This window comes from Hevea brasiliensis, chromosome 4 (genome assembly GCF_030052815.1).
Source record: "Hevea brasiliensis isolate MT/VB/25A 57/8 chromosome 4, ASM3005281v1, whole genome shotgun sequence".
In the NCBI taxonomy this organism is placed as follows: Eukaryota; Viridiplantae; Streptophyta; class Magnoliopsida; order Malpighiales; family Euphorbiaceae; genus Hevea; species Hevea brasiliensis.
Window position 1 is genome coordinate 83,447,564 of NC_079496.1, and position 72,089 is coordinate 83,519,652.

The 72,089-nt window shown below is 34.8% G+C and overlaps 1 non-coding gene across 1 annotated transcript; it reads left to right on the forward strand.

Moving 5' to 3' along the window:
* The first annotated feature begins 44,227 nt into the window (after positions 1–44,227).
* Positions 44,228–44,334, forward strand: LOC131179598 (small nucleolar RNA R71). The gene has a single exon (XR_009148488.1). It is a non-coding gene; the product is annotated as a small nucleolar RNA R71 (small nucleolar RNA).
* The last annotated feature ends 27,755 nt before the right edge of the window (positions 44,335–72,089 follow it).

A 72,089-nucleotide genomic window follows, 5' to 3' on the forward strand; every position in this document is an offset into this window, starting at 1 on the left:
CTTTGAGCCTCTCCAGCTATTTCTCTTCATCTCTCATCAATTCAAAGAGATTAGCCATCAATCTCTTGAATTAAGAACACTAGAAATTGTTTCTAGTGTCCTGTTTACATCTCTAATCTCTTAAAAGGCAGAACTTTAATTTCTAATTAATAGAAAAGGCTTTAGAAGCTGTTCAAGGGCTGCCATAGGTGTTCTTGGTGTGGACAAGCTAGAGGGACAACATCTGGTGTCTTGAAGACGAATCTCAAAGGCGCAGACACGCTGCAGCACATCAAGAGGTTAGTGTAATCGTTCTTGATTTAATCTAGGGTTCTAAAATTAATCTGATTAATTTTAAAATCTTAAATGGCAAATACAGATCCAAAAACATATTAAAAGAGTTTTAATATGTTGTTTATCATTGAAATCAAATAGATAAAAATAAATCTTGCATGGTGCATGTGACCCTAGGTGAAAATTTTTGAATTCAATGGTATAATCTTGTGTTTTTCACGCTTCCGTTCCTTCACCTATTTATGATACTTTGTACTAGAAATACTGTCACTCATATTCTTAACAACTTAAGAATAGAATTTCTAACAAAATATCAATGGACATTTTCTATTACACATAAATATATTATGTAAACGGAAAAGTGAAAAAACGCCTTTTATTAATAAAACATATACAAGATACATACTAAAGGATATGCTCTAGGGCATACTACTAATAAGTAATTATTTATAATATTATTTATTTAGTACTTGTTATATCCATTATTTCATTAAATTTATCAACATGCATTTTTGGTTGCCCAAGTAACCTATACTGGATGACTGGACTGGATAAACAGGTGAACTAGCACTGGGTATCAAGTACCTCGAGCAGTCACACCATCGGTCACATAGTGTCTCCCGGTGTGCAACATAACAGCTGATAAGCTATAATAAACATTAGGCACAAGGCCAAGTATCATCATAATATCAGAATGGCTAAAAGCCATAAAATAGAATGGCATAATGCCATGTGCAGTACTACTAACTGAACCCTATTGGCATGCCAACCTATCCAAACCAATCTTACTAGGTGTACTAGGACACATTACAAAGTTATTGATTGAATTTTCATGTTTTACATGTAAGGTTACTATTCATTTTACTATTTAGGTCAAATTATTGACTTTACAATGCATAATAGTTACAAGAATCCTAATCACATAAATTTACCACATTTTGGTTCTCAAAAGTGTTGGCATTAGTTGCTAATCAATACTTCTAACCAATGGAGAATAAATCAAAATTTTAGTTTTTGGGTGCTAGAGTTTATTGTTCCATTAGGCCATTCTACAGTGAGAATTTGACCAAGTGTTCTCAATCAAAGTTGTTCTTTATTGTGTCTAGTTACATTTCATTTTTTGAATCACCCCATTTGAAGTTTTCAATCTCAAGTTATGGCTATTAAACCATAACTAGTCGGATTGCCTTTACCCAGGATTTCTGAGCAATTTTTGGTTCTGCTAGATTTGGTAGTCCAACTTTGGCTAGCAATTTCATTTAGTTAAGTCTAGAATTTGAGTTTGTGTTCTGCATAAAAGTTGTTCTAAATTGCCTCAGCTTTTCATTGATATAAATTTCAGGTCAGTTGGACCTTTCTACACTGAGTTATGACCAAATGAATTAATACTGTTCATTTGGTCATTTTGCCCAGGCAGAATTGGTGCTACCCGGATTTGGTCAATTTTTTAGGGCATCCTAAGTTTGTTTTCTGGATAGGTTTCCTTCATAAAAGTTGTGCCATTATTGTCTAATTTCATGTCCAATTGGCCTTACACCAATTGAACCTACACAACTCAAGTTATAGCTGCCCAAACTTGCTAGACTCACATCCAGACCTATAGGGCACTCAAGGTAGCACACCCAACCTCAAATCCAAAGCTACAATTCACTTCAATTCCTCATCATACACAGCCAAACGGTCACTAATTGACCATTAGAACTTTCATTCACCAACACATGAGCAAATCCAAATTTTATGCCCCAAACCCTAACTCCAATAACTACAATTCTTCATACAAACAAAATTCATGAATTAAAACACCAAAATCATGTTCAATGGCAGCCATACATAACTATTATGCAATCAAATTGATGAAACCCTAGGTACCCTAAGGCTGCCAAAATTTTGGGGGAGGTATACATGTGAGTTTTATTCATTTTTCTTGTAAATTTCCACTCAATTCCACTCCCTCAACATGAATTTAAAGAGAAAGGAAGAGTTTGGTCACTAACCTTAATTGAGAGATTTTTTTCCCACTTCAATTCCTTTACTTTCTTCAAATTTCTTAACAGCCAAACACTTTAGCTAGAGTCTAGGGCAATTTTTAATATTGGAAGTTAGGGGACATATGGTGAGGAGAGTAAGAGAATTAAGGTAGATGAAGAGAATTTGAGGGAGTGTTTCAATGGAAGCAATACGGCTAGCTAAAAAAAATGAAGAAGACAATAGAAATTTGGGTCAATTTTGTCTCTTTTTAATAGTTTAATAAGTGTTTATCTAAATATGATTGGTGGATGATTTTAAATGACATCATTATGATGTCAAAATTCTCATTAATTTTCATTTCTTTTCACTTTGTTCTCTTATTTTCATTTCTTATTTTTAATTAAACTTCTAACAATATTTATTCATATTTTATGTCATATACCTCACTTACTTGAATGGACAAATTGTTTAAAAATCGTCTCTGAAGACGAAATGACCAAAATGCCCTCCATTTGGCATATCAAGCCAAATTCATCTATACTGATCTAAAAATTTTTCTAAACATTTTCATGGAATTCTAAAGCTATTGAAACCTCAATGACTCTTCTCTAGAGTCCCAAAAATTATTTCATTAATTTTCCCCTAGGTTTAGGACTTCTAGCTGCGAAAATCGTAACTTCCTACTGGGTTACCCATCGTTAGGGTACCAGCTCATTTAACTTGGTTGTATTTTATTTGTAAAATTTTTCATAAATTTTTCTTATTAATATTTGAGTTAATTATGGCTCCTCACTTTAGTCTAAATATTTTTCTAGACGTTCTAGCTGTCCAAACTGACACCGGTCACTTGAACAGTATAATGTACGGAATTGCTACAGTGAGGATATTACAATTCACACTTGAAGAGAATAACTCTCTTTATTGGTAATGCATGGTACTCAAGTTGAACCACCTCTTTTAGGATACCATAGTAATCATTAGTGGTGTCACCTTATGTCGATCCCCTAATGCAAACTTCGCTATTCCATGTGGATCAATCAGCACCATGATTGATTGCGTGAAATCTATACCCATTTATGAAATACACAGGATATGATTTCACACTTCTCAATGGTTCCTGTGCTAAATTCTTAATGAATTTATTGTCAATGTTTAAACTCCTTACCTGATAAATTGAAGAGAATTTAAATCTTTATTATCACATATTACATTACTAGTTACATTTAGACAATGAATCATTTATATAAATATAGACTTACATAAGATTTAAACCAATTTGCAAATTTTTGTTTTCTGTTAATTCATTAACTTCTACATCATAGATATGACATGATGTTTATCGCAATTCAATCAGGAACTTACTAGATATATAAATAAATTGGGCTATTGTTAGTGTAACGCCCTCACTTTAAGTAGTCCGTATATTCTACTGTTCCGATGACTAACGTCTATTCGGACGGTCAAGATGTCTAGAACTACACTTAAATTATAGCGAGGAGACATAAAATGATGGAATAAAGACCAAATAAAAGCTATGAAAATAAGAGTAATGAAATGTAACTAGGTTAAATGAGCTGAGGTTCCGGCAATGGGTGACCGTACCGGAAAGCGATTTTGAAGACAGTTGTCGACCTCAGACCCATAAGGAACCTTATGAAATAAATTTTTGGGACTTAATTGAAGGTTTACTGAGGTATAAATGACATTAAGTATGTCAAAGAAAATTGAAAAAAATTTAGTTAATCTGTACAGACCAATATAACCTGACAAGCATAATGAAGGGTATTTTGATCATTTTAATCGCAGAGTTGAAATTTGACCTAAATGTCAAGTAAAATGAGAGAGATTAAAATACATAAAATAAACTAAATTGTGAATTTATGCAATGTAAAGGGGAAAAGAAAAGAAAAGAAAAGAAATAACATTTATTATTTAAGCATGATGTCATAATAACATCATTAAAAATTCTAACCAATTGAAATTCAACAACTAAATAAAAAGGGATAAGAAGAAAGTTAAATGAGACAGAATGAAATAAATGAAGTCTTCTTCTTCCTCTCTTCACTCCCATGGCTGACCCATTAGAGCTCTCTCCCTCTTCCATTTTTTCTCTTTTCTAGCTCAAATTTCTTTCCTTTCTCACCATATTTTCTATAAATTCCTTCATTAAAAATTGTCCCTACAGCATAAGAAAGATTGTAGCTGCCAAGAAGTGAAGAAAAATTAGAGTTTTCACAAGTTCAAAAAGTTTCCACAAGAGGTTAGTGCACTATAAGCTTTCCTTTCACTTCTTGGTGTAGTAAACATGCCAAATTAGGTTGAAAATTCATGAAATTGAAAGAAATTGATAAGGAATTGAACGCCCCTAAATTCGGTAGCCATGATGAAGAGTAGAATTTGATGTTTTTAATTCATATAAATTGGTGTAGTGATGATGCTTGATAAGATTATATGCATTAGAAGTTGAATGAATTGAGTTTGCACAAAATGGATAATTGAAATTAGAGTTTTGACCATAAATTGGGAATTTTGTACTATGGCTGGAATTTGACCTTGTTGAGATGAATTATTGATCTTTAGAAGCATTATGAATGTGATGGTTATCGAATCCACCAAAAATTAAATTAATTGAAATTACCAGTAATGAAATATTTTCTGCAATAAGTGGTAATCCAGGTCGAACCCTAGAGACTGAGTTACTAAATTTCGTACACTTATGTAACAGAAAAAGAATTGTATATTTTAGCTGCTGCCTAAAGATGGTCTTTATACTCAAAAACCTAATCCAAAAATAAGAACCAAACTTGGAAAAGTTTTGAAATTCAAAAGACCGATTTTCTGCTCTACAATCACAGTCGTTTTTCAGCCACTTCCTTTTCGAATCTATCTCTGCCTTCTTCAAGAAAGTTGTAGCTCTATTTCTTAGCTTTTCAACGGGTACTGATTTGCCCAAATCTGAGGTCTACAGCCCAAGTTATGGGCCAAAAATTGAGACTGATTTTGATAAAGTATCCAGTCTAAATGACGATTTCATTGCCTTTTTTGACAATTAAAATAGCCTCATCTGTAATACCTCTATGTTCGGTAGTGCGTTCTACTGTTTCGATGACCAGTGTTGTCCGGACAGCTAGGATGCCTAGAACTACACTTAGATATGAATAAGGAGACATAAAACAATGAAATACAAGAAAAGAAAATACAAGAAAAACAAAGGAAAAGTAATAACAATGAAATGTAACCAAGTTAAACGAGCCGAGAACCCTAGCGATGGGTGACCGCACCGGGAAGTCACACCGTGGACCGTTGACTAGCATTGGACCACGGGGAACCCTAAAAAATATTTTTAGAACTTAAATAAATGTCTATTGAAGTATAAATACCATTAGGAATATCAAAGAAAAATTAATTAATTAGTACAAAGAAAAGTGAGAAATCGAGAAAATGACAAAACCTGGTGTTACCGAAAAATCGGGAATGCAACCCGAACAGGGGCATTGTGGTCATTTGACACCCTGAGTTGTCTTTTGACCCAAATGTCCATTGAAAATAAATGATATTATACTTGGGAAATGTCTAAGAAAAAAATTAGTAAGTCAGTATAAACGGAAAACAAAAATTAAAGAAATCGGCGATACAAGGAGTAAGTCGGTAGCACCGAAAAAGTCCGAATTTGACCCGAAGAGGGGCATTTTGGTCATTTGACATCTAGAGTTGGCTTTTGACCTAAATTTTCATTAAAAATAAGTGGTATTAAATTTTAAAATTTCATGAAAATAAGAAATTAAATATGAAGTGTAAATAAAGGAAATATGGGGGATGTAATTAAAAATAATAAAGTTTAAATATTATATTGAATATTAAAATGATAGTGGGGGTATAAATACCCATAAGAGGACAGCAATCACCACTTCAACATTTCATTTCTTCATTCACTCATCCATGGCTGATCCAAGGTTCTTCAAATCCTCCATGGCCGGCCATGATACATGCTCCCATTTCATCACTTTCAAGCCATAATTCCTTGTAAGTCCCTTCATTAAAAGTGGTCCACAAATCATGGGCAATAGATAGGCAGCAAGAAGATCAAGTTTTGGAGAGGTTTTGAAGAGTTTCCAAAGTGATAAGTAGGTATTTTTGATGCTTGCTTCATTAAAGTTTGTGTGGATATTATGGGTAGATGAATTGTGGAAAGAATTTTGGAGTTTGATTTTTAAAGGGAGATGTATATTTTTGGCAGCCATGGAAACTCCTTAAGAATAGTTTATCCTTGCTTGTAAATGGTAGATTAAAGGGTTGATTAAGTGTTTATATGTGTAGGAATAAGTTGGGTGATGTATATTAGATGTATATGTGAATGTACACTTGACTTTGGAAGCTTGGAAAGCTAATTGATGAAGACTACAATTCGGCAACTTGAAGTATGAACCCAAAATATGTATTTCATGGTTTGGTTTATGGAATATTACTGTTGAATTATGGTACTTGTTATGGCAGCTTGTGTATGTGTATAAGAGTTTGAGTGTGGACATGTAAATGAGATAGGTTTTGTGGTTAAATTGTGTGTAATTTGGACTTGGTAAATTCTAGACTATAAGGTGCATATTGAGTGTGATTATAAGCTGCCAAAATGACCAACAATATGAAGTAAAATGTTTTTAGGTTATGGTACAAACCAGAATTGGCATGAATGTATAATTTGGTAAGTGTTAAATGTATCCTTTGATGAGTAATGGACAATGTGCAATAGGGCAGTATGTGTTTTGGCTTAGAACCTTAAGTGTGTGGCTCCAATTGGTATGAGACCAATTGGAGGTGAAACTAGGCACAAAAAGTGCCAACTTTCATGAAGGAAGCTTACCAAAATTCTGCTTGGAAGGTAACTTGAAAAATGACCAAATCCGGATTAGTGCATTTAAGGCCTAAAAATTGACTATTTGGGCAGTAGTTAGTGTTTTGGCCATAACTCACTCAAAACAGGTCCAATTGACCTGAAATTTTTACCATGAATAGCTGAGACATATATCTACAAGTCTTCTGAAGACTCCAAAGTCCAAAAATGACCATAAGCAAGTCAAATGGCTTGCACAAATTCGGGTCCAAAAACTGGCTGAACCAAAAGTGACCTAAAATGACCTAAAGTGACCAATTTGATGCATTTTGACCAGCAATAGTAAAATGACCATAACTTGGTCTACATAACTCAGAATGACCTGAAATTTTGCCCCGCTAGCAATAAGATATAGATCTACAAGTTTTCACTTTTGACCGAAACTCGAAAACCAAGGGAACTAGGTCATCCTGGTAGGTCAAATTAGTATACTAGAATCCGACAAATTGCAATAAAATGCAATATAAATGGAAATGAATTTGGTAACATTTACCAATACTAAAAGGTTACAAATGTGACATATTGGTAACATTAAAACCTAATTCACCTAGAATGCATTGAGGGTCAACATCTTAGGTTGACTAAGGAAATAATAGAATTGAATAAGTTAATTATTAAGCATTATCGTTAGAGACAGTTTAAATGAGTACTAAAACACTTCAAATTGTGTGTTTCAGTTAGCAAAGGCTCAGGGAAGGGGAATGAAACACTGAGTCAGAGCCAAGAGACAACTATAAGAGGTTTGTGCACAACTAGTTTTTAACTGATTTTGTTATGAATATTTCATATAATTAAATGATATATTTTTCTTATGAATTATGTTTATTAAGTATTGGATTTAATTCAATGATTATTGAAATTGTTAGAGTATGTATGAATTTTGCTTTATGAAATGGTATTTCAACAAGTGTTGAGCATTGTTGCGAATTGAATAAATTACATTTTGAAAAATTGTGATAGAACATGTTTTGAATTGTGATGGGCAATTTGCATGGAAAAATGCAAATTTATGATTTGAATTGTGATGAGCACAAAAATTATTGGATATTGGAATTGACTTTGAATCGAATTGTATTGTGATTTATGCTCACTAAAAGGATTGTGATATTGTTTTATATCTCACTATAGATGCTTGACTAGGTTATTACCCGTCTCTCTCATTTGTTGAGAAGACAATGGAGTTAGTTGTGTTTTGATTACAATGGTACATGTACAGGCTTAGATTCTCCTCCTATTAGAGGTTAGATATAAGTTTTATGTTATGGCCCTTTCAGAAGATTCATTATTGTGATGTGTACTGTGCACGATGATTTGACCTCCCCAACCATAGGGAGTTGGAATCTGATTCGACCTGCCCGACCATAGGTAGTTAGAATCACCCCGAAGATGGCCCTTTCGGATTAGTCTTGCATAGTTAGTGAGATACATAATGGTTTTTTAGATACAGAATGGTTTTTGAATAGTAAAGAATTGTGATTTCAATTATGACTTATTTATAATTGATTTTATTGGAATAAATCTGTATTTCCAATAAATTGTTGGAATTACCTTAAATCGTTAGTTATGATTTGATAAATTGAATTTCGTGATCAAAGTCATTTTATACAAATGATTTACATTATTGGTAATGAATATTTTGAGTTTTGGAATTTGTTGAGTATTCAGATTTCCAAATTATTTGCTGTAAATTTTGTCAATGTATATTGTACTATGTTTTAAATTATAGTTGTGCACCACTGAGTTCACCACTCAGCGATAGCTTTGTTTGTTGTCGCCGGTGAAAAGAGCATAGAGCAATTGAGTAAACTTCTTTAAAGAGACATTCATATCAGCTCCAGGTATAACCATGTACACAGGTTTTGATATATGCATGTAATAATATGTATGTAAATTATTTGAGCAGTTGTATAAAAACTCTTGTAAAACATTTTGGTATGTAATTAAATGTAAATTATTATAAATGTAAATTTGAGATTTCATTTACTTGAATAGTTTGTAATATAAATTTTGAGTCTTGTAATCAATGAAATGTTTCTTTATGGTGAGATTAGTTTGAAAATGAATTGATTGTTTATTGAGAATTGAATTATGAATTGAAATGAAGTTATTGGAGTTGTATTTGAGAAAACATATTGGGAGCATTTTCTTTTGCAGGATTGAAGAACTGTTTTTTCAAAATATAGCCGGCACTTTGCTGAAATTTTGAAAAAAAATTTTATAACACCAGATATTAATCGATGATTTAAAGTTGACAAAAATTGCTTTGAAATCCCTTGTAGTATATCTAATGGGTTATCGATAGGCAAAGTACGGTAATTCATTAGGTGTAATACAGGATCATGTTACATCTTATGGGGGAGTAGGGTGTGACATTATCTTGCTTCCAGCCCTCCATAGAAATTGTAGAGGTGGCTCTTAAAGTTCAATTAGGCCTAGGTTTGCTTCATTTGGACATCTAGAACTCTAGATACAAAATAAATCCCAAGACTGGTCATGACCCATCAAGTCCGGATTTTTGTATTAGATTCACAACTAATTTTGACAACCTTAGAGACTGATTTGGGCTTTAGTCCCTCTTTGTCATTTGTAGTACTCTGACTTAGCTTTTCAACGAATTAAATAGCATTGGATTCTAAGACCCACAACTTAAGAAACACCTGAAAAACATAGCAAAGGTCAAATTAATGTAAATGCTGAAAATTTCTCCATTTAACACAATTATTCCAGCAACTATCTAAAAATATGCTTAAATGATAATTATACTTTAATCAACTGAATTGGGCATAAAAATACACTAGAAATACTATGTGATGGGAGTAAAATTAATAAATTATGCACTTATCAAATTCCCTCATACTTATTCCATGCTTGTCCTCAAGCATGACTTAAACTCTCAATCAACTGCACTTAGAAGTTCACGTAATTTGACCCTATCATAACATTCTCTGACAAAACATTAAAATTTGGAAAGAAGAGGCAAGTAAGTGTAGACCCATATTTTGTGATGAGTATGTGCATTAAGGCCGTGGGAAACCCGATGATGAAAAATTATATGACTGTAAGATGTAATTGGAGGCATGGAGTTGAATTATTAATTCTGTGGCATGATCTTGAAAAAATAAAAATAATAATAAAGTTTTGGGGAAATTAATTTAATTAAATTTAAATAAAATTTTATTTTGTTTAAATTTAATATGGGTAGTTCTTAAATGGATCTAATTAAGTTTAATTGGGCTCCATGGGCTTAAAAAAGCCTAGTTAGGAATTTTAAATGAGACCCATTTAATTATTTTCTAAAAATTAAAATAACAAAATATCTCTCTCCTCCTTGGCCCCAGTCTCTTCCTCACTCCCTATTGGTGTCACCCCATTTCCTTCCTTTCTATTGGTTGGAACACCTCACCCATATTCCAGTCTTATCCAAATTCATCAATCCTAGTCATTTAAGTTATCTGAACTTTATCACACTAGGACTCCAAACCCTACCTCACCTCTTCCTCACTCCCTATTGGTGCCTTCCATTTTTTCCTGTCTTCCTATTGGTTGAAACACCTCACCCATATCCCAGTCTTATTCGAATTCTGCAATCGTAGTTGTTTAAGTCATCTAAACTTTATCACCCTAAGACTCCAAGCCCAATCACACCTCTCTCCCAAAACCCTATAAATATCCTACTAGAGAAGGGAAGAAGAGGGAGATGGGAGGAAAGAGGAAGAGAAAATTCAGAGCTATAAGAAATTTAGAGATATTCAAGACTCTTTGAGTTCTTCCTTATTTTTTTTCTTTTCTTCAGGAAGATTTTCAGACAAGATTTCTGGAAGGTCAATTTTTATTGTTTTCTTTTCAAGATCTATGCCACACAATATTTTAATTCTATGCTCTTTGTCTTCAATTTATTTTATATGTTCATATAGATCATGTAATCATGTTTAATTTGAGGGGATACACAACTCTGCACATCTTTAGTTTCTGTCTCTCATTTTTTTATTATTTTCCTTTATTTCTTGAATCTGTAAAAAAATTGTAAAAATTATATTCATATTCTACACGAAATTCCATTAATTTTAGGCTCAAGAATCACCAAAAAAGCTTTAATATTTTGTAACTTAAGATTGTTTGAAGTTAGGATTCCTGAAAAATCTAATTTGCACGATATCTAACTTGTGGAGCCTATATCTCCCTTGTTCCTTAATATTTTTATGTAAATCTAGTGTCTAAAATTAACTTCAGAATCTTATGAATCTTTTCCAATTGGTTTTGCATTCATATCTATTGTGGTTAATGAGTTATGAATTTTACAAAAAAGTAGTACGATTCTATTACTTAGAAAAGTTACGATTTATGTAGACCATTCGGCTAGGGTTTTGTTTGATTTATAAATTTTATGATCCTGTATGATATGTAGGCTATCTTCTATAATTTTTTTATTATTTTTAGGCATGTATAACTATTTTTAAAAAATTAGATTTCTTGCTACCATTAATCTGCCAGAATTTGGAAATCGTATACTTATGCAAGTTCTTGGGTTTTAATTGATATTTGATCTATTTTTCTGTGTTCTTTTAATTCAAGAAGTGTTATGAAGTGTTTGGATCATGTTAGAAGATTTAGACCATTAGGTCGTTGTAACTAATTAGGAATCTTAACCCTTTAGGAGACTAAAGTTAGAATTCAATGTAAATTGTTATTAATATTTTCTTTATTTCTTTTATTTTCTTTATTTTTTATTACAAACAAAATTGGTAAGTAGCCTTAAGGTAAGTACCAAAGAGGGCATTTGCGTGGAGCTTATATGGAGCTAAACGGGAGTAAGCCAGGGATATCATTGCCATACTAGAAGAGAAAACCATTTTTAAGGGTAGCTTGCCCCAATGGCAACTGCATTTACGAACAGGTAAGTAGCTCTAGACTTCTCGAATAACTATTGGCATGAAATTGTACTAATAATAAAACTTTTATTTAGTAAATTAAAATTAACTTTGTTTTTAATTTAACTGACTTTTTCATATAATTAATTTAAATAAATACTTTGTAAATTAAAATTAATCTTATTTGTAAATTAAACTAACATTGGCATGTAAAATAAATTTAATTTAATACTTGGTAATTGTAAAATAAGTTTGCATGTTAGAAATCTTTATTAGGTTGTGATTGTTTGGGCCTTATGTGATATTAGAATAAATTACACATGTACATAATTAACTTAGTTCAATTATCCTTAGGGTAACTTGGTGAAAATTAATTAATTAAGTTAAATAGAAACGTAGGGTTATTTGAAATTGAATTTGTTTATAATGTCACACCCTACCCCTCTGTAAGGCATAACATGATCCCGTAGTATACCTAATGAATTACCAACTTCGCCTGCTGATAACCCATTGAATACACTACAAGGTATTTTCAAAAACTTTTCTTACTTCTTTTACAGTAGTGAGCACTATTTACAGGTGTTAAAAACCTTTTTGAACTGAGGTGAATTAACTAACACATTTAGACTATTAGTAATTTCTGTAAAAAAAATTTTGGCAGAGTGCCCTCCGTAATTTGGATAAAACAGTTCTTCAAAAACTTGTAAAAGGCACTTCAATATTTTTCTCAATCTCAAACTCTAGCATAATTCAACACAAATCCACAATAATTTTTCAAAGACTGAGATACAAGAAATATAATACAATTTTTTACAAGTCCAAATAACTCATAATTTATTTTACAACTTTAATGTACAATTTTAATTTACAACTGCTCAAAACCAAGAACACTATATACATACAGTGAATATACATTACAATATAAAATGCAGAATATGGTATACTCAATATACCCGATGATTTCTCGCTGAATGTACTAGCAGCCTAGTCTGCTGCCCTGTCAGTCAGTCTACCTACGACAGCAATGAAAAGCTATCGCTGAGTAAAATTTACTCATTGGTGCACAATAACAATTTGAAATGCGATATATAAATCTTTTATTGACAGTTCACAAATCAAATGATTCACAATTCCATTTCACAATTTACAAAATTCACCTAACAAAAATTTGATCAAGTAATTGAATAATACCTTTTTGCAAATCAATAACACAATTCGATCAAATAACTGAATAATACCATTTTGCAAATCAATAACACAATTCGATCAAATAACTGAATAATACCATTTTGCAAATCAATAACACAATTCGATCAAATAACTGAATAATACAATGTTGCCAATCGATAACATAATTTAGGCCATGACACAATTTTTCCACACATGCCGTGTTGTACACCACGACAAGACGCACTCACCCCAATAATCGAAATCAATGAGGGAGGAAGCTAGCTGAATAATGAGTACTCATCCACACTCACCTCAGACTGGGAAGTCAAAGAGGGAGGAACATAATCACACTCACCCCAGACTGATAGGTCAAAGAGGGAGGAATATATCAACAGTGTCATGCCAAATGTGAATCAAAACAATTTCAAATCACAATATTTCATACAAACCATAAATCACATTTTATCTCAAAATTTCCATTTGCAAAGTTGGCAATACAACAAGTTCCAAATAATATTCCCAAAACCAAAGCAATCAAAACTTATTCATAACTCATTTCTCTACATAATTTGCTAGTAAAAACAGTGAATATAAAAGTATTGTGCATGGACACAATTTAAAACTATAATGTTGAATTAAATTTTTAAGTAGAAAATGAGAAGTCAAACTTATTGTGCACAAACACAATTTAAAATAATAACATAGAAATAATCATAATTTATTTCAATTGAAAAATTTTAAAGAAATACTTATTATGCACAAACATCTGATAACTGTCTCCTGGTCTTGACTCAGTGTATCCTTCCCTTTTCCTGAGTCTTTGCTAACTGAGAAACACAATTCGAAGTGTTTCAGTACTCATTTAAACTGTCTCTAACAATAATGCTTGATAATTAATTTACTGAATTCATTTATTCGCTTAGTCAACCTAATATATTGACCCTTGATGCGTTTTAGGTAAATTAGGTTTTAACGTTACTAATATGTCACATTCGATAGTCTTCTAGGGTTGGTACATATTACCAAGTTCATTTCCGTGTATACTGCATTTTTTTGCAATTTGCTGGATTCCGGGATACTAGTTTGACCTAGCCGGACGACCTAGTTTCCTCGGTTTTCGGGTTTTGGTCAAAACTACAAACTTGTAGATCTATGTCTTATGGAACGCGGGGCAAAATTTCAGGTCATTCTGAGTTATGTAGACCAAGTTATGGTCATTTTACTATTGCTGGTCAAATTGCACCAAAATTGGTCACTTTAGGTCATTTTAGGTTCGGCCAGTTTTTGGACCCGAACTTGTGCAAGCTGTTTGACTTACTTATGGTCATTTCTGGGCTTTGGTGTCTTCATAAGACTTGTAGATATGGGTCTTAACTATTCATGGTTAAAATTTCAGGTCAATTGGACCTGTGTTGAGTGAGTTATGGCCTCAACACTAACTGCTGCCCAAATGGTCAATTTTCAGGCCTCAATTGCACTTAATCCGGATTTGGTCATTTTTCAAGCTACCTTGCAAGCAGAATTTTGGAAAGCTTTCTTCATGAAAGTTGGCACATTTTGTGCCTATTTTCACCTCCAATTGGTCCCATACCAATTGGAGTCACACACTTAAAGTTATAGGCCTAAAACTCAAACTGCCTTATTGAAATTCTTGCATACACATCAAGCATCACTTTTAACACTCACCAATTCTGGTTGTACCACAACCTAAACATAATTTATAACATATTATAGGTTATTTTGGCAGCTTACAATTATATTCAATGTGCACCAAAAAGTGCAGAATTTGTCCAACTCAATTTACAATAATTCAATTACCAATTCATGCCCATTTACATGTCCCACTTTACACCACCATACATATACTCAAACTGCCATAACAGCCAACACATTTCAACACCATTATTTCATAAACCAAGCATGAATTCCAGCATTCCTCAAGAGTTAACAAACTGCCACAATGGTACACTTACATTCCATTACTTTCCAAGCTTTAAATTTCATTTTACATTTACATATACTAAGTATACATCACCCAAATAATTTCCTACACAATATACATTTAATCAATCATTTAATTTACCATTTATAAGAACAATTAAACTGCCTTCAAGGTGTTCCCATGGCTGCCAAAAGTGCACATTCCCATTCAACATCAAAACTCAAAATTTTCTCCATAAATCAAACACCCATAACACCCTTACAAACTTTAACAAAGCAACATTCAAAAACACAAACTTACCTATGCATGAGACTTCTTAAATCTTCACCAAAACTTGGTCTTCTTGCTGCCAATCTACTGCCCAAGTGGTGTAGACTAACTTTGATGAAGGAAGGTAGAAGGAAAGAAGCTTGAATCTCATATGCATGGAGCTTCAACCATGCGTCAATGGAGTTTTTTGGGAGCAAATTTTTTGCTGGTTCTAAGGTTGAAGATGAAGATGTATATTCTGCCCAAATGAAGCTTTAGTGGTCCACTTAAATGAGTTAATGGACCACTATGTAAGAATTAAATCATTGTTTATTCTAAGGTTTCATTTTTCCACATTTAACTCTTAATTTTTGCTATTTACATTAGGTACCACCAATTTAATTTTTCATGATATTTTCCAAGTGTAATATTATTTATTTTTAATGGAAATTTAGGTCAAAAGACAACTCGGGGTGTCAAATGAACACAATGCCCCTGTTCGGGTTGCATTCCCGATTTTTCGGTAACACCGGGTTTTGTCCGTTTTTCGATTTCTCACTTTTCTTTGTACTAATTATTTAATTTTTTTTTTGATATTTCTAATGATATTTATACTTCAATTGATGTCTCTTTAAGTCCTAAAAATATTTTCCAGGGTTCCCCGCGGTCCAGAGCTAGTCAACGGTCCACGCCGTGACTTCCCGGTGCAGTCACCTATCGCTAGGGTTCTCGGCTCGCTTAACTTAGTTGCATTTCTTTACTATTATTTTTCCTTTGTTTTTCTTGTATTTTCTTTTCTTGTATTTCATTATTTAATGTCTCCTCACTCATATCGAAGTGGAGTTCTAGGCATCCTAGCTGTCCGGACATCACTGGTCACCGGAACAGTAGAACACATTACCGAACATAGGGGTGTTACATATAAATTAAATTCTAAATAATAAATTAATTTTAGTCATTTGGTAAATATCATTTAAATAATTAGCAACCCCATAGATAGGAATTACTTGTGCATGAAAATTGTGTGTAAACAACAATCCTTTTGTGAATTACTTGCGTGTGTAGGATTAGAATTGCATTTTTTAGGATAAAGTTTAATAACGGAATAATAAACAAGACTTCTTGAAACATTAGTAGAGGACTGGCACTCGAATTAACGGGGTTAAACCAGCCATAAAGGGTGCCTAACACCTTCCCCTTACGTACCCACTATCCCAAACCTAGACATTGGGCTCTGGTAATGATGGTTATAGAAACTCTGCAAGGAGTAAGTTTCCATCCATGACCCTCGAAAGAAACACTGAATATGTCCCGGTTGTTACCCGGATGGCGACTCCTGTCTATCTATGCCTTCGTGGCATAAATCCTTAGTACCGTGGTAGTGTTATGGGAAGACGATACTTACCAGTGATTTGATTTTATTAGGATTATATGAAGTGCATGTCTAAGAAATGTTGTCTAAGGAGGTGGTACTTAAGTGAGATCATTGTGACTCCACCATCTTTCTTGGGCATTACCTGGTGCATTTTATATAATTCCAATGGATGATATTTTGCCTCACATCCCCCCCTCCCAATAGTTTGGCGACTCCACTGGGGACTAAATGGATAGTTACTCCAACATGTTTCTATTAGTCTAATATTATTCCTCTGTTAAACTTTTTGCATTGCACTACACTATCACACGGATAACTCTTACCCTTTTTAGCCCTGCTAGTACTTGCTAAGGAAACCATAGTTTCACTCAAGCTGTGACGAATTGGTGAATGCTAACACCCCATGCCCGTACCTTCGAGTATATAAAAGAGCCACAGCTCCGGTCATTGTGCTTAATGGATAAGCTCTCGCATAGGTGACCTTTTTCCTACCCAATGAAGCCCATGAGCCATAGATTTCAATCCTAGGTAACCCGTAGATTTTTGTTGTGCTAGATTTATAATCTTACTGTTCAAACCATAAGTTCTAGTGGTAGTTGAGATGAACCTAGGCCTATGCATAGGCCCAATGTGTGTATAGGGCCAAGTTCATTTCAAAACTCATATTAAGCAAGAGGATGCTTACTTATGGTTAAACTGTAAGGATATAAATCATTTGTTTATGAGGGGAAGATCGTCCTGGACCACCCCCTGTTGGTGTGTCCAGTGTACTGTAGCGTAGGATAGAATTTTTTGTTACCCTGCACGTGAGAGTTGAAGGTATAAGGGGGCGAAGATTCAGTTCTTGAGATTTTTTCTTTTAATTCAGCTTTTGGTTCGATTTTAGTTCAATTTATATGGTCTAGTTTTGGTTCAGTTTTGGTTCTATTGATATGGTTCAGTTTTGCTTTTGTAAAAGTAAAGGCAAAAAAAAAAAAAAAAGAAAAAAATGGTCCATTCATGCATTGCATTCATGTACATAGCATGCTTAGGTTAACCCTTAAATCCTTTTTTTTTTTTTGAGCAAACATAGCCTCAAAACACACCAAAGAGACTTCCAATCAGGTCACTTGGGTTAGGGAAGGGAAGAGACTAGTAAGTATTTCACCTGCACTACTTAAGATGGAAGAAACTATGGCCATGCTTAATGAAATATTGAATGCCAAGATGTTTGAGCTAGAAGAGACAATTGTGGTCAACTCTAGAAAGAGGCCCCAAGGTAGGCCAATTAAGTGGCATTAAAGTTATTGAGGTTCAAATTGTGTCTCACACCCCAAGGAGATTTTTCCAATTCAGCCAACCCTTATCCGAAGTTTTGGAGCTTCTCAAAGCTCAAGACCTCCTATAGCTCTTAATACCCAGACCGCTACCAAATCCACTCCCACCTAGCTATAATATCAACCAATGTTGCCAGTTCTACCAAGCCCACATTCATGACACCGACTGATGCTTTCAACTTAAGCATGATATCTAAGACCTAATTGATGCCAAAAGGATAATTGATCCAAAAAAATCAACCAAAAAAAACCCACACTAGCCCTATGCCTAACCAAAATTTCTACCTACACTAGGTTTCTGCATGATCTCCATCACACCAAATAACCCTAATAGAATTATTGACTTTATCCAACCCATCCAAAAGCCCAGTGAACCTCAGTCTATAATGCTTATTGACATTTGTGATAATTCTAGCTCTGATGAGGGTCCTTTGGATGTCTAGACTGATTATGATGAGGAGATAGTTGCATTACAACTAGATGGTTCAGTTCCACTAGTTTCTGATTTTCAAGTTATTGGGATCTATAAAAACTAGATGGATCTAAAAGTGGCTATTATGAAGAAAGGGCTGAAGTTTTTTCTTAGCATAAGCTTAGGAGAAAGTATAGATGGTCTAGTGACTTTTCTTGAGATGAAGGGGCAGATCACGAGTCATGGTTTGGGCTATGAGCTAACAAAAGAGGAAGAAGAGCCAAAGCCTCCGAAGTTCTTAAAAGAGGGGGCAATTACCTTGACATATGATTAGGGGTTACCACATGTGAAAGAATTAGAGCAGAAAATCAACACCATTGATCTAAAGACTGCATGGAAGCCAAGAACCTAAAGTTACACTCCTAATTTTGAGTTTATCTTTTGTAATGCTTACAGTAGTGATACTGATGTTTCCATTTCTAATGTAGTTGATGAAGATTTCGAGGCAAAAATTACTAATATGACTAGTCTTTTTGCCTATTTATTTGATGTTTATACTAATAGGCATGTGCATGGCATTCATAATCATTTAGAATCAGTTTCTATTAATGCATCAAAATCAATCTCTATTAATTTGGGTACACCAAATAATCCTAAAGACATTAAGTTAGCTGAAGATTTAACCCAATAAGAAAGAGATAAATTTATAGCCTTGTTAACAAAGTACCAAGAAGCACATGCCTTGAGCTTAAAATTAGATGGCCGATTCCCAAGCCAAGCTAGTGTCCCCATAGGAAAAGAATGATCAAAAGTTGACTTAGCTAGTTATCCTAATGAGTAAAATTTCATGCTATGAAGGATTAATTGTAGCACATGTGGACCTAGAGGGAGAAGGAAAATGATATGAAGACATAAGGAAGTCTCTGAAAGTGAGAGAATACTCGCAAGCTTACAAAAGAGATAGAGCAATAATTCATAGATTAACCGCTTAACTTACTTTAGCTGGGGGACAATTCTACAAACTCTTATGTGTGATAGAAAAATAGGCTGAGCAAATAATGAAAGAAGTACATGCAGGAATGTGTGGTCCCCATATGAATGGAAAGGTTCTAGTTGAAAAAAAAAGTTCAAAACATATGAGGATTGGCCTGAAAAACTCCCTGTTCTTTAAGGTTATCTTAGTACTGCAAGGACATCCACGGGGGCAACCCTATTCTCTTTAATGTATGGGACTAAAGCAATGCTATCCATTAAGCAAGAGCTCGAATCCTTAATAGTGATGCTAGAAGCTAAGATCCTAAAAAAATGAGTGGGCTTAGAAGAGATATGAAGAACTAGCTTTGATTAAAAGAGAATGTGAGCCTTGTATCATATGTAGGCTTATCAGAGGTAGATAGCAAGGGCCTTTAACAAGAAGGTGAAGCCAAGAAAGATCAAAGAGGGAGACATGGTTTTGAAACAAGCTCGGCCCATCCCTTTTGATCCAAGAGGAAAGTTCAAGCCAAACTGGGATGGTTTATACATAGTCAAAAAGATCTTGTCAGGAGATGCTATAAGAATATCAGACCTGGATGGGAATGAATTTCAAGAACTAGTCAACTTAGATAAGCTCAAATGGTACTTTGTGTTAGATAGGCCTGCTAAGCTGTAAACTTACAAAAGACGGTCTAGGAAAAAGTAAGGGTTAAAAAAAAATGCTAGATTGAAAACTTGCGAAAGGCGGTTTAGGCAAAAGGAGAGATGAGAGAAAATCTGGATGGAAAACCTAAAAAGGTCATTCAACAGGTTATAAAGCTTATTTCTAACTTTGGAAGGTTAGAAATTTGGTAAAACTAAATGTAAGAAGGAGTAATGGTGTACCTGAATAAATAAAGAATTTTTTTTATTGCATTAACTAGGAATGGATTTTATTTAATTATGATCGCGAATGTTTGTGTCTTGAGGGATACATCAAATGATTAAGTAATTGAACTGCATTGTTTTGATTTAATCTATGCCTTTTAAGTATGACAAGATAGGTACTTGATATGAATGCCCTGATAATTATCTAAAAAAAAAAAAGGGAGCTTGCTAGGTGGAAAACCCGGAAGGGCTGCTTAGGCAAAAGTTAGAGTAAGCCCGCTGAGATGAAAATCCGAAAGGACATTTCAGGCAAAAGTTAGGGCACAGAGAATGGAGTTCATGGAAGAGAAATGAGTCAAGGCTGAAACCATGGGGGGAGAGAAGAAAAAGAAAAATCAGAGGAAAATTGTATTGTGACCTTAAGAAAGTCTTTTTTGGTGAACAATTCTTCTAAAAAACTTTGAGGCTATAAGAAAGTTTTTACAAAAAAAGGTCCCCCAGAGGACTAAGTTTTTTTAGAATCTCTAGTAAAATCAGCATGCCCATGATAGGAAGTAGCATACAGGAAGCATAAAAATCAGAGAGAATTTTGAGACCTAGTCATCCTAATTTTTTTTCAAATCATGAATTAGATATTTTTTGGTAAGTCCTTAGATGTTGTTTAGGGCACATGACATAGTTGTGTAAGGCATAGAAGAACATGCATCAACATGTCACCTGTGGGTGTGTAAGGCATAGAATAACATGCATCACCACAGTTTCAATTGTCGAACTACGAGGGGGTCTGATTCTTCCTCAGGATAGCGAAGGGGATACGTAGGTAGTTTAGGACCGCAGTCCTAAATACAAACCCACAATATTTCATGACAGATATTTTTTGGTAAGTCCTTAGACGTTGTTTAAGGCATATGGCATAGTTGTGTAAGGCGTAGAAGAACACGCATCAACATGTCACCTGTATGTGTGTAAGGCGTAGAAGAACATGCATCACCACAGTTTCAAGTTTCAAACTACAAGTGGGTCTGATTCTTCCTCAGGATAATGAGGGGGATATGTAGGTAGTTTAGGACTGCGGTCCTAAATACGAATCCATAATATTTCAAATCACACAGTTGCCATTGTCATGAGATTGTAGCTAGTCTCATGACATAGAGTGTATCGACAAAGCAAGATGCACTCAATTTTAACATGACACGGTTATCACTGTTATGAGACTGTAGCTAGTCTCATGATGCAGAGTGTATCGACAGAGCAAGATACACTCATTTTTCACATGACACAGTTATTACTGTTATGAGACCATAACTAGTTTGATAACATAGAGTATGTCGACCGAGCAAGATATACTTGATCCTCATAGCCAATGTTTCATAGTTATTAGAAATTTGAGTTTCACTTTGATGAAACTTAAGCAATGCTTTCGCATTGATTTCAACTTTCGCCAAAGTAAGGGGCAAACTGTAGACCCTTATTTTGTGATGAGTATGTGCATTGAGGCCATGGGAAACCCGATGATGAAAACTTATATGACTGTAAGATGTAATTGGAGGCATGGAGCTGAACTATTAATTTCATGGCATGATCTTGAAAAAATAAAAATAATAATAAAGTTTTGGGGAAATTAATTTAATTAAATTCAAATAAAATTTTATTTTGTTTAAATTTAATATGGGCAGTTCTTAAATGGATCTAATTAAGTTTAATTGGTCTCCATGGGCCTAAGAAAGCCTAGTTAGGAATTTTAAATAGGACCTATTTAATTATTTTTTAAAAATTAAAATAACAAAATATCTCTCTCCTCCTTGGCCCCACTCTCTTCCTCACTCCCTATTGGTGTCACCCCATTTCCTTCCTTTCTATTGGTTGGAACACCTCACCCATATTCCAGTCTTATCCAAATTCATCAATCCTAGTCATTTAAGTTATCTGAACTTTATCACACTAGGACTCCAAACCCTACCACACCTCTTCCTCACTCCCTATTGGTGCCTTCCATTTTTTCCTGTCTTCCTATTGGTTGAAACACCTCACCCGTATCCCAGTCTTATTTGAATTCTGCAATCGTAGTTGTTTAAGTCATCTAAACTTTATCACCCTAAGACTCCAAACCCTATCACACCTCTCTCCCAAAACCCTATAAATACCCTACTAGAGAAGGGAAGAAGAGGGAGATGGGAGGAAAGAGGAAGAGAAAATTCAGAGCTATAAGAAATTTAGAGATATTCAAGACTCTTTGAGTTCTTCCTTATTTTTTTTCTTTTCTTCAAGAAGATTTTCATACAAGATTTCTAGAAGGTTAGTTTTTATTGTTTTCTTTTCAAGATCTATGCCACATAATATTTTAATTCTATGCTCTTTGTCTTCAATTTATTTTATATGTTCATATAGATCATGTAATCATGTTTAATTTGAGGGGATACACAACTCTGCACATGTTTAGTTTCTGTCTCTCATATTTTTATTATTTTTCTTTATTTTTTGAATCTGTAAAAAATTTATAAAAATTATATTCATATTCTATACGAAATTCCATTAATTTTAGGCTCAAGAATCACTAAAAAAGCTTTAATATTTTGTAAGTTATGGCTGTTTGAAATTAGGATTCCTGTAAAATCTGATTTGCAGGATATTCGACTTGTAGAGCCCATATCTCCCTTGTTCCTTAATATTTTTGTGCAAATCTAGTGTCTAAAATTAACTTCAGAATCTTATGAATCTTTTCCAATTGGTTTTGCATTCATATCTATTGTGGTTAATGAGTTATGAATTTTACAAAAAAGTAGTACGATTCTATCACTTAGAAAAATTACGATTTATATAGACCATTCGGCTAGGGTTTTGTTTGATTTATAAATTTGATGATCTTGTATGATATGTAGGATGTCTTCTGTAATTTTGTTTATGATTTTTAGGCATGTATAACTATTTTTAAAAAATCGGAGTTCTTGCTACCGTTAATCTGTCAGAATTTGGAAATTGTATACTTATGCATGTTCTTGTATTTTCTTGGGTTTTAATTGATATTTGATCTATTTTTCTGTGTTCTTTTAATTCAAAAAGTGTTATGAAGTGTTTGGATGATGTTAGAAGACTTAGACCATTTGGTAGTTGTAACTAATTAGGAATCTTAACCCTTTAGGAGACTGGAGTTAGAATCCAATGTAAATTGTTATTAATATTTTCTTTATTTCTTTTATTTTCTTTAGTTTCTTTATTTTTTATTACAAACAAAATTAGTAAGTAGCCCTAAGGTAAGTACCAAAGAGGGTATTTGCGTGGAGCTTATATGGAGCTAAACGGGAGTAAGCCAGGGATATCATTGCCATACTAGAAGAGAAGACCCTTTTTTAAAGGTAGCTTGCCCCAATGGCAACTGCATTTACCAAAAGGTAAGTAGCTCTAGACTTATCGAATAACCATTGGCATGAAATTGTAGTAATAATAGAACTTTTATTTGGTAAATTAAAATTAACTTTGTTTTTAATTTAACTAACTTTTGCATATAATTAATTTAAATAAATACTTTGTAAATTAAAATTAATCTTATTTGTAAATTAAACTAACATTGGCATGTAAAATAAATTTAATTTAATACTTGGTAATTATAAAATAAATTTGCATGTTAGAAATCTTTATTAGGTTATGATTGTTTGGGCCTTATGTGATATTAGAATAAATTACACATGTACATAATTAACTTAGTTCAATTATCCTTAGGGTAACTTGGTGAAAATTAATTAATTAGGTTAAATAGAAACGTAGGGTTATTTGAGATTGAATTTGTTTGTAAATTAAATTCTCAATAATAAATTAATTTTAGCCATTTGGTAAATATCATTTAAATAATTAGCAACCCCATAGATATGAATTACTTGTGCATGAAAATGGTGTGTAAACAACAACCCTTTTGTGAATTACTTGCGTGTGTAGGATTAGAATTGCATTTTTTAGGATAAAGTTTAATAAAGGAATAATAAACAAGAATTCTAGAAACATTAGTAGAGGACTGGCACTCGAATTAACAGGGTTAGACTAGGTGTAAGGGGTGCCTAACAACTTCCCCTTACGTACCCACTATCCTGAACCTAGACATTGGGCTATGGTAATGACGGATGTGGAAACTCTGCAAGGAGTAAGTTGCCATCCATGACCCTCGGAAGAAACACTGAATATTTCCTGGTTATTACTCGGGTGGCGACTCCTGTCTATCTATGCCTTCGTGGCATAAATCCTTAGTACCGTGGTAGTGTTATGGGAAGACGGTACTTACCAATGGTTTGATTCTATTAGGATTGTATGAAGTGCATGTCTAGGAAATGCTGTCTAAGGAGGTGGTACTTAAGTGAGACCATTGTGACTCCACCATCTTTCCTAGGCATTACCTGGTGCATTTTATATAATTCCAATGGATGATATTTCACCTCACGCCACCCCTCCCCCCCCCCCCCCTCCCCCCCACCCTCTTACAGTAAGGTAATAGCCATCACAATAAATTCCATCAACACCATACCAATATATCAATAATTTTCCAACACAAAATAAAGGCTTGAAATCAATTAAGCTCACACAATTAAAGTTCCATAAAATTCTAAATCAATACATACCAAAACACAAGGCTAATTTATCAAGGCACAATAATTATAGCTCTTTGCAAATCTTAGGGGGGATATAATTTTTTTTTATATATATATATATTTGAAATTGGTTCTTCTCTCTCGTCATAGTTACTTTTTTTTTTTTAAACTGTCACCTTCAGAAAAATACCTTGGTCATATCCTAGATAGCTTTTGGCCTGAGAATCGACATGGAGTTCATGAAGACCCCTGGTTACTTTGCTTAACTAAAATAGTAGAGCAATTTTCAAATTCAGCCTTTTATTTCCCCCAATTCATGCATCTACATATTATAAAGTGCCTTGATAGATTAAATAAAGTTTTGAAATATGCATGACACTAGTTTAAAGCACATATAACTAATCTTTTCACCATTAAATCAAGTCTAAATGATTTAACCAGGAAAAAAAATTGCTTTATGGTATGGAGAAGAGGGGAAATCCATCATTGAAGTTACTATTACCTTTCCTAAAATCTCAAAAATTCAACCTAAAATAGAAAAGTCATTTCAAGGATAAAGCACTTCTCTCTGAGAGTTAATAAAGAATCATGAATCAAGCTTATGAGAATGATTTTTTTTTTTAAATTGCAGCAACAAAAATTTCTCCTCCCCCACACTTAAAACTTACATTTTCCCCAATATAAAGTGCAAATGCAAAAGAAAAGAAAAAAATGCTAGAAAAGAAAATAAAATAAGATAAGGGAAAGAAAACAAATCTGATTGTGGCTAATAAGCCACCCATGGGTTGCCTCCCAAGAAGCGCTTTTGTTTATCGTCGTTAGCTCGACAGAGCAAAGCTCCTTAATCCACATAAATTGGGTTACTTAATTTGAGCTGCTCTACTGAATGCTCCTGAAACCCCTCATAAAATGGCTTGAGCCTATGATCGTTAACCTTGAACACTTTGTTAGTTCCTAAACTTTGAATTTCAAATGCACCATAAGGAAACACATTAGTAATAATATGTTAGTAGTATGCCCTAGAGCATATCATTATTATGTATCTTGTACATATTTTTATTAATAAAAGGCATTTTCACTTTTTCGTTTACATAATATATTTATGTGTAATAGAAAAGGTCCATTGATATTTTGTTAAAAATATTATTCTTAAGTTGTTAAGAATATTAGTGACAATATTTTTAACACAAAGTATCATAAATAGGTTCACAATCGAGGATACTTCATAATAAGGACATGACTTATCCAGAAACATTGTATTCATGTTTGTTCCCAAGTTATTTATATGAGATATAAATAAGATGGAATGGTGAGTCTCATGCCATATAACAAACATGATAGGCACTTATAAATGATAAGTAGGCCGAACCAGTGACACTTATGACAAGCACATGGAGTTTACTCTTGTCAATGTTTTGTCATAAATCATATCAGTGCATATAATCTTTAGACCTGAGATAGCACAGTTATCTTGTATATAGGTAGTTTGAGTTTGATACTGCTTTCATACTTATACTATGTATCGGTATATGGGCATGTGTTGGCTCCTACTAGTTATATATGGAGGTAGGTGTTGATCAAGATGGAATCTATTCCTCTAAGTAAATAGAGATAAAATCCTATGTTCATTTAATTGTTCTTGATGTTTCAAGTTCCTGGCCAGGACAGATAGATTTATTCAGAAAAGAGTTTCTGATGAGAAAATCTTTTAATCAAGAAGTGGAATTAAAAGAGAACATAATATTCATAGCAAATGGAGTTTGACACAAACCATGACTCCAGCTTGAGTTGGGATTTTGTAACAGAGAGATTCTAGTGCATGGTAACATATGATTATAGGTTCATTTAAGGTAAACCTTATTACTAATTGGGTGGCCATGGCATGCTATGCTAGTTGTTAACCATGGTCTATGAGGTGCATAAAATGATTTAGAGAAATCATTTATGGTAAGAAAGAGTTCTGATGATATTAAGAGTTGATATCATGTCTCATTGCCAATTAGTGATGAGCCTAGTGTCACACCCTACCCCTCTGTAAGGCATAACATGATCCTGTTGTATACTTAATGAATTACCAACTCCGTCTACTGATAATCCATTAAATACACTACAAGGGGTTTTAAAAACTTTTCTTACTTCTTTTACAGTGGTGAGCACTATTTACAGGTGTTAAAAACCTTTTTTGAACTGAAGTGATAGAACTAACACATTTGAATTATTTGGAATTTTTGTAAAAATTTTGGCAGAGTGCCATCTGTATTTTGGATAAAACAGTTCTTCAGAAAACCTGTAAAAAGCACTTCAATATATTTCCAAATCTCAACTCCAACATATTTCTCAACACAACATATTTCTCAACTCAAATCCACAGTGATTTTTCAAAGACTGAGATACAAGAAATATAATACAATTTTTACAAGCCAAAATAACTCATAATTATTTTACAACTTAAATGTACAATTTGAATTTACAACTGCTCAAAACCAAGAACACTATGTACATACAGTGGTCATACATTATTGTACAAAATGCAAAATGTGGTATACTCATTATACCCGATAATCTCTCGCTGGATGTACTAGCAGCCTAGTCTGCTGCCCTGTCTGTCTGTCTACCTGCGACAGCAATGAAAAGCTATCGCTGAGACAATGTCTCAGTGGTGCACAACATTAACCAAATACAACTTTAAATCATAGTTCATAAATCATATAAATGATGGATACGTAAAACCATAGTTAAATTCAAGACAATGAATGTCATAAGGAATTTAACACAATATCACAATAAATCTCAGTAATTAAAACTAGTTAAATTCAAAAGACAGTGACTGTCAATAAGAATTTAAACTCCATTTCACAAATTATCAAAGCTCATAATAACACAATTTAGTCGAATAATTTAAGAACACCGTGTTGCCAATTCATTCACAACTTAAGCCATGACACAAAATTTCCGATTAATGCCGCGTTGTACACCACGACAAAGCAATCACAACCCCACTAATCGAAATCAATGAGGAAGGGAGCTAGCTATAAAATGAGTACTCATCCGATCACCTCAACTGGTAAACCAGAGAGGGAGAAAAATAAACGATCACGACTCCATAAATGGAGAAGGAAAATGAACAATCACAACCCCATAAATGGAGAAGGAATGATATGATACTGTCATGCTAAGTGTGAACACAAAATCAATTCCAAATATTTTATTCAAATGATTCGTGAGAATCCAATAAATTTCCAAAGTCATAATTTCATTCACAAAATGGCAACATAATTCACAATTAACTTCAATTTTCAAAAATCACACTAAATCAATTTTTCCACAGTTTCAAACCGTTTACAATGCTTTTCAAGCAATAAGTATCCATTTAAACACATTTCCATAATTGAAAACAATAATATACAAATAGTCATAATTTTTTTCAATTGAAAAATTTAAAAGAAATAACTGTTGTGCTCAAACCTCTGATAACTGTCTCCTGGCCTTGACTCAGTGTTTCCTTCCCTTTCCCTGAGTCTTTCCAAACTGAGAAACACAATTTGAAGTGTTTCAGTACTAAATTAAACTGTCTCTAACGATAATGCTTGATAAGTAATTCACTGAATGCTATTATTTGCTTAATCAACCTAATATATCGACCCTCAATGCATTCTAGGTAAATTAGGTTTTAATGTTATTAATATGTCACATTCGATAGTATTTTAGAGTTGGTACATGTTACCAAGTTCATTTCCGTGTATACTGCATTTTCTTGCAATTTGCTGGATTCCGGGATACTAGTTTGACCTAGCCGGACGACCTAGTTCCCTCAGTTTTCGGGTTTTGGTCAAAACTAAAAACTTGTAGATCTATGTCTTATGGAACGCGGGGTAAAATTTCAGGTCATTCTGAGTTCTGTAGACCAAGTTATGGTCATTTTACTATTGCTGGTCAAATTGCATCAAAATTGGTCACTGTAGGTCATTTTAGGTTCGGCCAGTTTTTGGACCCGAATTTGTCTAGGCTGTTTGACCCAAAATTGGTCAAAACTAAAAATGACTTAATTATGGTCATTTTTGGGCTTTGGTGTCTTCATAAGACTTGTAGATATGGGTCTTAAATATTCATGGTTAAAAGTTCAGGTCAATTGGACCTGTTTTGAGTGAGTTATGGCCTAAACACTATCTGCTGCCTAAATGGTCAATTTTCAGGCCTCAATTGCACTTAATCCGGATTTGGTCATTTTTCAAGCTACCTTGCAAGCAGAATTTTGGCAAGCTTTCTTCATGAAAGTTGGCACATTTTGTGCCTAGTTTCACCTCCAATTGGTCTCATACCAATTGGAGCCACACACTTAAAGTTATAGGCCTAAAACTCAAACTGCCTTATTGTATTTCTTCCATACATATCAAGGATCACTCCTAACACTTACCAAACTCAACATTCAAGTCAATTCTGGTTGTACCATAACCTAAACATAATTTACAACATATTATAAGTCATTTTGGCAGCTTACAATTACATTCAATGTGCACCAATAAGTGCAGAATTTGTCCAACTCAATTTACAACAATTCAATTACTAATTTATGCTCATTTACATGTCCAACTTCACACCATCATACATGCACTCAAACTGCCATAACCACTATCACAATTCAACACCATTATTTCATAAACGAAGCATGAATTCCAGCATTCCTCAAGAGTTAACAAACTGCCACAATGGTACATTTACATTCCATTAATTTCCAAGCTTCAAATTTCAATTCACATTTACATATACTAAGTATACATCACCCAAACAATTTCCTACACAATATACATTTAATCAATCATTTAATTCACCATTTACAAGCAAAAATAAACTGTCTTTAAAGTTTTTCCATGGCTGCCAAAAGTACACTTTCCCATTCAACATCAAACTTCAAAAATCTCTCTATAAATCAAACACCCATAACATTCTTACTAACTTTAATGAAGCAATAACCCAAAAACACAAACTTACCACTTTGGAATTTCTTCAAAACCTCTCCAAAACTTGGTTTTCTTGTTGCCTATCTACGGCCCATGGTGTGAGGATTAACTTTAATGAAGGAAAGTGCATGGAAAGTGGCTTAGATCAAGCTTGCATTAAGCTTCCACCCATGCGTCCATGGAGGAATTCCATTCTTGGTTTTGGCTGCCCTTTGGAAATGTTGAAGATGAAGTTTAAATCTGTCCAAATGCATTATAAAGGTGTCCCACAATGTGAGTTAGTAGACCACTAACTTTAGGAAATGACTTATTTAATTAAAGTTACCAAATTTACAATTTTGCCTCATTATTTCCACTTTTATATTATGTACCATATTTTTATTTTTCATTGCATTTTCAAAGTTTAATATCATTTATTTTTTAATGGACATTTAGGTCAAAAGACAACTTCGGGTGTCAAATGACCACAATGCCCCTGTTCGGGTTGCATTCCCGATTTTTCGGTAACACCGGGTTTTGTCCGTTTTTCGATTTCTCACTTTTCTTTGTACTAATTAATTAATTTTTCTTTGATATTTCTAATGATATTTATACTTCAATTGATGTCTCTTTAAGTCCTAAAAATATTTTTCAGGATTCCCCACGGTCCAGGGCTAGTCAACGGTCCACGCCGTGACTTCCCAGTGCGGTCACCCATCGCTAGGGTTCTCGGCTCGCTTAACTTGGTTACATTTCTTTGCTATTATTTTTCCTTTTGTTTTTCTTGTATTTTATTTTCTTGTATTTTATTATTTTATGTCTTCTCAATCACAACAAAGTGTAGTTCTAGGCATCTTAGCTGTCCGGACAACACTGTTCACTGGAACAGCAGAACGCACTACCGAACTTTGGGGTGTTACACCTAGTAAGTCACACACATACACAAGTTATCACCTATTTAAATATGATTTAATTAATTAATTAAAGAGTTTAATTTATTAATTAAATAGGTTTGGTTTGCAATTAAATTGTAAAGTCCCTAGCATGACTTGAAACCAAATCTAGATTATTAGATGTGCAGTATAAATTAAATTTATATTTAAAGTGTTTAAATATGAATTTAATTAATGAGAAATTAATTAATAGAGATTAATTAATTAATTTATATTTGATATAAATTAATTAGAAGAAGAAAAATAATTATTTTGGGTTAAGAACTTAAAATTAAGACACAGGGGCATTTTAGTCATTTCACAGTGTGACACGTGGCACCATGAGATGGTGACACATGGGATTACACATAAACTTGCCAAATGTTTTTTTAAATCATGTAAGATGATTAAAATCAAGATTAAATATAGGTTTGACACTTGGCACAATGTGATGGGGTCACTTAAACCTAGAGCTAATCAAAGGGTGACATGTGGCAAGGGTTTAATGTGTTAACCTAGCTATTTAAGTGTGGTTATGAAAAAAAAAATAACCAGCAGCCACTCATCTCCTTTGTCACGCCACTTTGGGGCTTTTCATCTATTCTTCTTCATCTCTCATCAATTCAAAGAGATTAGCCATCAATCTCTTGAATTAAGAACACTAGAAATTGTTTCTAGTGTTCTGTTTACATCTCTAATCTTTTAAAAGGCAAAACTTGAATTTCTAATTAATAGAAAAAGCTTTAGAAGCTGTTCAAGGGCTACCATAGGTGTTCTTGGTGTGGACAAGCTAGAGGGACAACATCTGGTGTCCTGAAGACCAATCTCAAAGTCGCAGACACGCTGCAGTGCATCAAGAGGTTAGTGTAATCGTTCTTGATTTAATCTAGGGTTCTAAAATTAATCTGATTAATTTTAAAATCTTAAATGGCAAATACAGATCCAAAAACATATTAAAAGAGTTTTAATATGTTGTTTATCATTGAAATCAAATAGATAAAAATAAATCTTGCATGATGCATGTGACCCTAGATGGAAATTTTTGAATTCAATGGTATAAACTTGTGTTTTTCACACTTCAGTTCCTTTAATTGGTATCAGAGCCACTATATTTGCCATTTAGATTGTTGATTATATGATTTAATTGTGTGATTTGATCATGAGATTATTGATCCATTGCTGGTTGCAATGGATGTGTGGCAGCACATAAGGTGAAGCCACCATTGGTGGCGGTAACAATGGTTCTTCAAGGTGGCACAAGGTTTGCATTTTAATTTACAATTGTTGTATGATCTAAAAGCTCATCCTATGTCTAATTAAATTGTTTAATTAGAAATTTAATCACACAATTAAATTATGATTCAAATCAGAATTTTAAAAATTGTTTGAATGTGATTCAAATCTGAATTTTAAAACTTGTTTGAATGTGATTCAAATATGAATTTTTAAAGTTGTTTGAATCATATTTAAATCTGATTTTTTAAAATTGTTTGAATAAAATTCAGATCTGATTTTTTAAAAAATGTTTGAATGTGATTCAAATCTGATTTTTTAAAAAATATTTGAATGTGATTCAAATCTAAATTTTTAAAGTTGTTTGCATGTGATTCAAATCTGAATTTTTAAATTTATTTGAATGAGATTCAAATCTGAATTTTTAAATTTATTTGAATCATATTCAAATCTGGATTTTTAAGTTGAATATGAGATATTCAATTTAATTTAAATATGTATGTTTTATTTAATTGTTAAATAGTGATATGCATGATGGATGATCATGGACTATAAAAGACCAATGTGATTGGATTTATTTCTTTTATGTTTCTTTGGGATTGTAAATTAATTAATTCATTTTAATTTATTTTGGGCATGTATTATTAAGTTTGTAATAATTTTTGGGTTGTAATTTCATTTATTTAAGTTCTTGTAAATTCGCCTTGGTATGCCAAGGATTACCATGTAATATTGGATTGCAAGAAGTTCAAGGAGGTCAAGAGCATTGGTGGGACCAGTGGGAGGAATTCAAGATCAAGTGTTGATTATGTACTCCTTCAGCAACTCTTTAAAATGAATGAATGAATGAAATGCACCTAGGAATGCCCTGATTCAATTCTTGGTGGCTCAGAATTGAATCCCTTAAAAAGTCCATGATCATACCATATTTATTGCTTATCCATGAATGCATGAGATTTATGGGAATGCATGCTATTATATGATATATGCATGTTAATTGGATAATGTGCAAAGTGAGACCTTAATAGTAATTAAAATGACCATAAAATCTTCCAAACAAATGATTAAGTTGGAAATGCTATAATTAAAGTAATTATAACATAGGCCCTCCATTGGGCCAATTATTTTAAGAAATTTTAAATAGTTGCATAAAATGCAATTAATTTAAGAGATTTTCTTAAGAATAATTATTAAGCATTAGATGTTGTAAATATGTAAATGGTTTAGTGGCCAATATTGGATGTACCTGAGGACATTAAAATTATTTGCATAATTACTGGCTCAATGGGATCAACTTAACTAATGCAAGATAAGTCAATAATGGATGTACCTGAGATTTTGAGCATTAGGGGCTAGGTAAAGGATTGAACCTCACATGAGATGTGATGGGCAAGGAGTTGCTCACTTATAGTTTATTGTAATTCCAATAATGGATGTACCTGAGGATGATCAATAGAATTATAAGAATTCAATCACCCACTAGAAATCCATCCAACTAGGATTTCCGTTTTCTACTTTGGAAGTGTAGGATTCGCTAAGTTATTGGGAGGACCAATTTGATTAAAAGACCATAATCATTTTGGTTAATTACATGATACATTTACTAATTAATCTGGTTATTTTCTACAGTTAATTTTCTGATAAAAATGAGCACAAAACAACCACCACCATCCAATATCCTTGCAAGCATACTTATCACAATAGGTTGACAAAACCTAATCTGTCTGATTGGCTAAGAAATTTGAAACTTGTCCTGAACCTTGAACATATAGGATATGTTCTAGATTCAAATGTTCCTGGTCCCTTACCTTCAGAGGCCACACAAGAGGAACATGAAACTTTGGACAAGTGGAAAGAGCATGATATGAGAGCTAAGTGTTACATGCTTGCTTCCATGAGTAATGAGTTACAGAAGCAACATGAGAACATGCAGAGTGCGAGTGAGATCCTCCTTCACCTACAAGAGTTGTATGGTGAGCACAGTAGGAATGCTAGGTATGAGATATCTAGACAGCTATTCCATATGAGGATGTATGAGGGACAGAATGTTGGGGATCATGTCCACAAGATGATTCGGCTGATTGAGCAGTTGGAACATCTTGACTTCAACATGGATTTCCAACTACAAACGGATTTGATCGTTCAATCCCTTCCTGAGTCTTTTGGGAATTTTGTGACAAATTTCCATATGACTAAACAGGAATGCACCTTAGCTGGCTTACTCAATATGCTGGTTATTGCCCAAAAGAATATGCCAGGCAATAAAGGAAAAGAGGTAGCTTCGGTTGCATCTTCTTCTGCTGGAAAGTCTAATAAGAAGAAGGGCAATAAGAAAAAGAAACCACAGATTCCTGGTCCTTCCAAGAAAATAGCTAAACAGAAAAGGAAGACTAAAGTTGATGGAGGCAAAGGAAAGTGTTTCCATTGCCAAAAGGATGGGCACTGGAAAAGGAATTGCCCAGAGTATCTTGCTTCTCTGAAGGACAAGAAGGATACACCTTCAGACGGTATGTCCATATCTAGTTATTTAGATTCTGATGATACTCATAGTACATCTACAGCTTGGGTTCTAGATACTGGTGCTAGTTCTCACATTTATAATGATATGCAGGAACTAGCAAATAGTAGCAGCTTGCGTTCTCAAGATATTAGAGTCCGGATTGGCAATAGCTCAACTGTTGAAGCTTTAGCCATAGGATCTAAATCTTTTTACATATTTGGACATGTTTTGTGTTTGGATAATATTTTATATGTACCTAATGCTTTTAAGAACATCATTTCTATATCTAGTTTGACTAGAAATGGCTATGAATTTCAGTTCACAGATGATATTTGCAATATTTATTTTGGAAATAAATATGTTGGTTCGGGTTATATAAATGATGGTCTTTATTATTTGGATAATAATGACAAACACAAATTGAATGCAAGTGATCTAAAAGAATGCAATGCCATGGTGAAAACCAACTCAAGTTCAAAATATATTTGGCACTTAAGGTTATATCATGTTGCAGAAGATAGGATTGCAAAACTGTAGAAAATGGGGATTCTATCCTCATTGGGCTCTGAGCCTACTCCAACTTGTGAATCTTGCCTTCAGGGCAAAATAACTAGATCACCCTTTGTTGGACAAGGGCTAAGAGCTGAAAATATTTTGGAGCTAATACATAGTGATGTATGTGGTCCATTTAAAGAAATGGCTAGAGGGGGCTTTCATTATTTTATTACCTTTACTGATGATAAATCAAGGTTTGGGTATTTGTATTTGATGAAATACAAACATGAATCTTTTGAAAAGTTCAAAGAATTTAAATCTGAAGTAAAAAATCAAACAGGAAAGAGTATAAGCTCTTCGATCAGATCGTGGAGGTGAATATTTGAGTACTGAATTTGATGAATACTTGAGACAGCATGGCATTGTTTCTCAGCTGACCCCTCCAGGAACGCCACAACTGAATGGTGTATCTGAAAGGAGAAATCGTACCCTATTGGATATGGTACGTAGTATGATGAGCTATACTAATTTGCATTAGAATCAGCTTTGTATATTCTGAATAGGATTCCATCAAAATCAGTTTCTTCCACACCTTATGAGATATGGCATGGAAGAAAACCAAGTCTTAAGCATGTTAAGATTTGGGGTTGTCCAGCTTATATCAAAAAACTGAACACTGATAAATTGGAGACTAGATCAGGAAAAGGTCGATTTGTTGGATATCCAAAAGATTGTTTTGGATATTATTTTTATTTGCCTACTTCACAAAAGGTTGTGATAAGTAGAGATGCCACATTTCTTGAACAACAGTTTGTTCAAGAAGGAGGCAAAGGAAGGCAAATAGAGTTAGAATTGGAGAATTCTGACCAACCAACAGGTCAGATGGATATAGATCCATCTAGTCAACCTATACCCGTTGATGAAACATCTACAGCTGTTCCTCATAGAACAACTAGGGTATCTCACCCACCAGTGAGATATGGTTTTCTTCATGAAGAAGAACAAGAGTTGTCTACTCATGAAGAAGTAGATCATGGAGATGATCCACTTACTTATGAAGAAGCTATATCAGATATAGACTCTTCAAAATGGATTGATGCTATGAAATCCGAGATTGATTCCATGTATAAGAATCAAGTTTGGGATCTTGTTGACCCACCTGAAGGTATTGTACCTATAGGGAACAAATGGGTTTTCAAGAAGAAAATTGGTTCTGATGGAAAGGTAGAGACCTATAAGGCAAGGCTAGTAGCGAAAGGGTTTCGCCAAAGGCAAGGAATCGACTATGAGGAGACTTTCTACTTTGTTGCCATGCTTAAATCAATTAGGATTTTATTAGCAATAATGTGCATACTATGATTATGAGATTTGGCGGATGGATGTCAAACAAAGATTTCTCAATGGATACATTGAAGAAAACATTTTCATGGAACAACCTAGGGGTTTTGAATCCCAAGATGGTTCTAAGGTATGCAAGCTAAAGCGATCCATTTATGGGTTGAAACAAGCTTCGAGGAGTTGAAACATTCGTTTTGATGAAGCAATTAAATCCTTTGGTTTTATCAAAAATGAGGATGAGCCATGTGTATATAAGAAGGTTAGTGACAGTGCTATCACTTTCCTTGTCTTATATGTGGATGACATACTGTTGATGGGTAATGACACAGGTATGTTGACGACTATAAAGGTATGGTTGTCAAATACATTCTCCATGAAAGACTTAGGGGAGGCAACCTATATTCTTGGGATCGCATCTATAGAGATAGAGCGAAAAGAATAATTGGTTTATCCCAAAGTCTATAGTTGGAAAAGGTGTTAAAGAGGTTTAACATGCTTGATTCCAAGAGAGGATTGTTACTAGTGAGACATGGTATCCACCTTTCTAAAGAGATGTCTCCAAAAACACCTAAAGAAAGAGATAAGATGGCCAGGATTCCATATGCTTCGGCTATTGGAAGTTTAATGTATGCAATGTTGTGTACTAGGCCGGATATCGCATATGCTGTTAGTTTGACTAGCAGGTATCAATCCAATCCAGGTTTGGAACACTGGATAGCTGTCAAGAATATCCTTAAGTACTTGAGAAGAACTAAGGATTTATTCTTGATTTATAGAGGTGGAGACTTGCAATTGGATGGTTATACTGATTCTAATTTCCAATCAGATATCGATGATAGAAAGTCTACCTCTGGATATGTGTTCATTTGTAATGGAGGTGCAGTCAGTTGGAAGAGTTCCAAATAGAGCACGACTACAGATTCCACTACAGAGGCTGAGTCTATTACTGCATCAGATGCTGCAAAGGAAGCTGTTTGGATAAAGAAGTTCATGATAGAACTTACAGTAGTTCCTTCCATTGAGTCAGCAGTTCCACTACACTGTGACAATAATGGAGCAGTCATACAGCCTAAGGAACCAAGGTCTCACCAGAAATCCAAACACATAGAAAGGCGCTACCACATTATCAGAGAAATAGTTGGGCGAGGCGATGTAGCCATGCAGAAAATAGCATCAGCTGAAAATCCAGCTGATCCATTCACTAAGCCTATGTCACAGACTCAGTTAGACCGACATCTTGAGAAGATAGGTCTAAGATATTGTAATAAATGGCTCTAGTGCTAGTGGGAGATTGTTAGTAATATGCCCTAGAGCATATCATTTAGTATGTATCTTGTACATATTTTTAATAATAAAAGGCATTTCCACTTTTCCGTTTACATAATATATTTATGTGTAATAGAAAAGGTACATTGATATTTTGTTAGAAATATTATTCATAAGTTGTTAAGAATATGAGTGACAATATTTTTAGCACAAAGTATCATAAATAGGTTCACAATCGAGGATACTTCATAATAAGGACATGACTTATCCAGAAAGATTTTATTCATGTTTGTTCCCAAGTTATTTATATGAGATATAAATAAGATGAAATGGTGAGTCTCATGCCATATAACAAACATGATAGGCACTTATAAATGATAAGTAGGCCGAACCAGTGATACTTATGACAAGCACATGAAGTTTACTCTTGTCAATGTTTTGTCATAAATCATATCAGTGCATATAATCTTTAGACATGAGATAGCACAGTTATCTTGTATATAGGTAGTTTGAGTTTGATACTGCTTTCATACTTGTACTATGTATGGGTATATGGGCATGTGTTGGCTCCTACTAGTTATATATGGAGGTAGGTATTGATCAAGATGGAATCTGTTCCTCTAAGTAAATAGAGATAAAATCCTATGTTCATTTAATTACTCTTGATGTTTCAAGTTCCTGGCCAAGACAGATAGATTTATTCAGAAAAGAGTTTCTGATGGGAAAATCTTTTAATCAAGAACTGGAATTAAAAAAGAACATAATATTCATAGCAATTGGAGTTTGACATAAACCATGACTCCAGCTTGAGTTGGGATTTTGTAACAGAGAGATTCTAGTGCATGGTAACATATGATTATAGGTTCTTTTAAGGTAAACCTTATTACTAATTGGGTGGCCATGGCATGCTATGCTAGGTGTTAACCATGGTCTATGAGGTGCATAAAATGATTTAGAGAAATCATTTATGGTAAGAAAGAGTTCTGATGATATTAAGAGTTGATATCATGTCTCATTGCCAATTAGTGATGAGCCTAGTAAGTCACACACATACACAAGTTATCACCTATTTAAATATGATTTAATTAATTAATTAAAGAGTTTAATTGATTAATTAAATAGGTTTAGTTTGCAATTAAATTGCAAAGTCCCTAGCATGACTTGAAACCAAATCTAGATTATTGGATGTGTAGTATAAATTAAATTTATATTTAAAGTGTTTAAATATGAATTTAATTAATGAGAAATTAATTAATAGAGATTAATTAATTAATTTGTATTTGATATAAATTAATTAGAAGAAGAAAAATAATTATTTTGGGTTAAGAACTCAAAATTAAGACACAGGGGCATTTTGGTCATTTCACAGTGTGACACGTGGCACCATGAGATGGTGACACATGGGATTACACATAAACTTGCCAAATGTTTTTTTAATCATGTAAGATTATTAAAATCAAGATTAAATATAGGTTTGACACTTGGCACAATGTGATTGGGTCACTTAAACCTAGAGCTAATCAAAGGGTGACATGTGGCAAGGGTTTAATGTGTTAACCTAGCTATTTAAGTGTGGTTATGAAAAAAAAAAAAAACCTGCAGCCACTCCTCTCCTTTCTCATGCCACTTTGAGGCTTTTCATCTATTCTTCTTCATCTCTCATCAATTCAAAGAGATTAGCCATCAATCTTTTGAATTAAGAACACTAGAAAATGTTTCTAGTGTCCTGTTTACATCTCTAATCTTTTAAAAGGCAAAACTTGAATTTCTAATTAATAGAAAAAGCTTTAGAAGCTATTCAAAGGCTGCCATAGGTGTTCTTGGTGTGGACAAGCTAGAGGGACAACATCTGGTGACCTGAAGACCAATCTCAAAGGCGCAGACACGCTGCAGTGCATCAAGAGGTTAGTGTAATCGTTCTTGATTTAATCTAGGGTTCTAAAATTAATCTGATTAATTTTAAAATCTTAAATGGCAAATACAGATCCAAAAACATATTAAAAGAGTTTTAATATGTTGTTTATCATTGAAATCAAATAGATAAAAATAAATCTTGCATGATGCATGTGACCCTAGATGAAAATTTTTGAATTCAATAGTGTAAACTTGTGTTTTTCACGCTTTCGTTCCTTCACAATAAAGGGTCCAATCTAATGAGAACACAACTTACCAGGCATCAGCTTGAATCTTGAATTATACAATAAAACTTTTTGCCCAATCACAAATTGCTTCCTTAGAATTAGTTTGTCATGGAATGCCTTGGTCTTTTCTTTATAGATCCTAGAATTCTCATAAGCCTCAAGTCGAATTTCCTCTAATTCTTGTAATTGTAATTTTCTTTCCACACCAGCAGTATCTAAATCCAAATTACAATGTCTAATAGCCCAATAAGCCTTATGTTCTAACTCAACAGGAAGGTGACACAACGTACCAAATACCAATTTGTAGGGGGACATACTTATGGGTGTCTTATAAGTAGTCCTATAAGCCCACAAAGCATCATCAAGTCTAAGGCTCCAATCTTTTCTATTTGGCTTCACTGTTTTTTCCAAAATATACTAGCCCACTTGTTTGAGGATGATAAGCTATAGATACTCTATGGAAAACACCATATCTCCTCAATAATGCCTCAACAGTTCCATTACAAAAATGCGTGCCCAAGTCACTGATCAAAGCTCTAGGAACTCCAAACCTGCTAAAAATGTTTGACTTGATAAAACCTACAATGGCTTTAGAATCATCAGTCCTGGTGGCTTTGGCTTCCACCCATTTCGAAACATAATCAACAGTAAGTAATATATAAACAAAGCCAAAAGAAGAAGGAAATGGACCCATAAAATCAATACCCCACACATCAAAAATCTCATAAACAAGTATTGGATTCTGAATCATCTCATTCCTACGGGTTAAACTTCTTGTTCTTTGACATTTTTCACAATTTTTGCAAATCAAATATGAATCATGAAATACAGTGGACCAGTAAAAACCACAGTCTAATATTTTTCTACCTGTTCTCTTGGGTCCAAAATGACCTCCACATGCTTAGGCATGACAAAAAGCAAGAATAGATTGAATCTCATTATCAGGAACACATCTCTTAATAATTTGATATGAACAAAATTTCCACAAATACAGGTCATCCCACACATAGTACTTAGCGTCACTTTTCAATTTCTCTTTCTTAGCTCTACTGAAATCAAAAGGCACAATCTTAGTAACCAAATAATTCACCAAATCAGCATACTAAGGCATCATACCTTGCAATTTAAATAACTGCTGATCAGGAAAAAGTTCTTGCAAAGGAACTGGCTCTTCTTGTGTCACTAACTTGCTTAAATGATCTACTACCAGGTTCTTAGCTCCTTTCTTATCTTTGATTTGAAAATCAAATTCTTACAGCAGAAGGATCCATCTAATCAACCTTTGTTTTGCTTCTTTCTTTGCTAAGAGATACTTCAGCGCTTCATGATCAGAGAAGACAATTATTTTAGAACCAAGCAAATATGACCAAAATTTATCTAAAGCAAAAACTATAGCCAAAAAATCTTTTTCGGTCATAGAATAATTGCGCTGAGCTGAATTGAGTGTTCTGGATACATAATAAATCACATGAAAGAGCTTCCCAACACACTGCCCTAAAACTGCTCCCACTGCATAATTATTGTATCACATATAATTTCAAATGGTATAGTCCAATCAGGAGCCTAGATAATAGGGGGTGATGTCAATGCAGATTTCAATTTGTCAAAAGCCTCCTTGCACTCTTCACCAAACTCAAAAGAAACATCTTTTTGCAAGAGTCTAGACAAAGGCAATGCTATCTTAGAGAAATCCTTAATGAACCTGCGATAGAAACCTGCATGACCAAGAAAAGAGCGTACTTTCCTCACACTTGTGGGGTAGGGTAAGTTCACAATTAAATCAATTTTACACTTATCCACCTCAATACCCCTATTAGAGACAATATGACCCAAAATAATCCCCTATTCCACCATAAAATGACACTTCTCATAATTTAAAACAAGATTTTTCTCAATGCATCTCTCAAGAACAAAAGTCAAATGTAGTAAACATGCATCAAATGAATCACCATACACAGTAAAATCATCCATGAACACTTCAATGCAATTATCAATGTAATCTGAAAATATGCTCATCATGCATCTCTGAAACATGGCAGGTGCATTACAAAGCCCAAAGGGCATCCTTCTAAAAGCAAAAGTTCCAAAAGGGCAAGTGAAGGTAGTATTCTCTTGATCCTCTGGTGCAATCACAATTTGATTATATCCAAAAAAGCCATCAAGAAAGCAGAAATAAGACTTACCTGCTAACCGCTCAATCATTTGATCAATGAATGGTAGTGGGAAGTGGTCCTTCCTTGTTGTTGAATTCAGCTTGCGGTAGTCTATACACATTCTCCATCCACTCTGAATCCTTGTTGGAACAAGCTCATTATCTTGATTTGCTACCACAGTGACTCCTGATTTTTTTAGCACTACTTGGACTGGACTCACCCATTTACTGTCTGAAATTAGGTAAATAACTCTTACATCCAGTAGCTTTAAAATCTCCTTCTTCACAACCTCCATCATCTATGGGTTTAACCTCCTTTGAGCTTCTCTACTTGGTTTAGCATTATCTTCCAATAAAATCCTATGCATGCACACTGATGGACTTATTCCTTTGATGTCAGCTATTGTCCATCCAATTGCTTCCTTGTGTACCCTCAGAACCCTAGTCAATCTTTCTTCTTGAATCTTTGTCAAATTGCTTGAGATGATAACTGAAAGTGTCTCATTGTCTCCTAAGTAAACATACTTCAAATGCTCAAGTAAAGACTTGAGTTCAAGAACTGGTGCCTGCACAACAAGAGGTATAATTTTGTGTGAGATACAGGTAAGTTAATCTTTGATACTCCATACCTTTTTGGAATAGGAGGTAATAACTGCAATGCCATTATTGCATCTTGAACCTCTACACTTAATGGCTGATTAGTACGGACTTCTTGAATTCCTTGACTAATCACCACTTCTAAATCATCCTCCATGCCTAACTCAAAAACATCCTGGACAAATGTATCAACAACATCAATAGAAAAGACAGAATGATCATCAGCAGGATACTTCATGGCATCAAAGATATTAAATTTGACAGTTTCTCCATCAAACTCCATAGTTAAGGTACCCTTATCCACATCAATTTTTGTCTTGGCAGTTTTTAGGAAAGGTCTTCCAAACAAAATCAAAGCTGAGTTTGATCAGAGAGCACTATCATCCTCCATATCCAGAATGTAAAAATCTGCAGGAAAAAACAATTCTTCAACCTGCACCAACACATCCTCAACTACTCCCAATGGGTAAGCATTAGAATGATCAGTTAACTGAATAATGATACTCATTCTTTCAAAGGACCCAAATTCAAAGTTTGGAAAACTGAATATGACATGACATTAATAGATGCTTCTAAATCTGCCATTGCACGTTCAAATTTAGAATCACCTATTCTACAGGGAATAAAAAACGAACCTGGATCCTTACACTTAGGGGGTAATTTTTGCTGAATTAATGCCTACACATTTTCCCCCACACTGATCTTCTCATTATTCCTCAACTTGCGCTTTGTAGTACATAATTCCTTAAGGAATTTAGCATACCTGGGGATTTGTTTGATCACATCAAGTAAAGGTATATTAACCTCTACCTTCTTGAAAGTCTCCAAAATTTCTTTCTCTTGTTCTTCTTTCTTAGTCTTAGCCAACCTGCATGGGAATGGAGGAAGAACATAACTATTAACCTTATTCAGTTTAGGTTCAGTATTTACCTCAACTTCAGGAACTTTAGACTCTTTGCTTTTTGCTTCTTCTTTTTCTTTGACTCATATGGAGTATGGTTATCATCTTCTTTCCCACTCCGCAACACTATAGCACTCGCATTTTCTCTAGGATTGAAGACTGTTTGTGATGGAAGCTTTCCAAAACCTTGAGCTTCAAGCTTACTCACAGATAAAGCTAACTGACCAATCTGCCTCTCTATGTTTTAAATGCTATTTCTGGTCTCCTGTTGAAACTATTGTGTATTGCTAGTCAAAGCCTTAATTTCATCAAGTGACATACCTTGATTTGAGGGAGGTGGAGGTAGTTAATTCACTTGTGGTCTCTGCTGTTGGTATCGACTTTGTACTGATTAATTTCCCATAACTCAAATTGGGATGATCTCGCCATCCTGGATTATAAGTATTAGAAAAGGGATCATACATGTGTTGTGGCTATCCATAATTTCCTACTGCATTAGCATGTTGCATTGATTCATCCTCTTGTAATGCAGGACACATGCCAATAGCATGATTTGAACCCGAACAAATTCCACATACCTTAATTGTTTGCATGTTCCCTACAGCCAATTATCTCACCAAAGAAGTTAAATCAGAAATCTGTTTCTTAAAGTTATATGTACTCACCTCATTAACCTTCTTAGGTGTGTGATATATTCTCATTCCAAACTGCTGAGAGTTTGCTGCCATGTTAGCAATCAGCCTCCTTGCTTCTTTTGTTGTCTTATCAACCAAAGCTCCTCCACTAGCAGTATCTATCATACTATGGTCCATTGGTAGAAATCCCTCATAGAAATACTGAATCAAAAGCTACTCACTTATTTGATGATGGGGACAACTTGCACACAGCTTCTTAAATCTTTCCCAATACTCATACAAACTCTCTCCATTGTACTGCAGGATGCCAAAAATTTCTTTTCTTATGTTGGTAGCATGGGAAGAAGAAAAATATTTCTCCAAAAATATCCGCTTCATCTCATTCCATGAGTTGATAGATCCAGAAGGAAGGTAATATAACCAATTCTTAGCTATGCCATCTAGTGAGAAAGGAAAAGCTAGAAGCTTGATTTGATCCTCTAAAACTCCTTGAGGTTTCATGCTGGAACACACAACATGAAATTCCTTTAAATGCTTATGTGGATCCTCAATTGAAAGACCATGAAACTTAGGCAACAAATGGATTAGTCCATATTTTAACTCAAAAGCAACATTCAAAATAGGGTATTGAATACACAAAGGCTGTTGGTTTAGATCAGGAGCAGCCAACTCTTTTTAAGTTCTAGCAGCCATGGTTTCATTTTCAGAATCTGAATCAGAATTTGAACTTAATTCCCTTAGAGATTCGACTCCTTCAGATGTACTCAGAATTTTCCTAGCTTGCTTAGCCAATTTTCTCAATTGTTTAGCTATTTTTTCTACTTTTGGATCAAAGAGCAAGTCACCAAATTGAGAAGTTCTTGTTATAAACAAAAAAAAAAAAAACAAAGTAAAAAAAGAAAACTGCCCCAAAACCCTAGAAAACGATCGAATTTGGCCTCAAGAAGGTGGGGCCAAAAAAATCCTATGGATTTATTAGTCTTGATCAGAACATCGTTTCCTTAAAAAAAAAGTATGGAGTGCCTTTCTAATTAAACCAAAAATCTGTCGATGAATAATATCACCGTAATTTTTACCGAAAACCTGAAAAAAGAAACACTTCACAAATAGAATTAATAACTATCCCAACACTAAAAACATGAAATCTAATAAACTTCAGTTCTCGGCAACGGCTCTGAAATTCTTGATGGTTGCCGAATCCACTAAAAATTAAATTAACTAAAATTACTAGTAATGAAATATTTTCTACAGTAAGTGGTAATCCAGGTCGAACCCTAGAAACTGAGTTACTAAATTTTGTGCACTTGTGTAATAGAAAAAGAACAAAGGTTAGGGAAGGGGGGGGGGGAGTTGTAACACTAAATCAGAAGAAATCAAGTTCAGAGATTAAAGAACTAAATTTAAATATGAAACTCTCAATTTAAACAAACTTCAGTCCAAGGTGATTTGTATTCCAATGCATGACTCGATCATAGACAAAAGAAATATAATTATCTCTTATTGAATACTTAACGTAGATTTACTAAACTGTGAGGTAAAATCTCTAACTTCCCTATACTCATCAATTCAAGCCCAGCACTCTTGTTGACTCTAATTATTAGCTGAATTGGTATTAAGCAATCCTCATCAAATTAATAACTGCTTTAAGAACAGGAAGTAGTTAAGCTGAACAACGATTTATAAAGCATAAACCATTTTATTCACCCTATTGTTTCCTTAGGTTATTATCGAAAACTTGGATCATAATCAATAAAACCTAATTGCTACTCACATTCAATCTTACACAACAATTACGGATTATGAAGATGAATTAGCAATTGATCAAATCAAACAATTAACTAATAGGCCTTTTTAGTAAATCATTCAATAGATAAAAAACAATTAAATCAGGAAACAATAGATATTCAAAAAGGCATAATTTAAATTAAGAACCTGGTCTCACAAATCATAAATAAGAACTAGAATCTCTTGAACTGAATTTAGAACTTAGCCACTCAAGTTCATGGCTTACAGAAAATTGAAGAAAAATAAAGAAGAAATCTAAAAAGAGAATGGAGAATGAAGGTCTTATATGGTGTTTGAAAGTCTGAATGGTAGATTTTGGCTACTGCCCTAAAATGGTCTTTATACTCAAAAACCTAATCCAAAAATAAGAGCAAAACATAGAAAAGTTTTGAAATTCAAAAGACAGATTTTCTGCTCTGCAATCACGGCCGTTTTTCAGCCACTTTCCTTTTGAATCTGTATCTGCCTTCTTCAGAAAAGTTGTAGTCCTATTTCTTAGCTTTCTAATGGGTACTCATTTGCCCAAATCTAAGGTCTACAGCCGAAGTTATGGGCCAAAAATCGAGACTAATTTTCACAGAGTATCCAGCCCATAATGATGACTTCATTGCTGTTTTTGGCAATTAAAACGGCCTTATCTTGCTTCCAACCCTTCATAGAAATTGTAGAGGTGGCTCTTAAGTTTCAATTGGGCTTAGGTTTGCTTCATTTGGACAACTAATTTTGACAACCTTAGAGACTGATCTGGGCTTCGGTCCCTCTTTGTCATTTGTAGTGCCTTGACTTAGCTTTTCATCAAATTAAATAGCATTGGATTCGGAGACTTACAACTTTAGAAACACCTAAAAAACCCAGCAAAGGTCAAATTAATGAAAATGCTGAAAATTTCTCCATTTAACACAATTATTCCAACAACTATCTAAAAATATGCCTAAATGATAATTATACTTGTCGTAAGGGTTTTTGCAATCACCTAAACGAGTTCTTACCGAAGTAGAAAAAATGAGGAGTTGCCACTTTAATTTTAAGGGAAATTAAAGAAAACCATTTGCAAAAAAATATAATTAAAAAAACCACTCGAAAAATAGAGATTCTAGGTTCGGGGTCCGTATACGGGTGGGGAAGGTGTTAGGCACTCAACCTCGTCCCTCAACGAGGGTAAACAGATTTAATGTTATGCTCTTTATAAATTAAAACTAATAATTAGGGGGTTGGAATAATGATATTAATCCTTTGTGCGGATAAAAGAAATATTTAATATTTCACCATTTAGGGTTGCCCAAGAACACGAGTACATGAGATGACCTTTCAGTGATTAGGTACAACGTAATGGATTTTTGTTTTGGGGGGGGGGGGGGGGGGCGGTGCGGTTAATTCGCATATTTGAAGTTTTGATATTTTAATTTGGATTTAAGCTAAGAGAATTCGGGTAAGAAATCTCTCCTGATCTCTTGATGTATTTTTGTTTAGAATTTAAGCGGGAGATTTTGGATAAGAACTCTCCTCCGAACTCCACATATTTTATTATGATTTTGGCTGAGAATCGGGTAAGAATTCTCCCCCAATCTCTTAAAGTATTCTGTTTAAAGTTTACATGAAGGATCTCGGAAAAGAACTCTCCTCCGATCTTCACATATTTTATTAAGATTTTGGCTGAGAATCAGGTAAGAACTCTCCCCCAATTTCTTAAAGTATTCTGTTTAAAGTTTAAATGAAGGATCTCGGATAAGAACTCTCCTCCAATCTCCACATATATTTTTTTAGATTTTGGCTGAAAATCAGGTAAGAACTCTCCTCCGATCTCTTTAATATATTTTTGTTTAAAATTTAAGCAGGAGATTTCGGATAAGAACTCTCCTCTGATCTCCACATGTTTTATTAAGGTTTTGGTCGAGAATACGGATAAGAACTCTCCTCTGATCTCTTTAATATATTGCGTTTAAGAATTAAGCTGAGCTTGGGTAAGAATTCTCCCCCGATCTCTCAGTGTTGAAAATTTTAATTAAGAACTCAAGCAAGGACGCTTCCCCGGTCTCTTTATGTGTTGCATTAAAAATTAAATTGAGTTTGGATAAGAACTCTCCCCCGAACTCTTAATGTGTTTATTGGAATGGCACTCGTAGGATCTTTGCAACTAAGGATTCAAATAAAAGGTCTCTTCTTGGAGTATTGAATATAAAGGAAACCCATGCAAAGTTTTTCCTAGCCTACAAGACCTTATAACTAGGAGGAGGACGAAAGATCGAACTCCTTTCCAATTTTCTGCGTGATCACTTTATTCAAACTCTTTGGTCTGATCTCTTTTAGTTCCTCAGGATCCAAGCTTATTTTGATTCCTGATCTATTGTATCATCCCCTGGGCTCGTTCTGTGGCCCGACCTCATGACTTATTTGTTTAACATAATTTTGTTCCCTATCATATTCAACCCTTTTGCTATACCCCTTTTATTTCAGTCCCACGAACTCTTGTTAAGATATTCTTACCTATACTTCTTAGAGTATTTATGAGCCGTCGAGGACTCGAACATCTACTCTTGAAGGGAATGAAAACTAAATGACGATAAATGGAATGAATGAAATAAAAGAAGATACTAGAAATAACTATTGACCTAAGTAATCTATTTTGAGATGTAGTGTGACTGGATATAAAAGAAATTCTAAAGGAAAATTGAAAAAATAAATCGAGGATATTCAACAAAATAACAGTTTAGAAGCTTACCTGTAGGAAGTTAAGGAAACAGATGAGCTAACTCCAGTGTTTACAAATCTTACAGAGGTGAAATTTGACTACAGAAGAACTCGAACTTGCCTGACATAATGGGAATAGATTAGGCCGAAGTTGAGCTTGGAGAGTAATGTGCTAATGCCAGGGCGATGAGAATGAAACTGAATGAAAATGGCTTCACAGAGTAATGAACAAGGACTCGAAAGCTCAGAATGGCAAGTAGCAAGATTGAATCGAATTTCAAAGTCTTTCCACTATAATCACCACCTTCTTATTTTTTTGTCCGTCTCTTCTATAGTATTACATGTAGGTATTTATAGGGAACGAGTGCCCATAATGAAGGGTCAGGATCTCACCAGGGGAGACAGAGAGTTTAGATTCAAAAGGATATAATCTGATGTCTGAGAATTAAAGAGAATCAAAATGGAGGGTTGGGATTCTGTTCAGAATATCCATCATTTCTTCTCTTAATCCAATGACTCAGGTTCTTGCCTTACAAGATGGATCCGAAGGCTAGGAATAGAAAGCGCTGAACCTGTCGTCTACTTTTTGATCCAAGGGCTCCAGGTCCATCCTTACAATTATGATCAACGGTGGAGATTGAGATGTATAGGACTGCCATAACTATTTTGTCTTCTGTCAGCTAGGTGGCCGTTTCTGCAGATGAGGCGTGTAGTGAGGATTTGATCATGCCTGCAACGCTTTAACTAACTCGGCTCTAATGATGAAGAGAGTTGATTGAAAGTTATTTAATCTCTCCACACTTTTCGATGTCTATTTTCTTTTGATCTCCCTATTATGACCCTCTCTGCTTCCGATCTCTCTCGTATCGGGTCCCCCCTCATTTCCCGATCTCTACCATTCTAGATCTTTCCTCCTTATTTGACTTGCCTTGGTCAAAACAATTAATTCTTCAGTTACTGATGCATCTGCTTCTGTTTCTGTATGCAATAAATGCCTAGGCCCTATATATATGCACTTACTGGAAATCCCCTTCACACTTCACTTTTCCTCTTTCAGTTTGTTTTCAATGCTTCATTTCTCCAATTTTAGCTTCTCCGGTGATAATTCTGATTATGGCGGCCGTTTTTGTTCTTTTTTTTATTGTTTTCTTCACCCTTAGCCTTAAAATTTATGACCCCGGTGATCGGAGAACTATGGGGACATCATCTAATGACAGTGAGGGAACCAGACTAATTTACCAATCAAGATCAAAAGTGATGATCGTGCCGATCTCAAATCGATCTATCGGTATAATCGGTGGACCGATCTCGAGCAAGAGGATTGCTAATTTCAATCTTAATGTTGGTGGCCGCCTCTTGAAGTTCATTTGGCTTCCTACCACATCGGGCATCCCGACTGCAGCTTAGTTTTGGTCGATGACATCGACGATGACTTCGCTTAATATCATGAGATTCATAGTCACCCTATATCAGCTGCACATCTATCCAATGCTTGTGGCTGGCTTTCTGATCAAACACATCTTTTGATTCAGCCACAAGACTAGGCTTTGACATAGGCCCGCATTTGGAGTAGCTTTAAGCTAGGTAGAATGTAGTGCTGATCTTTTAGAGATCGCCCAAATGATGTAATTTGATCGTTAGAGATCGCACTAATGATGTAATCAGATCTTTTGAGATCACCCAAATAATGTAATCCGATCTTTTGGAAATGAAATGGAATTTTTATTTAAATGTTTTTGTTTTATTTTTGAATTAGTTATTTTCTAATCTTTGATATGTGCATTCGATCTGATCCCTAAACGAATTGCCATTAGCCGATCCGTAGTTTTGGAAGTTTGTTCAATCCGAAGACCTTGGCTAACCGATCTCATTTATTCGATTTTTGTTATGTTTCTAGAAGTTATTGAGACGTGTTAAGGAAGCGGGCGATTCCACTAACCAATGCGTCGCTTGGGACTTTGTGACCATTTAATGCTCAAATGGGTATAAATAGGGGAAAGGTGAGTCAGTTGTTTTCTTATGTCATTTTCAGAACTTACCTAGCAATCTCAGCATTTTCTCTCGTTTTCTCAAGTTTTCAGGCACCTATCACACTCTAGTAAGGGTTTTGATTTCTTTTCTTAGTTAATTTCTTTTGTTTTTCTAAAAATGAGTGGTGCAGAGGGTCAAAGAGCTGCAAGCCTGCCTTCCATCCATATTTCGTGGACCTCGAAAGAAGGCGATGCGACAAGGCCAAGCGGATGTCCCAATACCACCATCGTTCTGGTTATTGGTCTGGCTACCAGACCGAGGCAAGGAGCTTCTTTGAGAAGAGAAAACTTGCCAATTGATAAGTTATCTTTGGTTCTGAGAGAAACTGATCTCTAATCTATAAGCCAAGAGTACAATCTGTGGATCGACTCTTTTGAGCTAATCAAATGCCATAGTGATCTTCGAGCTGATCACTTCTTTGATGAAGACGATCTCATCATGGTATATGAAGAGCAGCTGAAGGCCGGTCTCCATTTTCCTTTGGACGAATTTTATAAGGCCATCCTAAAGTTCCACCATATCTCGGTAGCTCAAGTGCATCCGAACTCTTGGCAGACTTTAGTAGCCTTCCGGGGTCTCTACCGAACTAAGGGACTGGAGCCCACAGCTAAAGTCTTTGCTGAGCTACATAGGCATGCCCGAAGGAAGGACAATGAATTTTGGTTCTTTCAAACAAAGCCGAACTACGGGCTCTTCACCGATCTCCTTTCTTCGCTGAAGAACTGGAAGAACTAGTTCTTTTTATTGAAGAGAAAGATTCCGAATGGCTTTGAGGGTATCCCACGGAGTTGGAAACACCTGGTCACTTTGATTCCGAAGAAGATCACCTTAAATAAGGACAAAGATGCCATGCTGAAAGAGTTAAAGTCTCAGGAATCCACCCATAAATTCTCATGCTTAGATGCGGTTATGGCCGAACTGAAGTGGTGGATGACGCGGCTGATCACCGATGAAGACTATGAGCTTCAGCTCTCTGACCTCGGTCTTGGTACAATCCATATCTTTAGCCTCTGAATCTTAGTGAACTCACTAACTTCTTCTCTGTGCAGGTATGGCGGGTAGCGACGCTTCTAAAGAGAGCCGCAAGTGAAAGAGAGAGGTCTCCCGGAAGGTGCGGGCAATGAAGGAGGCCACTGTTACTGCTGCTCAGACTCCTTAGCGAGAATTGGTAAAAGTACCGAGCTCCCCTCCCTGACCTTAGGAGTAGCTGATCCCAGAAGTAGAGGTCGTCATTCCACCTCCTCAGCAGATTGAACTTCCGCCTCCCCTGCCTCCTTCGATCTCTTCCAATGTGGAAGGGAGTCTTCTGGTCTTACAGTTAGGACGCTTTCCCGAGGTGCTCAACTCTTGATCCAATCGCTAGAAAGGAACCGCTCTACTCGAGGGAATCCTAGCCTAGCTAAAGTCATGGGCGCCTCCATCTGCTTCTAAGAAGATTGGAACAGGTTGGTAGAGGAGAGCATCAATGACATCTTAACTCAGACAATGAGCTTGGGCTTGGAGGCCATTGTAAATCAACATGTAATCAGAGAAAAAGCCCATGCCTTAAGGAGGGAGATTCTTAAGGCGGTCCAGGATGCCTCAATTGCACATGCTCAACTCTTCTCTGCCAATGACTATATCACCGAATTAGAAGATCGGATGAAGCATTGCAAAGAGAAGATAGCCGAGGTGGAGCGGGAACTTGAAGTCACCCGAGCTAGTTGATCAGCCGATCTCGCTCATTTCACTAAGGAACTTTGGGTAAAGGAGGAGGAGCTCTGAGCCAAGGATGAGGAGCTCCGAGCCAAGGATGAGGAGCTCCAAGCCAAAGAAGAGGAAAGCACAATGAAAGAGGCTGGGGCATATGTGAACGCCCAGAATGATCTCCTGGCCAAGCTAAGGAAGCGTTATCTTAAGGAGGACTTCTCCTGGATGAATAAGCTCATTCTAGAGGTCGAAGAGGAGAGTGACAAGGAGCCTGAGAGAGAGGGGGGGATCAGAGAGCTGATATTGTACCTGGGGAGCAGGCTGGCGAACATCCACCTGCTGAGTGACTTGTATATATTTTTTATTTTGAAATGAATAGAAATCCCCTTTTGTTCAATTTCTTGAAGAGATCGGAAAGTGTTCAAATTGTCTGAGTACTTAATTGATTGAACGTATTTGAACATTAAACTTAAAAGCAATTATTAATCAGAGTATAAGAGATCGAAAAAACATTAAACGTCAAAATGAGATTGGACTAAGCCATAACCAAATACCGGGTAAAACTTTAGAACATTAGAATTGTAAAGACTTGACATTGACTTGAACTCTTAAGATCAGAATCGTCATTAGACCGGATCGAAACCTTAACTTCATTTTAAGGAAAATTTTGGGTCTTCAAACAAGAAGCCCAATCACATCGTTAGTCGAATGAAGTTCTATAATATTTGTGCAGAGAGATCGGAAAGTATCAGTAGGCAAGATTGGATGGTCCGGAGACCCAATATTGATTTGAACCCATCTAATAAGAGATCGGAAAATAATTAACTTAAGCATGACATCGGTTTGTTCCATGGTCGAGCACTATGCGAGTTCAGAAAAGCCATTTGAGATCGAAGGACATCGGTTGAGAGCGGATAATAAAGTGAAAAGTTTAAAAGTTCCTTGACTTCGGAGGTCGGCCAAAATATGGTGTCTACAGTTGCCCCTCTTTACATAACTCCTATTAAAGAGAATGAAATTCTCTTGTATAGGGATTATGTAAAGATTCGGACCCATATTTTGGGCGGCCGGGATATCAAAACCAGAGATCAATGATGAAAATTAAATAATGAAAATCAAAATGTCGAAAAGTAAAATAAACTTGGATCTTGAACCCAGAGGTTGATAGCAGGAAATCAAACGCTGAAAATTAAAATCAACTTGGATCAAGGAACTAGAGTTTGATGACAGGAATTTAAAATGCTGAAAATTAAAATCAACTTGAATCAAGGAACCAGAGGTTTATGACAAGAATTTAAAAATACTAAAAATTAAAAACAAATTCAATCAAGGAACCAGAGGTTGATGGCAGGAAATTAAAATGCTGAAAATCAAAATCTACTTGGATCAAGGAACAAGAGTTTAATGACGGGAATTTAAAATGCTGAAAATTAAAATCAATTTGGATCAAGGAACCAGAGTTTAATGACAGAAATTTAAAATGCTGAAAATTAAAATCAACTTGGATCAAGGAACCAAAGGTTGATAGCAAGAATTTAAAAATACTGAAAATTAAAATCAACTTGGATCAAGGAAGCAAAGGTTGATGGCAGGAAATTAAAATGCTGAAAATTAAAATTAACTTAGATCAAGGAACCAGAGTTTGATGACAGGAATTTAAAATGCTGAAAATTAAAATCAACTTGGATGAAGGAACCAGAGGTTGATAGCAGGAATTTAAAAATACTGAAAATTAAAATCAACTTGGATCAAGGAACCAGAGTTTGATGACAGGAATTTAAAATGCTGAAAATTAAAATCAACTTGAATCAAGGAGCCAGAGGTTGGTGACAGAAAATTAAAAATACTGAAAATTAAAATCAACTTGGATCAAGGAACCAGAGGTTGATGGGAGGAAATTAAAATACTGAAAATCAAAATTAACTTGGATTAAGGAATCAGAGTTTGATGACACGAATTTAAAATGCTGAAAATCAAAATCAACTTGGATCAAGGAACCAGAGGTTGATGACAGGAAATTAAAAATACTGAAAATTAAAATCAACTTGGATCAAGGAACCAGAAGTTGATGGCAGGAAATAAAAATGCTGAAAATCAAAATCAACTTGGATCAAGGAACCAGAGTTTGATGACAAGAATTTAAAATGCTGAAAATTAAAATCAACTTGGATCAAGTAACTAGAGGTTGATAGCAAGAATTTAAAAATACTGAAAATTAAAATCAACTTGGATTAAGGAACCAGAGTTTGATGACAGGAATTTAAAATGCTGAAAATTAAAATCAACTTAAATCAAGGAACCAGAGGTTGATGACAGGAAATTAAAAATATTGAAAATTAAAATCAACTCGGATCATGGAACCAGATGTCGATGGCAGGAAATTAAAATGCTGAAAATCAATACCAACTTGGATTAAGGAACCATAGTTTGATGACATGAATTTAAAATGCTGAAAATCAAAATCAACTTGGATCAAGGAACCAGAGTTTGATGACAGGAATTTAAAATGCTGGAAATTAAAATAAACTTGGATCAAGGAACCAGAGGTTGATGACAGGAAATTAAAAATGCTGAAAATTAAAATCAACTTGGATCAAGGAACCAGAGGTTGATGGCAGGAAATTAAAATGCTAAAAATCAAAATCAACTTGGATCAAGGAACCAGAGTTTGATGACAAGAATTTAAAATGCTGAAAATTAAAATCAACTTGGATCAAGGAACCAGAGGTTGACAGCAGGAATTTAAAAATACTGAAAATTAAAATCAACTTAGATCAAGGAACCAGAGGTTCATGGGAGGAAATTAAAATGCTGAAAATTAAAATTAACTTGGATTTAGGAACCAGAGTTTGATGACAGGAATTTAAATTGCTAAAATTTGAAATCAACTTGGATCAGGGAACCAGAGTTTGATGATAGGAATTTAAAATGCTAAAAATTAAAATCATCTTGGATCAAGGAACCAGAGGCTGATAGCAGGAATTTAAAAATACTAAAAATTAAAATCAACTTGGATCAAGGAACCAGAGGTTGATGGCAGGAAATTAAAAAGCTGAAAATTAAAATCAACTTGGATCAAGGAACCAGAGTTTGATGACAGGAATTTAAAATGCTGAAATTTAAAATCAACTTGGATCAAGGAACCAGAGGTTGATGGCAGGATATTAAAATGCTCAAAATTAAAATCAACTTGGATCAAGGAACCAGAGGTCGATGACAGGGAATTAAGTGCTGAAAATTAAAATTAACTTGGATCAAAGAACCAGAGGTTGATAACAGAAAATTAAAATGCTGAAAATTAAAATCAACTTGGATCAAGAAACCAGAGGTTGATGACAAAAAATTAAATATCCTCACAAAGCAAACCTTACACTAGTTGTTCTTGTAACACCCCCACTATAACAATTCCGTACATTCTACTATTCTAGTGACCGGTGTCGGTTTGGACAATTAGAACGTCAGGAAAAATATTTAAACTAAAGCGAGGAACCATAATTAACTCAAATGTTAATAAGAAAAATTTAGAAAAAATTTTAGAAATAAAATACAACCAAGTTAAATGAGCCGGTGCCCTAGCGATGGGTAAGCCAGTGGGAAGTTACAGTCCTCGCAACTAGGGGCCCTAGACCTAGGAGAAAATTCATAAAATAATTTTTGAGACTCCAGAGAAGAGTCATTGAGATTTCTATGGTATTAGAATGCCAAGAAAAGGCTTAGAAATTTTTTTTGATCGGTACAGATAATTTTAGTATGTTAAGCCAAACGGAGAGCGTTTTGTTCATTTCGCCTTCAGAGGTGATTTTTGGCCGACTTGTCCAGTTAAGTAAATAATTATTATGACATAAAATATGAATAAATATTGTTAAAAATTGAATTGAAAATAAGTAGAAAAGAAAAGAAAAAGAAAATTGAATTAAATAGGAAATATGACATCACATGATGTCATTAAGAAGGCCTCCACCAATCACAACTCAACAAGCCAATTAAAAACACATAAAATGGGAAAAAAATGAAAACAAATTCTGCCATTCATCTTTTTCTTCAGCCGTTTCTTCCTTTTCTCTCCTTTGACCATTGTTATTCCAAACTTCTCACTAGAAATTCTCTTAAAAAATCACCATAAAACCTCACACTCTCTTCACAAAAAATTTCCCTTACCACTAGAGCAAGCCTTGGATAGCAATTTGAAGAGGAAAAAGAAAGGTTTTGGCAAAGCTTGGGAGTAGCTCCAACAAGGTTAGTGTCCAATCTCTTAGCACTTTTACTTGATTCATGCTTAATGCCATGAGATAAGTAGAAAATGTAAGAAAAACAAAACAAAAATTATGTGTATCCATCCCTATAAATTTCAGCAGCCTAGGGGTTGTTAGAGTTTGATGAATTTACTTGAAGTAAAGTGTTTATGAGCTGCCCATAGCATGAGTGAGTGCTTGAACATGATTGTGTTAGTGAAATGCAAGTATAGTGCATGAATAAACTTGACAACTTGGACATTTGAATAACATTAGAGTTTGCTCATGTAATGGTATGTTAACCTTGTAATTGTCAATTAGTGACCATTTGAATATGTGTGAGGAGGAATTGAAGTGAGTAAGGATGTTGGAGTGGAACTTAGGCATGCTACCCTTGGTGACCTGCAGGACTAGTTATGAGTCTAGCAGGTTTGGGTGGCTATAAATGGAGTTGTAGAGGTTCAATTGGTGCAAGGCCAATTAGAAATGAAACTAGACACATAATGGCACAACTTTGGTGTAGAAACCCTACCCAGAAAACCAAACCAAGTTGACCTAAAAATTGCCCTAATCCGAGTGACTTACATTCTGCCTGGGCAAAATAACCAAATAAACAGTGTTCATTCATTTGGTCATAACTCAGTGTAGAAAGGTCCAATTGAGTTGAAATTTTACCAGAAGCAAGCTGAGATATAGCTCTACAACTTTCATGAAGAAAAAAAATCCAAATTTTGATCATAACATGTCCAAAAACTGACCTGCAGTCATTGTACAAAACCTGCAGAATTGGTTCTGCCCAGAAAAATCTAGAAAATTGCAATCCAGCCAGTTATGGTATTTAGGCCATAACATGAGCTACAAAACTCCAAATGGAGTGATTCAAAAAAGAAATGTAACTAGACACAATAAGAAACAACTTTCATGATGACAATTTTGCCAAATTTCTACTGTACAAATGACCAATAGAACAGCAAACTTAATGCTTGAAATATGAAAATTGTGAATAACTAACACTAAGCTTTGAAATGAAATTGGCAACCAATGCCAACAACTTTAGAATGCAAAATGTGGTATGTTGGTGATATTTGAACCAATATACCTATTATCTATGAAAAAGTCAACATTTTAGTTGACTAATGAAATGAATAGTAACCCTATATGCAAAGTACAAATATTCAAGAAATGACTTTGTAATATACCCTAGTAGACCTAATGTGATTGGTTTGGATAGGTTGGCATGCTGATAGGGTTCTGATAGCAGTACCGGGTATGATGTATGGCTTCATTGCCATTCTGTGATGATAGCCTATGGCTATACTGATTATGATGTTATACTTAGCTTTATGCCTTGTTGCTTTTATGGCTTATTAGCCATGCTGTTTGCACACCGGGAGACACATTATGACCAATGGTATAACGGCCCGAGGTACCTAGTACCCAGTGCTAGTTTACCCGTTTATCCAGTCTGGTCAATTTGTATAGGTTACTTGGGTATGTAAAAGAATAATTGTAATTGAATTGATTATTAATGAAAATAAGGAAATTAAAAATCAAGATAAAGATAAAGAATGATTACAATAAAATAAAGAAGCTTAAAATCATCAAGAAAATAATTAACAAAATGCATGAAGAAGTTAATATCATAAAATGTAATTAGCCTTCGACTAAATAATAAGTTAGTAATTATTCATTTCTTATGAACACAATAACTAGGAAATTATTATTTTTATTTTGCATATTATATTTTTTTGTATTATTGGCACCACTAAGCTTTATGCTTAGCGCGTCGCTTTTGCAATGCGTAGGTACTGAAGATTTGGACAAAGAGCCTAATAGACCACTAACTGGGTAAGGCCATTCATAGTTCTGCATAGTGTCTGTGTCACCTCACAGGCTACAATGCATTGGTAGGACACTAGGTCTCATTTTGTATTTTGTGATTTTTGTAAGTTTTGTAATTAAACTCTTATTTTATCATGTGTATTTGAAACAAATGTAATATAATTTTGTATTAATGTAAGTATTTGTAACTTTGTGATTATAAATATGATGTGAGAATTTATTTATGATTTGAGCATGATGATGATGTGAAATGAATGAATGACAAATGGAGGAATTATTAAGAAATTATTGTAAATTGATGTGATACAAATGGAGTTTGAGAATGATTGAAAATTATTGAAAGTGTTTTTCACAGATTCCGAAGAACTGTTTTATCCATTTTTAGCCGGTACTCCATCGGTTTTCTATAAAATTTTTGGAACCCCAAATGAATTTATAATTTCAATAAATGAATTAAATGAGTTAAATTTCACAAATTAAACTTCATATCCATGAAGAAATAAATTAAAGAAGAATAAAAACGATTGAAATAAAATACGGTGTTCTAGTACACTGTGTGGCATATCTTGTTCGACAACACTGTAGACGGGTAAGGGGTGTCACAGTTCGTTCAACCAAAGTGTACTTAACAATATCCCAAAGATAAATGATGAATGGAGAGAGTCAGAACGAGTCCCAAGGCTTGGCCTATAATTCCCTCCTTTCACTCACTTCCTCAGAATGTCCCTCCAGGTTTTGGCTCCTCACTTATTTTGCAGAATGCGCCCTTGCGGGTTTTCACTTTCTCATCTACACATTTTGCTAGGAGTGCCCTCTCGGGTTTTCACTCCTACATTTTTATTTATTTACTTATTTTTACGCAGTCCTCGTTCATCCCTTGCAAATCTCATAGCAAAGTACATGAGGTTATCAACATTCAAATCCTGATCTTATAATAAAGTTTTAACAAATTAAAAATGCATAAATGAAGGTATAGAAAAATAAATTAGAGTGAAAGAATGACTTTATTATGGCTTGAGAACAAAGGTACAGTTTCAAAGGAAAAGGGTACAAGGATAAATCTCACAAATTTCTTGTAGCTAACTTTGAACTCCCTTAACTGCCATTATTTCAAGTAATCTTTTGATGAACATTTGCGCCGTGGTGACTTATTTCTTTTCCTGGTCCCAGGCTCCCTTCCTTATTTCTCCATTTTCTAGTTCTAGGAGCGCCCTTTCGGGTTTTCACCCATAAAGGATGATGATTCTTTTTTTATTTTTTTACGCACTTTTTCAGGATGCCCTTTCAGATTTTCACCATTTACTCATTTTGCAGAAAGCGCCCTTGTGGGTTTTCACCCTCTTTCACATATTTGCTAGGAGCACCCTTTACAGGTTTTCACTCCTACATTTTTCTTTTTTAGGCATAATATCTTTTGACAGCATCCGCATTCACAAGTCTTGGGAATTCTTCGCCATCCATAAGAGTCAAGATCAGCGCACCGCCAGAAAATGCCTTTTTAACTACATAAGGTCCCTCGTAAATCGGCGACCATTTGCCTCGAGGATCATTTTGATTTGGAAGAATCTTCTTCAAAACCAGAGCTCCCGATTGGAATTCACACTAGCAAATGCCTTTGTTAAATGCTCTAGCCATTCTCCCTTGGTATAATTGCCTGTGACATGTTGTCGCTAGTATTTTCTCGTCCAGTAGATTCAATTGGTCCTGCCTTGATTGGATCCATTCTGACTCATCTATTCCCGACTCTTTCAAAATTCTCAGGGAGGGAATTTCCATCTCTATAGGTAAAACAACCTCCATTTCGTAGACTAATGAGTATGGAGTTGCCCTAGTTGATGTCCTTGTGGAGGTCCGGTAAGCATGAAGGGCGAAGGGAAGCATATCATGCCAACCTTTATAGGTGACGGTCATCTTCCTGATTATCCTCTTGAGGTTTTTATTAGCGACTTCCACTGCTCCGTTCATCTGGGGACAGTATGGTGAAGAACTGAGATGCCGGATTTTGTACTGGTCGCACAAACTTCGGATCTTTGGGCCATTTAAGTTCTTAGCATTGCCAGTGACAATTTCATTGGGGAGACCATGTTAGCAGATAATATTGTTCTTGAAAAATTTGAGGAATGTATTTTGCATGATGTGAGCATACAACACTGCCTCAACCCATTTGGAAAAGTAGTCAATAGCCACCAAGATGAACCTGTGCCCATTGGATGGCTTGGGATTAATAGGACCAATTACGTTAATGCCCCACATTGCGAAAGGCCAAGGTGAGACAAGGTTAAATAGCTGATGAGGCGGGACATTTATTGGATTGGCATAAATTTGACATTTGTGACACTTCTAAAAGTACTCGATGCAGTCTTTTTCCAAAGTGGTCCAGAAGTATCCCCGTCTCATAATTTGCTTGGCCATCATATGCCCATTGGTGTGAGTAGCGCAATTCCCCTCATGAGTTTCAAAAAGGATCCTCTTTGCCTCTTTTGCATCCACGCAGCTCAATAATTCGCCATTGGAGCTCCTTTTGTACAAAATTTCATCGCTGGGGAAGTATCCAAGTACTAATCTCCTTATCATTCTTTTTTCATTTCTGCTTGCCTCTGGAGGGTGTTCTCTGGTTTTTATGTAGACCCGGATATCATGATACCAGGGTTTACCATCGATTTCTTCTTTGATCATGAAGCAGTAAGCCGGCTCACTCCTTACTTTGATTTGCAACACTTGTGTTGTCTGTCCCTCTTCCATCTAAGCCATGACAGCTAGGGTGGCTAAGCCATCCACGAATTAGTTCTTGTCACAGTTGAAGTGAGTGAAGGGAATCTCTTCAAATTTCTTAATCAATTCCAGGAGGTAGTTTTGATATGGGATCAATTTTGGGTCTTTAGTTTGCCATTCCCCCTTAACTGGTATATGATCAAGGCCGAATCTCCGTACACCTCCAACTTCCTGACCTTCATCTCGATGGCAGCCTGTAAACCCATCACACAGGCTTCATATTCAACAACGTTATTGGTGCAGTCGAACCTCATCTTGATAGTTATGGGGAAGTGTTTTTCATCAGGGGATACCAAAACTGCTCCGATCCCATTACCGGATAGATTGGCTGCTCCGTCAAAATACATTTCCCATACATCAGTCGTTTCTTTGTCATCATTATTGATTTCATTAACATATTCATCGAGGAATTCAAAATCCAGAGCTTCATAATCCTGGATCAGGTTTTCTGCTAGGAGATCAGCAATCACGCTCTCTTTCACTGCTTTTCTGGTCATGTAGACAATGTTATATTGAGAAAGTATGACTTGCCATTTTGCTATCCTCCCTGGCATGAACGGGCTTTCAAATACATACTTGATTAGGTCCATTCTAGAGATGAGCCATGTTTTATGATTCAACATGTAGTGCTTGAGTCGATTTGCCATCCATGCCAATGCGCAACAGGTTTTCTCTGGGAATGAGTATCTCAATTCGCAATCATTGAATTTCTTGCTTAAATAGTAAATGGCTCTTTCCTTTTGCCTCTTATCATCGTGCTGCCATAGAACACGACCCATCGAACTCTGCTGAACTGCCATGTATAGAATCAACGGCCTTCCCGCCACTGGAGGAACCAATATTGGCGGATTTGACAGATACTGTTTGATCTTTTCAAAGGCCTCCTGACAAACTTGATCCCATCGAGTGGTGTTATTCTTTCTGAGTAGCTTAAAAATGGGCTCAACTTTAGCAGTGAGATTAGAAATGAATCTCGAGATGTAGTTCAGTTTTAACAGGAAACTGCGCACCTCCCTTTCTGTCTTTGGGGATAGCATTTCTTGAATGGCTCAAACTTTGCCTGGATCCACTTCTATTTCCTTCTCACTTACTATGAATCCCAATAGCTTACCAAACCTGGCCCCAAACACACATTTAGCTGGGTTCAGTTTTAGTTGATACTTCCTGAGCCTTCCGAACACCTTTCTTAACACTTGTACATGACTTTCTCCCTCTTTGGACTTGATAATCATATCATCCACATACATTTCTACTTCTTTGTGCATCATATCATGGAATAATGTGACCATAACGTGTGGGTAGGTAGCTCCGGTGTTCTTTAACCCAAAAGGCATGACCCGATAACAAAATACCCCCCACTGGGTGATAAATGCAGTCTTATCTTTGTCTTCTTCATCCATGGGGATTTGGTTATACCCCGATGCCCCGTCAATACATGAACACTATAACACCCCTTTTTGCATAGCTTGGTATATTTTACTGTTCCGGTGACCGGTGTCTGTCCAGGCAATTAAGGGGATTAGAACCACACTTAAGACAACTAGATAAGCCATAAACACAAATAATTAGTAATTGTCAATTATTTAAGTATAAATAATAAAAATAGAACATAAGAAGTTAAACCAGCCGAGAGTCACAACGATGGGTGACCTTCTCGGGAAGGACTGCGAAGTCATTTTAAACTTAAATTTCGAACCATAAAATGTGATGCTGCGGTCCTTAGGACTATTATAAACACAGTGGAAAAGAGAAAATCACGAAAAAGAACTGTTAAGCCAGTCAAATAATTAGGTCAGGGAGTTGGAAGAAATATTAAATTAATTGCGAACCGAGATGAACCGGTGAGGGGCAATTTGGTCAATTGACCCCGAGAGCTGACTCCTGACCTAACTGTCAAATAAAATCAGAGAAAAGAAAATTTTGGAATCGAGAATTAAATTAAAGAACTAATAGAAAAAAAAAGAAAATGAAAAAGTTAAAAAGGTGATGACATCATGCATGATGCCATAAAAATAATAATTAATATATTTAATTAATTAGATTTTTGGTCTTCCAAAAGACATAAAAACAAAAAGAAAAGAAAGAAAAAAAAAAGATAAAAGGTCTTCTTCAAGCCGCCCTCACTCTCCCTCTCATCTCCATTAAAATACCTCCATTAAAGCATGTATCCAAGCTTTGAAATCCTTACTAAACTTCAACTTCTCCCATAATTGCTTCATAAAAACTTGCTCTAGTCACTTGAGAAGGAGATTGGTCATTAAAGAAAGAAGAAAAAAGGAAAGCTTAAAGACACCTAACAAGGTTAGTGATTTATGATGCAAAATTAGTTTATTTGTTCTATTTTTAGCTTGATTAACTTGTAAATAAACTTAAAATGAAAAGAAAATTTGTTGAGGGACCAAACTAAAATTCGGCCAGCATGAAGGGGAGGGTGATTTGCATGGTTTGATTTATTTGAATGGGTATATGAACTTTAATTAGTTGTATGGTTATGATTAAAGGCTTTGAAAGTAGCTAAATGCAACAATTTAGTGTGATTAGGGTTTGGACTTAGGGTTTAGAGACAAAAAAATGTAAGGAAGTGGTAATGATGTCTTTGACCTAAATTGAAGTGAGAAATGGTCAATGGTGACCAAATGAAGTGTGTTGGAATGGTTGGAGTTAAGGCCAAATTTGGATTGAGTATGGTCATGCTGTTGGCAGCATGACCAAGCTACCTTTGAAGGACCAAAAATGAAATTTTACAAGTCCAATTGGTATGAGACCAATTGGGAATGAAAATAGATACTAAATGACACAATTTTCATTTAGGAAGCATGCCCAAAAAGTGATCAAAACCTAGTGAACAAATTGACCAAACTTGAAAAATCACAGTCTGCCTCTGTACAAACTGACCAAATGAACAGTTTTTGTTCATTTGGCCATAACTTGAGCTAGACAGGTCAAAATGACATGAGATTTTACTAGTGGATAGTTGAGGTATATACCTAAAACTTTCATGAAGAACACCGACCCAAATTATGCCATTAACCAAGTCAATTGGCCACCTAAAGTTGGTGACCTAAAACTGCCAAAACCAAAAATTGCCTAGAATTCTGGGTTGAGTCCAATCCGGCAGCCATGGTTCAAATGGAAATAACTTGATCTACAAAACTCCAATTGGAGTGATTGAAAAAGGAGAATAAACTTAAGACAATAGGAAACATTTTCTATAAGGAATTTTTGCCAAATTCTAACAGAAAAGTGACCAATGTAATAGTGCAACCTTAGACTCCAAAACTGAAAATTTTCAAATTTACCTAAAAGACTTAGAATTTGAATAAACAACCAAAACCAACAAATTTAGTGACCAAAATGTGGTATGTGGGTGAAGTTGGAATTCTCATACCTATTAAGCCTTAGAAAGTCAACAATTTGACTTGAACAGTATAGTGAATAGTAATCCGAAACACAAAAATTTCAAGAACGTCGAGTTTAGCACGTTAGAGCTAGGTAAAAGTGAAGTTAAATTTATTTTTGGATTTATGCTAAGTTATGGTACTGAAACACTATAAAATTGTATGTTTCAACTGAAAAGAATACCGAAAAAAAACCCGAGGAACCAAGTCAAGGCCAAGACGCGACTCGCTTGAGGTTTTTGCACAACATCACTATGCTTTAAATTTCATTGATAAAGTGAATGAAATATGCATTTTATTTTTGCTTTGAATTGTTGAAAGTTTATTGTGACCTTATTTATGATGTTTTGATTTAAATTGTGAAAGTTATTGTGTATATTTGAAATGATAATGTTTAGCAAATTGTTAAGATAAGTTTTGAAACCACAGTGTCATGACCATATATTTGAACACCTCACTAGCATGACTAGTGGGGATAATTAGTTTCGAATTTTGATTTCTTCTCTGGAGAAGTGTTGAGGTGTGCCAGTAGAAGAGGATGTGAATGGATATCCATATATTTGAGCTAGCTAGCCTTGTGATGTGATTTCTCTTTAGCCTCTGGCTATTGAGATTCTATTTGTTTCGAATGGCATGATCTAACTGTGGGTTTTATGAAATGTGATTTGATACTTTAAAATGAAATTGTTTAGGATTAAAATCTCATAATGCATGATTTGTATTTAATTCTCATGTTCAGTCAAATTTTTTAATAAATGTGATTTAAGTTCTGCATAAAGATTATTTTAGTATGTTGTGCACCACTGAGTCCTAGTACTCAGCGATAGCTTTTATTGCTGTCATAGATATAGAGACTAGAGGAGCAGCAGACTGAGCTGCTGAGGATAGAGGATCTATCAGCTTGTAGTTATCGGGTATAATTTATACCCTGACTGTAAATATTTCTTTTGATGTATGTATTGCACATAAATGTATGGACATGAAAATTTGGTCTTGAGCAGCTTGTACAAAGCTTGTGTAAAGTTTGTAATAAATTTTAGTTGAATTTCTCTTAATGTAAATTTTGTAAGGATGCATATAAATTTTTTTGTCCTTAATGAATTATGAATGGAACTATTTTATTTAATTTGAATGAAATGGATTGCTAGTATTTTGATGATCATTGGATAATGGATCTAAAATTTGAAAGTTGATAAATGTGTTGAGAAATTGGTTGAGATTGAGTATGATATTGAAGTAGTGGTTGAAAAATTATTGGAAGTGCCCTTTTTTCAGGTATTTGAAGAACTGTTTTTTCAAAATACAGACGAAACTCTGGCAAAATTTTTATAAAAATTACAGAAAAATAAAATGGGCTAAAAATGTTAACTAGTTTTAATTTTAATTAAATGTTTTAAATACCAATTAGAAAATGTTCACCACTTATCAAAAATAAGAAAATTGTTTTAAAATCCCTTGTAGGGTACTTAATAAGTTATCGGTAGGTGAAGTTCGCTAGTTCATTAGGTATTCTACGGGATCATGTTATGCCTTACAGAGGGGTAAGGTGTGACAAACACCTACCCAATCCTGCAGTGTTGTCTACCAGCACATCTATGTGTGGGAGAGGAAAATCATCTTTCAAGCTTGCCTTATTGAGATCCCTGTAATTGATACATACCCTGATTCTCCCATCCTTCTTCATTGTTGGGACAACATTAGCAATCCACTGAGGGTATTTGACCACTTCCGAGAATCCAGCATTATACTGTTTTTTGACTTAATCCCTAACTTTGAGCAGCGTGTCGGGATTCATCTTTCTCAACTTCTGCTTCACTGGAATTGTCCCTGGAATCAGAGGGATCTTGTGCATTACTATTTGAGGGTCCAGTTCCAGCATGTCATCGTAGCTTTACGAGAATACATCCATGAATTCCTTAAGCAAATTGAACATACTTTCTAATTCTCCACTATTCATGACCTTTAGTTCCCTCTTTATTTCCTCAGACCCCAGATTTATGATGTGCATTTCATCCTCACAATATAACACCCTCACTGTAGCAATTACGTACATTCTATTGTTCCGGTGACCGGTGTCGGTCCGGACAGCTAGAACATCTGGAAAAATAATTAGACTAGAGTGAGGAGTCATAAATAACTCAAATATTAATAAGAAAAATTTAGGAAAAATTTTAGAAATAAAATACAACCAAGTTAAATGAGCTGGTGCCCAAGCGATGGGTAACCTAGTAGGAAGTTGCGGTTCTCGCAACTTGGAGCCCTGGACCTGGGGGAAAATTCATGAAATAATTTTTGAGACTTTGGAGAAGGGTCATTGAGGTTCCTATGGCATTAGAATGCCAAGAAAATACTTAGAAAAATTTTTCAATCGGTACAGACAATTTTAGTCTGTTAAGCCAAACGGAGGGCATTTTGGTCATTTCGCCTTCAGAGGTGATTTTTGGTCAACCTGTGCAGTTAAGTAAATAATTATTATGACACAAAATGTGAATAAATATTGCTAAAAATTATATTAAATTTGAGTAGAAAAGAAAAGAAAAAGAAAATGGAACTAAATTAGATTTATGACATAGGATGACATCATTAAAAAGCTTCCCACCAATTAGAAATTGACAAGCCAATTAAAATGAGATAAATACAACTAAAATGAAGTGAAAAAACAAACACAATTTCTTCAATCCTCTTCCCATTTCAGCTGTAATCCATTTTCTCTTCCACCCAAACCACCATTAAAGCTCCCTTAAGCTTCATTTCCCACTTCAATTCACCTCAAAACCTTATCCTCCCTTCACTAAAAATTATATCCACACACAGGAGAAGTGTTTGGCAGCCAAGAAAGAGTAATAAAGTAAAGAAAAATTAAAGTCTTGGTTGGCTTGGATTTGAGCTACAAGAGGTTAGTGCTTATTTATGCATATTTCTCTCTTTATTCCATGTTAGGGACTTAAAATGAGTATGAAATTGTAAGTCAAATGAAATAAAACTTATGTGTATGTACACCATGGAATTTGGCAGCCCTAAAGAAGGGATAATGTTGATGGTTTTGATGGATTTAAAATTTCTTAGAAATGGTGTTGATGTGTAGACATAAATTTGAAATGGATTAGTATGCCTAATTGACATTTGTTGTGTGAACCTTGAATTTCAGCTAGGGTTTGGACACAAAAACTTGGATCTTGTTCATGTGTTGGTGAATGAAAGTCTAAATGGTCAATTGGTGACCATGTGGCTGTGTATGATGAAGAATTGAAGTGAGTTGTAGCTTGGGATTTGAGTTTGGCTAGGGTGCCCTTGGTGACCTACAGGACTGGGCATGAGTCCAGTAGGTTTGGGCAGCAATAACTTGAATTGTAGAGGTTCAATTGGTACAAGGCCAATTGGACATGAACTGGACACATAATGGCACAACTTTGGTGAAGAAACCATGCCCAGAAAACCAAACTAAGTAGACCGAAAGCTTGCCCTAATCCGGGTGACCTGCAGTCTGCCTGGGCAAAATGACCAAATGAACAGTGTTTGGTCATTTGGCCATAACTCAGTGTAGAAAGGTCTAATTTACCTGAAATGTTACCAGAAACAAGCTGAGATATAGACCAATAACTTTCATGAAGAACATAAATCCAAATTCTGACCATAACCTAGTCAAATTGCCAACCAAACTTAGGTCACCAAATCTGGCAGAACCAAATTGCCCAGAAAATCTGGGTACAGGTCACTCCGGCCAGTTATGGTAAAATGACCATAACTTGAGCTACAAAACTCTAAATGGAGTGATTCAAAAAAAGAAATTCAACTAGACAAAATAAGGAACAACTTTCATGTTGATCATTTTGCCAAATTCCCACTGCAAAAATGACCAATGGAACGGTAAAAGCAAAGCATGGAAACTGAAAATTCTGCCCAATTAACATTAAGCTTGGAAATGGTATTGGCAACCAATACCAACAAATTTTGAATGCAAAATGTGGTATCTTGGAGAACTTTGGTTCAATAAATTTATTATGTATTAAAAAGTCAATAATTTGAGTGAATAGTAATAAAAAGACACAAAGTGGAATAACTAAATTGGTAGAGGAAATTAAGGTATGAAATTTGGAATCCATGAAACATTCATGGATTACTTGGAATTGAAATAGTAATTTACCTAAATGACTTAATAAACATTTAAGTTATGTGAGTATATGATTAAGATTTGTATTCCCCTTACTAGTAAGTCTAATAAAACATAAGTAATACCACTTGAATATGAAATGAAATTAAACTGGATGGATTGTTGAGTATAAATAGGATGAGGTTTACATTAGGATTTATGTTTCCATTACAAATAAGATAATAGCACCTTGTATGAGTTATGAATTCATATAAATATTGTAATGAATAAATGAATCACATGAAAATATAAATGAAACATTAGTTCTCTTTATAAGAGAAAGGAAAAATGTTTTGAGTACAATGGTATATGAACACCATTATTGTGAATTGTGATCAATATGAATGATGTAAGGAATGTATGAATATTATGATGAATGTATAAATTATGAAATTTATTATGAAATAATGAAGTCATAAAACACAATATATTAATATTTAATGATATTATGTGCCCTTGTATTGCCTAGACATGTGTGTTAGATTAGATAATTTGGCATGCCAATAGGGTATTGTTTTAGCAGTACTGCGAAAGGCTTTATGCCTATATTCATGGCTTTATGCCTATATTCATGGCTTTATGCCCGTATTCATGGCTTTTATGCCCGTATTCATGGCTTTTATGCCCGATTATGTGATATCATGGCTTTTTAGCCATACTGACTGCATACGTGGTTGACATTCTGCGTCCCATGGTATGACGGCCCGAGGCACCGCGGTGTCCAAAGGCCAACGACACATTATCCATTTAGTCGACTGTCAGAGGTTACTTGGGCAGTGTAATTTATTGAAATAAATTAAGACTATTAGTAATTAAAAATATTAGAAATCAAATAAATGAGTTAATAAGACTTCAAAAGAATTAGTTAGAATTATGAAATGATCCAAACCACATAAAAATTGTTAAGTAAAATGATAAAAGAGTTGCAAAAATAGGTATAACTTAACTAAATATTTTAAATGTACCTTCTATTGCCATATGAATATAAACTGAGTATTTTTATTAATTTTGTATATTGTACATTATCACTGTGAATTTAGGAATTAAACGCTTCCAAAGCGGAACAATTAGAAAAAAAGATAATTAATATTAGACACATTGTATTAAATTAAATTAATTATTAAATATTCAAATTATGCTTCATTCTTTCTTTATTTGTATATTTTATTTTCTTGTTATATTATTGCACCACTAAGCAGCAATGCTTAGCGCGATGGATTTGTTTCCTTGCGCAGGTACTTTGACTAAGATTTTTGGAGTCCAGATCTGCAGACGTGTCTAAAGTATTCAAGGTTATCGCCTCCTCAGCAATGCATGTAGATAGGGCCCATATAGAACATATTTTATATTTTCTATAAATTTCTTAGATATTGTATTGTAATGTATATTATGAACAGATAATTAATAGGAATGCGATGTAAATTAATAAATTATCTTTTTCATATATAATTAATTTATATATCATGTAAATTATGAAATTTTATAATTATTTTATAAATTATGTAAATTAAGGAAATTTGAAATTTTGGCTTATGTAATTTGAGAATGTTTACATATGAATTGAGTACGAATGGAAATGTATGGAAATGATTATGAAATTGAAATGTATGGATGAGATTTGAAATGATGATATGAGTATGGATGAGATTATACTTAGAAAATATTAGTGAATTTTCAAACAGGTGAATAGTAAAACACGTCAAACGAAAATAAAATAGGAAAAACTCTGTTAGTTTCTCCGTCAAAAAATAATCGATATTAAATATAACGAGAACAAAATTTTTAAAGAAATAAAGTAAGATAAGTTAGGGTGCTCCGGCACCGAATGTAGCACGCTTTGCTTGGCTACACTGTAGTCGAGTGAGGGGTGTTACACACAAGGTACCAGGGAAGGTTCATCTCTTTCGCCCCGCTCTTTTACAAGTTCTTCTTCAGAATCACTTGAAGTAATGGCAGTTATGGGAGTTTTAAAATTAACATAAGGAACTTCTGAGTCAATTGAATTATTAGGTGTGAATTGGTCAATGGTTCTAAAGAAATGAAAGTGGAGTATATATTAAAAAAAAAGGATTTTAATGGTGAGAGAAAAAGAGAACTGGATATAAAATACGCTATTAATTAATTAATACGTTTAATCATAAGAAAAGGGTCCATTTACAGCACTACACTTGTCACTATGGACAAAATGATCAAGTGTTGATAATAAAATGTACTTTACTCGAGATTGAGCATGGGAATGTCTTCTACTTCCCAATTATCCAGCTTTTGCCCCTCAGTGATTGGTGAGATTAGTGCCTCGGACAAGGAATCTAGTTGTATGACATTAATGGAGGGTTCTTCAATAGACTCTTCACTTTCTTTTGGATTCTGAATGATAGATTACGTGAAAATATCTGTGATTTTTGAGACAACTTTCATTTTCCCAATTTTTCGATCAAACCTTTGATCCCGGAGCGTATTCCTCATCCAGAACCTACCATCCACCAAGGCATCTTCCTCATATCCCAAGCCAAAGTAGCCAATTTTTGGAATAGCCGGTATAGGTTCAGCAATTCCCTATAATGCAGTGCCCAATCCTTTACCTTTCTTATAGCCGTTTTTAAACATCACCTTCGCAACCATAGCTACAGCTCCTTCTTCCCTCGGGGTAGTTCCTTGTACCTTTAGTGCTTGGAAAGAGCTTTCCAAGGATCTTTCTATTGTTTCCACATAAGGAACCGATTGAGGCTTGGTGACTAACATGGCCTCCTCCCCTTTCACGGTGATGATTTTTCTGCCCATGATGTACTTGATCCTTTGGTGAAATGTTAAAGGCATTGCATTTGCTGAATGGATCCAGGGTTTTCCCAACAGCATGGTGTATGTAGGCTAGATATACATCATTTGAAAAGTGGCGTTGAAAGTGCATGCCCCGATCTACAGTAGCATATTGATGTCTCCAAGTACCTCCCTCTTTGTACCGTCAAAGGCTCTTATTACCATGGCAGTTTGGCGTATGGCTGATGGGTTAACGGGTAGTCTTGCCAAGGTGGCATTAGGCAATACATTGAGGGCAGATCCATTGTCGATCAAGACTTTAGCAACTATGCACCCTTTGCATTTGACTGTCACATGTAGAGCTTTAGTGTGCTTCAAGCTAGCTGGATCTATCTCGTCTTTCGAGAAAGTGACAAAACTGGATGCCTGAATTTGCCCAACTATTTTCTCAAATTGCCCCAGTGTGATATCGGGGTTTACAAAGGCCAGGTCCAAAACTTTTTGCAAGGCATGGCGATGCACCTCTGAGCTCAGAATCAATGACAGCAACAAAATTCGAGCAGGCGTCTTTCTCAGTTGCTCAATGACGTCATACTCACTCTGCTTCATTATTTGTAGCAGTAGTTCTTCCTCTTCTTTTCATTCAGTAGGTTCCCCCTTCTCAACCCCACAGTCCCATCCTCTGTGTTCTCTTGTAGCTCTCCCATTTTTACTTTCCCCTTATTCTTTTCCATCTCATTA